This window comes from Styela clava, chromosome 6, assembly GCF_964204865.1.
Source record: "Styela clava chromosome 6, kaStyClav1.hap1.2, whole genome shotgun sequence".
Classification (NCBI taxonomy): domain Eukaryota; kingdom Metazoa; phylum Chordata; class Ascidiacea; order Stolidobranchia; family Styelidae; genus Styela; species Styela clava.
In genome coordinates this window covers 5,815,825-5,876,772 of record NC_135255.1, presented here as the reverse complement: position 1 = coordinate 5,876,772, position 60,948 = coordinate 5,815,825, and the positions used below count along the sequence as shown (strand labels likewise).

The 60,948-nt window shown below is 35.0% G+C and overlaps 4 protein-coding genes across 4 annotated transcripts; 1 reads left to right on the top strand and 3 right to left on the bottom strand.

Annotated features, from left to right (window-relative positions):
• Window positions 1-986: 986 nt before the first annotated feature.
• On the top strand, window positions 987-18,813 carry LOC120331161 (uncharacterized). The gene is made up of 26 exons (XM_039398202.2): window positions 987-1,388; window positions 1,981-2,072; window positions 2,502-2,734; window positions 3,254-3,522; window positions 3,985-4,200; window positions 6,872-7,057; window positions 7,402-7,528; window positions 7,760-7,991; window positions 8,599-8,720; window positions 9,535-9,700; window positions 9,784-9,919; window positions 10,354-10,511; window positions 10,853-11,004; window positions 11,858-11,991; window positions 12,070-12,225; window positions 12,523-12,637; window positions 12,882-13,042; window positions 13,375-13,631; window positions 14,059-14,304; window positions 14,589-14,709; window positions 15,166-15,326; window positions 15,757-15,987; window positions 16,202-16,375; window positions 16,586-16,778; window positions 17,023-17,177; window positions 17,642-18,813. Exons 1-26 carry the CDS (start codon window positions 1,382-1,384, stop codon window positions 17,921-17,923), a joined length of 4,482 nt encoding a protein of 1,493 aa, XP_039254136.2. The 5' UTR covers window positions 987-1,381; the 3' UTR covers window positions 17,924-18,813.
• A 4,788-nt stretch (window positions 18,814-23,601) lies between these two features.
• On the bottom strand, window positions 23,602-26,279 carry LOC120331192 (uncharacterized). The gene is made up of 2 exons (XM_039398259.2): window positions 26,144-26,279; window positions 23,602-25,814 (listed from the first exon to the last, which is right to left on the bottom strand). The coding sequence occupies exons 1-2, from the start codon at window positions 26,235-26,237 to the stop codon at window positions 24,244-24,246; spliced, it is 1,665 nt and encodes a 554-aa protein (XP_039254193.2). The 5' UTR covers window positions 26,238-26,279; the 3' UTR covers window positions 23,602-24,243.
• A 9,042-nt stretch (window positions 26,280-35,321) lies between these two features.
• Window positions 35,322-35,642, bottom strand: LOC120331267 (uncharacterized). Its single transcript, XM_039398338.1, has one exon. It carries the CDS (start codon window positions 35,640-35,642, stop codon window positions 35,322-35,324), a length of 321 nt encoding a protein of 106 aa, XP_039254272.1.
• Window positions 35,643-49,864: 14,222 nt separating this feature from the next.
• On the bottom strand, window positions 49,865-50,185 carry LOC120331268 (uncharacterized). The gene has a single exon (XM_039398339.1). The coding sequence runs from the start codon at window positions 50,183-50,185 to the stop codon at window positions 49,865-49,867; it is 321 nt and encodes a 106-aa protein (XP_039254273.1).
• Window positions 50,186-60,948: the final 10,763 nt, after the last annotated feature.

Sequence of the window (60,948 nt, the reverse complement as noted above, 5' to 3'; positions counted from 1 at the left end):
TAATTTATTACTATAATTCAGTGAAGCGTCGCAGGCCGAATCTGGCCCGCGGGCCGTAGGTTGCCGACCCCTGCCCTAGGGCCTAGGCTGTGCCATTTGTGGAGCCCCTATTCAACAATGATGAACCCTTCGCGACGTCAAAATACGGTATTTCATGGTTGTGTGGTATATAATATGACGCCATGATTATTTTTAATTGCATGAAGCGCAAAATTTTTAGTTCAAGGTTGTAATAAATAGCCATGGTACCAGAAAATTCTACATCATATTCCCGGCTCAATCACTGATAAATGAAAAGTTACTGAAAAAACACTATAGGCCCGTCAAGGCCCCCAGGCTTCAGCCCACCTTGCTTGGTAATAAATCCGGCACCGCAGACAATGTATCCGGAAATCTTACTGTCTAACGTCAGGCAAACAATATATTACTCTAAAAGATTATTGGGTAACCTGAACCCTAACCTGGTACACAACCTGAGTTCAGGTTGTACGCCATCTTGGTGCGCATACTTCAGGAGGTCCGATTATTGCATTAAAAAGCATCATCAATCTGAGACCCCAATTAATTTTAACTTGTAATAACAAAATATAAATCCTTCTTTTCGAAAATAGAAACTTCTCACAATAATTATAAATGCCATTAACGGAAATAGCTGGGAAATAGTACTCAGGAAGATGGAAACACATCATTGATTACATACGTAATGGAAAAGGGGCCAAGTCACCTTATCGTTAGTGGAGTGGCATGGAAATGCTCAACACAAAATTCGAATTGCTGTTTCTTCGATATTTCTATGATTGAAATCATCACTGACAAAAATTTGAGCAAAGTTCACTATGAATGTCCTTGGAAACAATACATTCTATAATGCTTGTCCCGGAACCAAAAATAAAAAAGAAATAACTAAAGAATAAGACTGTTGTAAAGAATGATACTGTAACATTATTCAAGGATGAAATTTAATAAATTCATTGTGGTAAGGTTACAAGTTAAGATAGTCCTAAATTTGATTTACAACTGTTGATAAGCACTTTACATTCATACAACAAAGATGCGAGGGAGCGTGTGAACCTCTTTGTATTTGCTCTTTCCATCTTGAATTCCGATATCCACAAGGTGTCACACGAGACTAATCGATTTTTGATAATAATTGCGTTGTCTTTGGCAACATATGTTGTGAACAATGAAAAAAGATGAGCATCGTCGAACAATAGAGTGCTATATACCCGCTTGAAGTACTTGCTTTGGTCTTTAAAGCAAACAAATCGAGATTGTATAAAACCATCCATCTTGTTTCAAGTGCCGGACGTCTCTGGTGATGGCGAAGACACCTGGCAGGAGCCCGAAACTGGAGTGATCGTTAATAGGTTGACGTGACAAAATGAAAGGTATGTATTCTATAATTATTAGCAATTAATGTATAACCTGTTTAATTTGTTTGTAAAATTTATTATATTTTGGTGAGAAGTCAGTTTGGGAATTTGGCGTCAAGATTCAAATCAAATTACGATTATCATCAATATGATAAAATAGAATATTTAACACCAATATTCATCATACACGAACAGATATGACGTGTACAGTTTTAGTCAAACTTGAGCCGTAAATGCCTCTGTACAATAAATGCAAATACATATATTGGGTCCAACGTATTATTGTTATATGTTGGAATCGTCGTTATTGAATCTCTTCTGAAAGAATGGACGTTTAACTAACTAACTTTCTTCGGTACTCGAATCGTACGAAAGTTCGTCTTTTCTACAGATAAATATTAATAAATTTTCATCTTGTCAGGGTTATGTGTCACGACCTCAAGCGTCGTCTAACCACAACAAAGTTAAACAACTGACACATTTCTTATCTTAAAATTCATTTAAAGCAAACAGAACCTTGTATAACAATTTGTATAATATTTGACATACAAGTTTTGAAACATAGTCAGGTCGTCGTGGACGTTAGTTATGCTTTTTCATGTTTTAGGAAATGATTCCGTTGTTCCCGATAGATTGGAGGAGTCATTATCGTGCGATGACCTTTTCCTGGAATATTTTAACTCATTTTTAGAATTGTCGGTAAGTGTGAGATTTTTATATAGTACAGTAGTATAGTATATATACATACAATTTTTTTCTAAGTTTTTAATTTCTATGTTTCACAAATACTATAATCTACTAGAAGCTACCGCCGTGGGCTTAAAAATTTCGGGTTATTCAATTTAATGCACATCACCGCTACCCTATCTTGATAATCATTGAACGGTAACTGAAAACATTAGTTTATTTTGATTAGAAAAATATTATTTAAACTAGACATACTTCCAGTAATTACCTAGTCAGAAATTCAATTTTTATATAAATACCAAAACATAGATTACTAATAAACGTAGCACATATCAGTAATATGCTAATTAGTAACGAAAAAAACTTGTTACATATTCAAATATGGACCATCCGTTTTTTGGGTTACATGCTTAGCCTTAAACTAAATTCGTTTCAATACAGGCTTTCCCACTTCGAATACGATATGATAGACTGACCGGGACGTTTCATGAAGTAAATAAAAATGAAGAATTCGGTCACGAAATTTCACAAAAGACAAAGTCAAAGATGATTGATATATCACTTACGGGAAACGTTCACGGTTTGTTTGGTGGTCCACCATACGGTGTCAGAGATGATGAAAAAGAAAGAGTGTTGCAATGGGCGCATCAAAATCGACTGCCACTTTTCTTACAGTGAGTACTTTTTAAAACTTGAAGGCTTGCTAATCCTAAGTGGAATTCACACAGATCTTCATTTCTTTGGAACTCAAGTGTTGGAAGTGCTTGTGGTAATAGTATAAAATCCCATTCGGATAGAATGTTTCTGGGCTCAATTTCCGGAACATATTCATACAGAGATATTTTTGCGGTAAAACTTCCCAATAATAACTATTATAATAGAATTTAATGGAATAGAATATAAATAGAATTTAATCAATAGATTTGAAAGTGAATCAGATAAGCTAGAATATGAATGACAAGCTAATATATTTCATAATAAATGAAATCCAAGTGCATTTTCAGACGAAGAACCTTTGACTGCAAATTACTGGACAATAGTGCAAATCGATATGCCCTTAAATTATATGACCACCTTCTGATGAACAACTTCCGACCAATAGGTCATTCACTATTGCCTACTATAATAGAGAAAGCTGAAATATGAGGTGTTTCAAAAATTTATGAAACTGTTTCCTACGTTCAATTTTTCAGAACTCGACTCTATCGGGAGTTCAAGTTGTGCAAACTTCTTTTACGTCCACTTGATTTTCGACGAGGAAGTAGTCGTATTCGTGGATACAGTCGTCTGTCCATGGGCACAACTGCCACGAGTTTTACACCTATTGAGTCTCCACTTCCGGACACACAGTCAATTGCGTGGACAGATGGTCAAAGTATCAAGAAAGTATCATATGGATTAAATGCGATGGATAGATCAAGACCAAACAGCAGGGCGCTGAGTTTACCGCCGGATTTAGGAGGTAAACTCAACTTTTTGCCAGAATAGGGGTAATATCGGTCAAGCGAGGGATCCAGTAAATATGGATAAATTGTCAAGCTAACTGGCCATAGGTTACAGTTGAATTGTGTCCTTTATGCTCGGCCGTGCTAAGTGCCTGCGTTAATCATCATGTGACATATAAGGGCATCCTGTTCCACAAACATTCCCGGTTAAATATAAGTATAACTTACCAATTAAGCATTTTTGATGCATTCTGCCGTCTGCATTCTGCCTGCATTCTTCCAAGCTCAGCTATCCTCTACAAAATTTAAACCTCTCATCACGCAAAGACATAGGCTATAATTCTAAAACAGCATTGAACCCGATACATATGAATGGCCAGATCTTTAGCCTGATTTGAAAAATTTGATATTATCCAATCAATCAATCAATTAGCGTAATCAATCAAAATAGTCAATTAATATTAATTTTGTGTGTACAGGTAGAACATGGTCAGCTACTGCCATGTATGATACATCTGCAACTGAGACCAGTAGTTCAACAGCAAATGAAGTAGCGGCGTGGCAAAGAAGAAATGAGAAACACCAAAGATCAAGAAGGAGATATCCAGGAGGGAAATCAGATCAAGAAAACATCGACACAAGGATATCAGATTCTGGACTTGGCACCACAGCATTCGACTATAGCACTACTATCGGTACGTCAATTTTGTGTCATCGTCATTGCTATTACGAGCAGTATTGCTAACATACATTGCTGAAATACTCTTTTACATATTGGCACGTCAGTAATACTTGTCAATGGGCGGATTATTCAATTTTAAAAATATAAAACTTTAAAACAAAAGTAATAAAGCTCTAAAATAATTGACATCCGATTGCATTTTTTAGAAGAAATCAATATAAAATTTCAAGAAATGCGGTTAGCGTTAGAGTATGACATATACGGAATTCGTGGCAAAATGATGAATTGCGCAACGGCACTAAATCTGTTCATATATTTCCCTGACGTAAATAGTAGACTCATTCTGGTAAAAAAATTATCAATAGTTTTTTTCGCTCAATTTATTCCTATAGCCCTAACATGAAAACATGATCAAAATTACAATCTCGACATTAATATATGGAGTTGTTCAAATAGTTATATCAAACAATAGATTGGTATTTCTTTATTAAATCAATGACGTATATGAAAACTAGACGTGTAAAATTGGCCATTGATGAGTCGTCACTTAAAAGGACGATTCATCAAACGCTTTTATTCGGCCAAACATAACTTTGCAATTCTTTTTATCGTACGCTGCGACTCTTTTCAGATAGCATCCAATCACTATTTAGATGTAAACAATAGAATAACAATAAGGTGATATATTATCCGGTGTCTGTTTTCTGACACTGTTTTCCACAACACTACCCTAGTAAATTGATATATTTACCCGCCCCATTGAAAACATTCGAGTCTTAAGCTTTAGTGGTGTTTAAACATGTCACTATCAAACATCTTGTTTTATTTCTGTTTAAACCATTTGACAAGTAAATAAATGTCATTTGTTCGTGATGAAGAAAAGCAAAAACATTTTACGTTGATAAAAGTGTAACCGCGAAGCGTAATTTTGGTACTTGAATAATTTACGGTTACTTTACAGTTTCTGAATATTAACAAAGCTCTGGACATGTACGAACTATCTCGATTGGGAGTATCCTAGCCAAGATACACCACGCAATGCACATTGGTTAGACCGAAATAACAAAGTATTTCCTGGATTTCGTGAGCAGATGTAGCCTACTACTCTGAACGTGATATACAATATTTACAGCATCCCTCGTGATACTGATAATAGGGTATAGGTTATGGTCGATACGTAGGGGTTTATACCGGTGATAGATTTGCACACTATACCACTCGAATTTTTTTTGCTAAGCCATTGAAATCTGCGAGTTTGGAAATGGTAATAACCATAGAGCCAGTGTACTTATTTGGTTTCAGTTTGCGTATGTTTTCCACAAAGCAAAGAGTATTGAAATCGTACTTTCTGAATAATACCGATATCGAAATAGAAAGTATTAGAATTAGTATCAATCATTATGACAGGCAAAAGTTATCCTAATTCAAATTATCATAAATGGTACTGTAAAACTATTACGGTTTAAATATTATAAATATTCTTTAAACGGTAACGGTAATCTTCGTTATTAAGTAAATATTACTATTGTTAAAACAGAGAATACAGAATGATCGATTCCATGAATCGACTGCGCTAAGTCTTGCAAAAAATCATTAGATAGAACAAAGACATTGTTGAAGACTCATTACCCATTATTCATGGTGTTTGCACAAAAAGGCGCAGGGAATATTTAAGTTTGCTTTACGAACCCTCAAACAAAGATGAATGTCAATTATATGGATATTACTCATAAGAGGTTAATCGATAAAATGAATATGAAACTGTACAATGTAAACATTTCTACCAGCTTACACACAATAAAGGCAATTACTAACTGTACAAGCCGGTAGGCGCCCGGGATCTCCGCTGATAGTTGAGGCCAACGCTCAAGCAACCGGTTACCTTCCATAGAAAGTCGGGGATCTGTAACGACGTCGCGATTAAACAAAAAAAAATGTGAAAAAAACTGGAAATTTCAATAACAATCGGCGCGTTTTTCGTTGTTTCCATGGAAACGAAACCTCTATCCGGACTTTCTATAAAATGCACATTACTAGGGTGACAGGATAACCCACGTGAGAAGTTTCATCCAGATTGGTCCAGCCGTTAAGACGCTACATCTAAACTGACAGACAGGCATAACGACTGATAATAAGGGTCTCCTAGAGCGGAGATCCAATAACTGAATAAATTATTTTAGGCCATAACTTTATAAACCTTTCATAAGTCTATGCAGCATTTTGTATTAGATGCGACGTTTACTATCTATATTGCAATACCATAGAAGTTTTGTGAGTTAGACTTCAGTGCAACACACGCTATCCTGATATATTTGTGCTCCATAATGGCTGTCAGTAGTCAGTACTCTCACAACTTCAATCTCCCCGAATGCTAACAAATTATCACAAAATAGGAAGCGTTATGGGCTATTATACAGTCGATTTACGTGAACATTTGCCACAATGTTGAAACTGCGCCCAATCTGACTAATATTCAAATTATCTAAACCGCGTAGGATTCCCACGATTTATATCAAAGAAGCAAATTTTGTTAATCAGATTCAAACCTATACACTCGTATATCAAAATGTTTTAAAAATCTATAACAAATATAAGATGTCTGAGTGGTCGATTTTGTTTTCCTATACTGGGGCTGATTCCATCCAATCCACCGAAATCTCAATAAAATATTGTTCTCATTGTAGGTACAAGTGGAAAAACAAGAAATATTGGCACACGAGCTGACACATTAGGGGTGGGATCTCGCTGGGAAAGCGAAGCAGGGTACAGTACCAGAACACCTGATACGAGAACTCAAACCGCCATGACATATTCATCGTTACCAGCTGATGGTTTTCGTTCCGCTGTTTCCACATCTGCACATAAATCTGGTGAGTAAATTATTTTGTGCAGGTGGACTACGAAACACGAAGCTGTTCAATTGTCTTTGCTGTATAAAAATATACTGAAAGTAAAATGTCAGTTGGAGAATTATGCTCGCCATTACAATACTCATCTTTCGCGGAAAACGTCCATCCGAATCCTGCGGTAGCCGTGTACATTCCCCGAGATAAACAATAAAAACTATTCTATATTACTTCAAAATTTGTGTGATTGAGTTGCCGTCGATAGCAATTTTAAATCAACTCTGTATAAGTGGCCTTGTATAAATGTTCTGACCATGTCTTAAATAACATTTTAATACAATTCTCTGTTTTAAAAAACTCTTTTTGAGGTCATCAATATGAAGGGAAGAGCGCACTTCGAACATCAGATTCTCCAAGTAAGCCTCACCGAGCAACAATAATTTTACCAAGGACGGGCAAAAACTCTGACGTTGTAATATCAGACACACCAATGAGGTATGTTTACCTGTAGAACTTATAATGCAGTTAATAATCAGGCAGAAATTTGTGTCCCATAGCTTATTATTGAACAGTTATCTAGATGTGGAAGTTACTGCATTGTAAAAATACTTTCCAATTTTGAGTTTTATCTGTTTATTAGCACCGGGTAGTTGAGGGTTTAGGATGCGTCATCTTATACTCAATCACATAATTTTGTATTGAATATGAAAATAAATTATTCTTGAGGTTTAAACCAACTGGAGATCAATATTCTGTCGATGACGCAAGTGATTTCGTCATCCATGATGAAGATGATGACATGGAAGAAGTGGATGATGATGAGGATGGTGGTGGGAGTGGATTTTTAGAGTTTGACGATAGAGATTCATCTTGCGATGAAACTGAGACTGAAATTGAATCCATTCAGAAAGTTCATTCAATGAAGCTTCAACATATCAAGGAAAGGCTTTTGGGATCTGTAAGTGGCTAATGATATCGTGAGCAGAATTCGTGTCTCCTAGTTGGCCTAGCATTGTTTATAATAAATCCTGAATTAACTAATGGTCATCAATTTGGTTACATATTGTAGATGTATCTTATTTTCCCAATTACAGTATAACTCCGAGTAACAACTGGTCATTGATTAATACCTTTGCTCAAATAATGACACGTGTTACGGACCAAATCTTCAATCTCATATACCTAATGCGTTATTGCAATATTCCAATACTTGGTCACTTCTAACCTGCTCAATTCAAGTCATAAACATCAATTTTCTTTATACCAATAGTGCTTACGCAGGCCAATATTTATTTTTGCCTAGAATAATTTTATTAGCAATAAAAGTCACTCGATTTATCCAGTATTGTGTCAATTATTGGAATTTTAGTGTTTTGCAATTTATTAACAATTGAATTATTTTAACTAAGCTGCTTAATTGCTGTTGTTTATCTTCTTGTTATCAAAACGACTGTTTTTGTTGTTGAGAGAAAATTGACATTTATGTCATATATTTGAGTTTTGCTCTTGTTTCGCTAATTATGCTTTCGTAGTAATATTCTTGTACATTTTTTGTTTTTCGCCAGAAAGAGGGAGTAGACAGCTTGTTAAATTTCCTGTCTGATACCGCTGGAATTTATCTTATCTTATTTTGGTTGGATGCTGAAGCTTTCAAGGATGCTTTCGATCATACGAACAATTCTAGAAAGTAAGTCATTCCAGAATCGTGATTTTGAACCTAAACTACTGGGTATATTCTTTCAGGGTGGGCACGATTTTTGTACCAGGGGCCAAATATTTTGCCCACCTAGGCCGGCGGGCCATGTAAGTGTGACGCGGAAAGTTACATTTTACGAACAATATTCACAGTGTTTCAAAAACAAAAGTGGACATCAATAAGTCTCGTGCCCAAACTAAATTTGATCGCAATCTCAACAAATCCCTTGTGCTATTTTTATTTATCTAATTCTAAAACATCAAAATTCGGTTTTAGTTTGGTTGTGGTAGTATCAGCCGAGCCGGATTGAATTGCCCAACGGGCCGGATTTGGCCCGCGGGCCGTAGTTTGCTCATGTCAGGTATAGAATTTCGAGTTTTTGGTTGAGCCGTCGTCTACATCAAATCAAAATAAGGTTTACAGAAAATATCATCATGATATTCTGACAAAGTGGCTTAGACAATAAATCTTTATAGACCACGACATATGAACCGAAATGCACATTTAGTATTCGTACTTACAATATATCAATATCCAATATTTCAAAAAAATGTTAATGCCAGTGAATACAGATAAGTTGGCAACAACACCAAGTCAGTTATACGCACTGACAGTAGAAATTAACTAATTACAAGTGGTCTGACTACCTAAAAAAATTGTTTCACGCCAACTGGGTCACGCTATAAAGCTTCGGGTGTCTATGTATCGAGTAGGTATATTTTACATGCTTATTCCTGCATAAGTTGGTCCACATATGTGTATAAAAAACAAGTAAAATCACGTGTTTTGGATTTATTATTTTTAGAGATTTGAATGATATGGATGATGGATCAGATTCGTCGAACGTATCCTCTGTTGTCACTGATGACGGAGTTATGTTAGCCTGGCGACATCGATTATTTCGTGAAATTTTAGATCGACATAAATTTACTCTCAGTGAAGAAGCAACAGAACAAATAAGGGAAGCTCAGGTAGCCTATACAATGTAATAACAAATTAAATATACTGAATGCCCCAAAAATATCAATTGTACGATTTGCAAATATTCTTACAGAGCAATGTTGGGCTGACGTGTCACGTTTTTGCACGTACGCAATACGACGCATTACGACGTTTGCGTTCTTACTGGCTTCCAAGATATATTGTTCACTGTAGCACCAGAGCAGATTTCGAAAAACGTCTTTCAACAGGTGAACGAAATGATATATTTATTGTAATTATTGTTACGGTAATAATGTTATACAGTCGAAGGTGAAACAACCGTTGCAGCTTATAGCAGCGCACCCAAAATACCACAAAGTTTTATTCCTATTAGAATCATTGAAGACAGGTTATTTTGAGTCAACATGTATTTGCCAGATTGATTTTTTATAATGACTCTCAACATAACTTTTTGCGTTTATCTGGGGAGTTAGCCAAGGTATCTTTATTCGCCATACTTATTCATACATAGTTAAAGATAACCGTTGCCAGATTGATTTTTCATAATGACTCTCAACATAGTTTTTTGCATTCATATGGGGAGTTAGCCAAGGTACATTATTCGCCATACTTATTCATATATAGATAAAAATAACCTGAAATTGATGGCGCGTTTATTGAAGAATGTGAATATGTGTTCTAGGTACCTGGGATGTTGACTGCTCATCACGAAACTCTTCAACATTTCGATATACGTTTTTACCATTACTTACTATTGGGCATCTGGTACCAAACTCTCATTTAAATTACGAAAATTCCTCGTTTCGAGATGGTGAAAATATTGCGGTCAGACCGCTAGAGGTAAGTGTTTGGGAAAACTCGTTTGTTGTTTGAATATTTTGTTTACCACCTGACTGAATTGTCCAAAATGTAGAATTAAGCAAATATACATATTTATATAAAAAAGTCGGCGCTCCCGAAGTATGTGACACAACCTGAACCCTCACCTGGTACACATACTATGTTTAGGTTGTGAGCCATCTTGGTGCACATACTTCTGGAGGTCCAAAAAATCAACATGTCCTCTCAAGTAAAATGACAATAACCTAATTTGCAACTCATGATATAATTTCTGCCAAAATTATTTAAATAAGTATGTTCCCACGTTTGCCATACAATGCCATACAATATTTTGTTTGCAGTCTGTTAACCAAGAAAATGCTGCTATGCTTGATCGTCCGACAACAGCACAAATCCGAGTAATGTCAGCAAAATCTGCTTATCATCATTTCTTGTTGCGAGCTTTGGCTTCAGAAGCTGATGCAGGATGCCCGTTCCGACGATACATAATTGAGTAAGTTAATTCATTGTGTAACAACAACGTGCAGGCTATATCCCTTCCAAAATAGAATTTTGTACACAGATATATTTCCGAGCCATTTCGCTACATATTTAAATCTGGATCTATAACCTTTCCACCGATCCAGTCTCCAATGGACCAAAACTGCGAAATTGCTTTGAAACCATGGTGACGTAACAAGCCTAAGTGTTAACTTTTTACGTCCAACGTCATGCTGCGGTTAACCTGGTAATTTTACCTGGTTAACGGTTAACGTGTCTTCACTGAAATTCTCAGACCTACGAGGTAAGGCTAAAAAGAAACGGGACTGACGTCACAGATTGCGCAACACGATTAACCATCGGTAATCAACACTTTTACAGTGTGGCGTAACATGTGTTTTTTGTTTAACAGCTGTTTTGACACAATATCTCAATTATTTTTGCTTTTTAGGAGCCATAGGTGAGTGTGATTAACTGCTTGTTAAAAAAATTGCCGTGCGAGATCTGATTGAGTTTTTTGGCGATAGGGGAGAATGACGACTGAGCAAAGAATTAACATTAAATTTTGTGTCCCCCTATCGCTAAAAAACTCAATCAGACCTCGCACAGCATTTTTTTTTCAACAAGAAATTTATCACATTCACTTATGGATCCTGAAAAGCAAAAATAATTGCGATATTGTGTCAAAACAGCTGTTAAACAAAGAACACATATTACGCCACACTGCAAAAGTATTGATTACCGATGGTTAATCGTGTTGCGCAATCTGTGACGTCAGTCCCGTTTCATTTTAGCCGCACCTCGTACTTGTGTAGCTATTTTGGTGATTTATTACTATTAATTCATTCGTTATTTCCCTAACTCAGATCGAAAGAGGCGACCGCTCGGAACGCTTATGACTTTTGGGTTACCTTGGAACATTTTGCAAGTCAAAAATCTAGAGAGGGTGAAAATAAACTTACAAGGGCAATGGCAGTTTTAAAATCAAGCTCGTCGGCAGGTAGGGTTTATGCTTGTCCGTAAATTTGGTTGTTTGCTAGGTAACATACGGCGACTAAATATTGAACTAATTTTTTAGCGGACTTCCCTCTGGAAGTAATTGAAGCGTGGAAAATGTTCAGCAATTTTGTTTGGCCAATCGATGCACCCAGAAGTTTGACTTTACCGGAAAATATGCATTCTTATGCACGGTCGTTGGAGAATTTGTTAAGCCGAGCATTGACAGAGGAAAATGGTAATTGGATTGACTATTTTAATCATTTCATTAGAAATTATGGCTTGAAATATTGGGCGAAAATATAAAAATCGCCAAGATTCATCTTCCACAATATTCGATTTTCAGAAAACTTTCGGATTCAATTACTAGTTATTTCGCAATACAATCCATCCCTGATGTCTTGAAACACGCCATATATAATGGAATAAAAATGTCTATGTCTTTGTTTGAATTGTTTTAAGAGTTGGCTCGCCATTCAGCACCATATACCACAGTGTATTCATGCTTAGATTTGACTTTATACATTTATTTAAGACACAAGGTCGAACATCACTTCCTCTGTATTCCGACCCGCAAAACTACATGCACTTTATATTTTGTCTGAGTGTTGGAAGAAATATTGCAAGCATGAAAATCGAAATTTCTTCGAGTGAGTAATTCAACAATAATATTTTTTAGGATTTACAGTAGGCTATTCGAGCTGGAAGTCGGATTAAACAAAGCAACGTTGTTTAAATAACTATACCTCAGAGCCCGGAATACAAAATTTAGAGTCACGTTTATTGCTATAGCTCGCTTGCAAACTTGATATCAGTCACTTTTTGTCCATTGGCTTCTAACTTAGAATACTCTAGAATCAGGCATTCAGATTGAAAACTATTGTTTTGCCACAGAGCTCGAGAAGGTCGTCCATATTCCTCCAGTGGTGACGATAGGTCTGTCACGCCACCGCGGGCATCGTCGCCCAAAATAAAGAAACAAACAAAACAATTTGACGAAATGAGTACCACGTTGAGTGAGACGACCACAATTTTCAGCAAGCCGTGGTTAACAGGTATTATTAAGTGTTTTTTCTGTTTCTGATAGTCAGTAATCTGTTTGAAAAACACAGCCAATGTACATCATAAACAACGGTTGTATTTTTGAATATTTTGCAGATATTTGACCTGCCAACAAATAATAAAATAAAACGATTTTTAATTGTAATTTAATAGTGAATTTTCTAAACAATTCTCACTAAACTCACTAGTATATTCAAATTTCAAAGGCTGATAAATGTCATCAGAAAATGAATATCGTATTACAATGAGCACAGTACAGTGCAAAGCTTTCCTCATAATAAAAAATTCTAAATAGAAACTGCGATTTTGTATTCTCGGTCTATAGATGATGACACAACAGAAACTGACTCCGCAAGTACAATGTATTCTTATGATGTTGAGAGAATACGACAAATAGCTTCAATCATACGAAAAAGAGGAGCAAAGAAACCTCAAAGAACACCTCATAAAAAACCTCCTCCAATCAGAAGTAGGATTGGAACGGCCGTAAAATCTACTAAGGTATCAGAACAACATAAGGCAACAAAAGAACATGACGTTGAATCAGTTTCATCAAAAACATCGAAGAAAAAGCAGACAAAAGTAGGTTTATTTTGACGGAAGCGTTTGAGCAAAACGGTAAAATCATGATAAGCAACAAATCGACAACATTCATTCATTGGAATTTTCACGTTGCAATTTTATTTATAGTCTCAAAGATTAATGCGTTGCCTTTTTACACTTGATAGAGATTTTGGGATTGGTGATTGATTTTACCTCCTACACTTTTATATGAATGTATCAGTTTTATAATGCATGTAATTGTTAATGTACCTATTCAAAAAATCTCTCTTATTGAACACTAGTTATGGCACAAGATAGATGTTCAGCATCATTTGACCTATGAAGAGTAGTATAGTCATGCAAACTATTATTTAGTGTTTCACAGTATTGTTTCTATCCAACAATTCAAAAAAAAATTTATACATGCAATTTTTCTTTAATTGTGTATATATTATTATTCTTTAAGGTGCAATTTAGTCTTCCTGACAAAGCCGATTCTAGTAGTCCATCCCGAGTAAATGGAGAGAAAGGAAATCAAGAAGAAGGGGAAGTTGGTGATGATGAAGGGGACGGTGAAGAAGACAAGAATAAAAGAAAGAAAAAGAAATCACTTCTACATCGACATCCTAATAGAATGAATTATCAGGAGATAAAAGAGAACAAACTACATATGTACTTTCGAAAATATGTAGCTCAGTGCGAGAGCATGGAGGTGGGTGATGGATTCTTGAATTTTCCTTATTGATAGAGGAACAATTTGTCTACATGCCGAATAATGTACAATTGTTATAGCTTAATTTGTTGGTATTTAACACCCATGTATGAAACTATATGTTTTTATACGGAAGAATTCATAATGTCGATGAAAACATATACACCAAACGGGCAAACGTCATCGCAAAAAAGTTTTGTTTGACTGATAATAATTTCCAAATATCTTGTGCGATTTTCCTTGTGAAGTATATAAAGAATAGTTAATAAATCTATCATTTTCAGGTACAAAACGTGTTTCAAATGTACGCTTTGTGTGAAGCACTGCGATCTGTTCCAATGACAGAAGTAGATAGAAGATCAGCTCTCGCAAATGAAATATCACGTACTTATTTAAGCTCATCAGGTATGTTGATTGGATGGATGGATGTTACGAATATGTAATTTGGTTTAAAACTATGTGAGTTTTACACAAAATGTGATCACAAGCAATGGTATCATTATCACGAGAACAATCCTTTTTTTTTTAAATATGACGGAAAATAGCTGCATGTATCACCTAGTCCTAGAGGTATTGACCAACCAATCAACTGAAGACATAATTTGTCATTACTTTAAAAAGAAATAATCAATACGGCGTTATCAGCAAGCAGTTGATTGATTTTCCAAAAAAATAGAGTACGTTGGATTCAACAATTTTCTGATTACCTGTCGACGTTATTACAAATACTCAATAATGTGATTATTTGTTTGGGCGTTTGGTTGCAATGATAAATTCTGTTTTAAATGTGTCTTTGATCTAGAAAGTACCACTGTCTTTTCAAAGTAAGAATATAGTCAACTTATATATTCAATTTTACAGGGCCTAAACAAATTGCAATGTCGTCGGAATTTTTATCTCCTTTTATGAACGAACTTCCCAATCCTTCTATGGAAGCAACTGAAGCCTTGCAACTATATGTCGTTCCAACACTCAATCAGGCAGCAGCAAACTTCTCCATTGGCTTTAGCGCGGCTCTAAAGGTGACTGTTAATTTAATTAGGTTTTTGATATATTAGGAACGCATCATATTCGATCTGTTTCAACGAATACGAATAGCTTGTCAAGATGCATCGCTGCAAAAAATTTGTTTTCAAACCCTAACGGCGCAACTTATGAATACGACATCGTCAATGATGACTGTCGGAGGCACTCTAAGTAACGTTTTCATTCATCGAGGAAAAGGTATTGACGCCATGGTAATCGTTTTTAATGTGTCTAGAGACAAGTGACTAGAAGACTGCACAATTTCATTATATACGGAAAAACGCTATGCCAACTTGATTATTTTTAGATTGAGAGATATTCGTTACAGGATTAGTTTATTAAATTGTATCACTGCATTAAACAAAATTTCAACTCAAGAATTACTCTTCTAAACTCTATTATATTATTTTTGTTCTCCTCATTCAGGAATATAAACTTGACATTCGAAGTGATCTCGTTCAAAACTCAACAAAAGCCGAACTTGCTCTGAGAACGCTGACTCTCAAACCCAGTAGTAAGCGTAGACGAGCACTTGGTAAACACTCTGCAAGACAACCTCCTAATACAGATCACAAACAAACGTTCATGGATGCATTACAAAGAGCTGCAGAAGGCGATTTACCATTAGATTTATTGCATTTTTATAAATACTTGCAGGTGTGTTTGAGGTAACAATAAATTTCCAGAGAGATCAATAACAATACTGGTTTAGTTGAATTCATGTCTTCAATCAACTGTTAATGAGTTTTTGGTACCAGGGTCGTAAACCAATCAGAAATTATCAAACTGAAATAAATAGAAAAGTTTATTGTCATAGCAACAACTATAGTATAATATATTTGATTCTCCAAAAGTACTGTTCTGTTTTCAGGGTTTTGGAAGTCAAGAAGGTTTTCCATTGATACACAACGATTTGCTGTTTTACGTTGAAGTTTCAAAATTTCTCGCTTGTTTTCACGAGACATACGATTTGGTAACTTTAAAGCGAAAAATTCAATCAATTTTAGGCTGTTTCATTACATCGGCAATGGAACCAACTCTGCAGGTAATTTATGGTCGGGATATCTGTCTTGTATAAAAATGCAATGTGATACTGATGTGTAATATAAGTGTGAATACGTACCTTCGATTCTGGTTGCGTGATATTTTCGTGTCTTTGTGGAGATTAATTCCTTCATTTCTTACTTCGAGGTGTATAACAGGCGCGTCGTACATTTTTTTTCTAAATTTTACAACTTTCAACTCTATATTAAAGATTGATATAAAAACTGGAACTGCCGAGAGATTACGAAGGGCAGCGGATAGTTTTGTAAATGACAAAGGACGGCAACCTCACACGTCAACTTTATTTGATGATGCGCAACACACAGTTTTCAACGAACTCCTTCCATTCTGGGCCGGATTCGCTTCCGCTCGTCCTCTTGCTGAACGAGATGAGAAAAGACCAGGTAACTGTTGTCATTTTTACGATGGTTATTGATACAATAAAAACATGAGATTAACTTGACTAGGCAATGACGGCAATGACGTCACTCGTAAGATGAATTATGAAAATCGGGAGTTAATACCTGGTTTCCATCACTTCGTTTACTGATCAAATATTATTACATTGCATTACCTTTTAATACATCAGGAATGCTCAAAAATATCGAGTAAATAAATGGAAGCTGTAAAAACATTTTCTATCGACAGTTTTGAAGTCAGAAAGACTACATAAACGGAGGTTAGAAGCGTTCATGAAAACACCTGATCCGAAAACTGTTTTTAATATTCCGAAATCTGTTCCAAAATTTGATATGCACGGTCTAGAATTTACATTTTCAGTCAATGGAGGAATACAGTGGAAGGTATGTGCTAGTTTTATGAAATAGCATGAATAAACAAGAAGTAAAGAAATATTCAATTTTTAAAACTCTTACATTCACTTGTGTTATTATTATAATACTTGAGGTAATAAAATAAAGAAGAAAAAAAAATATCATATTTTCATATTTAACAGACCATGGATTGGTTGAACAGATTGTTACGCTACGGCCATTGAAAGCAATGGTACACTGGTAAAAGTCTATAGGCTAACACTTGGCGTAGTTACTGGCGCCATAGCCTAGACCAGGGAACCACATCTTGTCAATACGAAGCTATGACCCACAGTAGATTTCCTTTATTTCTGCCAAATACCTTTTTAAACAACATAAAATTTCTATTAAATGCCTTTTATAATGACATAGGCTGTCACCATTGGCAATCCTAATATAATTTAGTGAAATATATATTTAAGAAAATATACTATTTTATTTTCTCCCAAATACAGGAGTGGAGTGAGGTGTCATCCAGTCGTTCTAGTTCTCCTCCTCCAGAAGGTATCATCGAAGTCGTGAAAATGCCACCGAGAAGTCAAGCGAGACGCATGATTAGACGAGGAAATTTTTCAGTAAAAAAACTAAACGCCATTCAAAAAAAGTCGAACATGGAAAACGACGCGTGGAATAGCAAAAAAACTGATGGAAAGGGTAATGTGAATTTGAAGAAAACAGTGTCTATCAAAGGTGCCAACAAATTGCAAACAATCAACTACACCACGTCAGTTAGCTAGGAGCGGGGTATAGCACAAAAACACTTTGTTGAAAAATAACTATCTACATTGCACCAACACTAGCCAAATTCTGACTGTTTCTCCATTTTTACACATTACATGGAACTAAAACCCCCACAAATTTTATCTAATTTATACTACTTTAAAATGCAAATTTAACTTATTTTTCTGTATCATATTCTCCTACATTTACATTCAGCGCTGGGAACAAAATACAATCTTGGGAAATAATCGTTATTTTCTCTGTTTCGTATATGTTTTTTATGTCTTTGTGATTGCCATCCGTGACAGTAAGACTTGCTCAAGTCGAAAATTGTTTTTATGGAAGATGCACATATTTTAAACAAAAGTCACATTTGCACTTCATTTATTTATTTTAAACAAAAGGCATTTGGATTTAGTTTAAAAGTAATTTTGCTATATAATAAAATTATAAATTTTGTAAAACATGATTTAAAATCGAATGGTATAAAATAGTAAAACGACAGCACGTGTACCCTTCGGAAATGTTGGATAACATGCGTTCATATTTTGAAAGGTTAGTGTGCCGTAGACTCGATAGGGTATGTGTTAATATATATTTATATCATATTTAGATCTATCAACGTTCATTCACTGAATTAATCAATGTTAAAATTTACTTATGACTGATATTCAAAACAATTATCGATATGTTTACTATGAAACCATAAAATGAGAAATGCTTTTGTCAGCGATGTCTGGAGACTGACGCAGTTTGTATGTTGACGTAATTTCAAATGTGCGTTTCCAGTCCTACAGTCGCAACATACTTGTGTCCCATAACGATCCGGATTGATCAGAAGTTTATCATTATTTCGAAGTTATATTGATGTTTGTCCTACTTATTGGAATAGAAGTGCACAAATGGATCGCTTTGCGATAACTTATGTCAGAGGCCCTTGGGATTCAATATTTCAATCCAAATTTTGCGCCACAACGTGGTATTCCGACATTCTAGTCCGTCATCTTTTTCACAAACTCTGTGATCAGTGTAACCTTTGTGACTTTGTCAGTATTGTTACAGACGTGGCTTAATTTGTGAAACCTCGGTCTCATAGGCCACTGTTGTACTGGTGTTAGTCATTTGACCAGCGTGTTCATAAACAGTATTTGAGCATTGCTCTCCTGTTTCCTCGTTATTCTCGATTTATTGCGTCAGTGCAAATGACACGATCTCGCGTTTTGAACAATTAGAAGTTAAAATTATATATATATATATATTTATTAGTTTTCTGAGTAATTTGCATATTTCGGTAAAAAGACATCTAAATCACGATCGACTCATAGACTGTCCTGAAGCTACAGGTACGTATGCTATTTCACGGTGGTCTTGGACGATGGCGCATATTGGACAAAATAGATGAATACAATAGTCTTCTAATGGGCTGCCATCGATGTTCTTTCTCTCTCGAATTTTTCCTCGCAGGATTCCGCCGATGATACAGGGAATGAATAAATACGCAGCTCCACAAAGTAGGCAATCATCACCAAGAGCTTCTGCAGTTTTTCCAGTTGTGTAGCAGGGCGCAAAATAGGAAACAATGCAAATACCAATATTATCGAAACATCCACACAGCCCGTTTGTAAATTGAGCCATTTGAGTAATTTAAAGTCGTGAATACTGCATTAAATTATAGATTAGATAATTATACAAGTGAATCTGAAAACAACACCAGCTAACATACATAATATTTAATAGTGCGAACGTCTGGAGTCACATTCTCACAAACTTTATTATGTAACTTTTCGTTTAAAAAAAGTCAAACTTACGAAAACAAGCAGTTCACAATACTTCATATTTAGTATTGAAGAATACAGTGATGGTGGATAAAATACGTATTCAGAAAAGTTACGTAAACTTGAAGAACTGAAAAAGATGACCATATTATGTTTTTTCTCGGTCTGAAAACCCTACTTTTGTTTGGCATGTCAAAATAGGCAAACCATATAGTAACAACAGCTGGGCCTTCGTTGTTTGCAATCGCGCACCACGCTTTTAGAACATAAAAATACTGTTTCTGACTTTAATAGGACCAAAAAACTCTCCAGTGTAAGTCCACTGCACCGGGCCAACGAAGAGCCCTCGCACGATTGTGCGTCACGCACACACAATCCTTTACTGTCGAGATTGATGTAACGGCTCTAATTAGCCGTGTGATTCAATGACATTGGGCCACAGTGCGCAGATAAAGTTGTAAGAACAGGTAACACCCCGATCTAGCTTAGGGATGATTTCCCGACCTTTGACCCGAGGAAAATTCTACCTATGTTTTATTACCAGCTACTAGTCTGAGCAGCTACTAAACTTCTTATTGTTACGTCATATTTTGTATCTCGCTAATTATCATGTGTTACAGAAGTAAAAAAACGAAGTCGATGCTCGTGAAAACATTCCTTGATTTAGGTTAAACTATTTAACGATTTAGTTTAAAGAAACTGCCTCACGCGGTGATGATGTGACAATATTTTTCTACGTAGGTTTATTTAATCATGGATGACGACTCCGAAAGTTTGCTGCCCTTTGGCGGTATATTTCATTGTTATATATTCCGTGTGCAGGATAGGATATATAGGATTCACATTATTATCCCGGCGTACTACCTTACACGCTTACTTTCTAACTTCATGTCCAGTCTCACGTTGACCAAAATTTACTTCATCACGATAATACGAATTCTAGTGTTCCGTGACGGAAGCCTTGATAAAATCTTGCGCCGAAAAATTAATTCAATTTTGTGCTATATTATACTGCCCATTATTACTGGTGGCGAGGTCAATCATGTAGCTAAACCCACCTCCTTAAACTTTCTGCATTGTAAACTAGTTGAAGCTAATTTACTTGCTAAGACTGAGTAACTCAAACTTTCCATCATTAATATGCCAATCTACTCCAAACGACGTGATAGCATGATGCGTGTAGGCCACAGCACATACTTGTTGTCGCGTAAGAATGGGCATATTATCACATCTTGCCTGGAACGCTTCAGTCCACAAATTCGATTAACTAGCCTAGTGTAAAGGAAACGCGTAGCCAAATGCATCCGTTGCATTCCGCATCTCTGTGTTGCAGAATGCGTATGCTAGTTTGGAGGCCTGGCTTAACTGAGGCCTTAATGATAGACCGACTTCCTCTCTACGCCCGACTTGTCATAGTTGTATCAGAAGTCATCGATACGCTCTGCTTGTGATAGATGAAGAGCGTATAGCTTATCAATACAATACCGCTAAAATCATAATTATATTTAACCGCTGGGTGATAGTTCATAACCGATAAGTTTTGAGAGGGAAAGTGAATTTTATTATTCAATCCTCAATATTTACAATTTATAAGACTACGTAGAAGACGATTGGGATCATATATCTATGTCTATTTCACTCCGCGTATAATTTTATTTTTTCATTTTTTGTAGATTAGCAAGGGACATTACTGATCCAGAGTTTGGTAGATGCTATGAGTACTTATTTAACTCATATGTTAATTTCGATACTTAGAATGAAGCTGAAAACAAAATAAAGTTGAGTGCATTTCAAAATATCATCTAGAATATTGTAGATACATATAAAACCTTTGTTTGATACTCAAAGACCTAAAATGCAATTAAATTAGTAACAATAGTATAAATTCGGCTATCAAAAATCGTGCCATGAAAGGAAAGAAAATTCTCTAATAGGGACACTGAACCTAATTGGAAACCACACTCCCTTTTGCGGTCTTGTCATTTGACTGAAGACAATGACCTTGTGTTTGGATGCACATTATTTCGACTGGGATAACAGGTGTTTAATTTGATGAATTTTAATTGATTATAATTTGATTTGGATGGAATGTTCTTTTTTGGATGTTGTCTTCCACAAAACCATTTTGCCTTTTCTACAATAGGGGCAATACCTGGCATCATTTTCATAACAGTTGAACAATAATCTGACACAAAATTTTTACTTTTGATAAGTATAATATTATTTCATTCCAAAATTATCAACAATGTACTACATACATTTCTAACAGATATATCAAGACTGTTAAAATTGGTAGTATACCTTTATGTTACTTCAATTGGTGTTTTTTAAATAACTTGAAAAATATGAAACCTTAATCAATTGCACCAAATTTGGCCACTTTATATTTGTATTATAATTTTTGTTTAAAACTAAGTCACAATAATTTAAAATATTAAAAACTGTAGTATACTCAATCAGAAATTCAACTTTGCAGAGCAAGAGTCAGCGATGGGTCACACCCATAGATGATCGTCATCTCAGGCTCGTACTCGGCCGCATATAAATTAATATTTTTCAATTTGGTCCAAAGCTTTCAATAACAAAAAGATATGAAGTTCAAAATTATTCTCGAGCCATCGATAGCCCTGCTCCATCGGTGATAGCACACACTTCTTGTGCGTCCTGAATCAGGGCACAGAGAGGACAAAACATATGTGCAAGAAAGTCGGTCAATAGCATGCCTTCAATTCCTTTCTGCTCACGAATCTTGCTTCGAACTATTCCTGCAGGAATACAGCAGCAACACAAGTAGGACATTCCACACCAGCAACAGTTGTCTCCGACCTTCTCTGCCGTTTTTCCGAGAGTGTAGCAAGGGGCAAGAAACGTAATCACACACAATGACATGTTTGCAAAACAATCACAAAATCCGTAGGTCCACGTGGCGGCCATATCGACGTTTTGAGTATATTGCTGCTGAGATTTATAAGACATAAGCAGAATTGCGCTGGAATAAGAAAAAAAATGGTAAATAATCTAATTATTTGGCCCACCACTGTAGAAACGCCTGGATGAATTCATTATTCTTAGTTGAATCATTAAACTCGAAATTCCACGACTAAATCAATGTCATCTTTCAATTTTTGTTCTTCGTTTTACCCCCGGCACTGCATTTAAGATGCTAATATATAATTTGTGGCTACGGATTTGCCAATTAAATGCGCAATTTTCGCATGCTGGAACTAAACTTGCCTCCCGACTATCCTTACCGACGAACTGCTAGAGTTTGTGGAGCCCATTCAAAGTAACATATTGGATATAAAAACATCTGCTACAAATTAAATTAAAACAATATCAAAATTCGAACAATGTGTTCATTGTCTCAAAATTGAGATATGCGTAGGAATACTGCAACATGAATATCCTGTTTCGCAGAATCGTATAAATTTATTTATAATTCATTATCATTATAAAATCACCCTAGTTGGGATGAAGTATGATAATAATATGTATCCACGATAGTATGAGACAGTAAGGTGTCCATTTCACACATCAACGGGTTACATTTTAACATATTATACTACTCACGTTAAGTTAAAATGCTAATCGAAAGCATTATTAGATGTGTATAGTTTTCCCCAAAAAATAATTGATTCATATAAAATGAACTATTAATGTTATAGATTTTTTTGTAATTTAACGGTAATAATGTACTTACTGATTCCACAGATAGAAAGAAATCCAATGAACAATGACAACAGAATCTCATTGGATTTGTTTAAATACGAAATGAAATAGAATTTCCTTTGCGTACGAAGTACCTTTGCAATTCCGTATCCTATCGACGCATGTCCTTATGCTCTTGTGAATCATGTGTGGAAACGATCGAATAAGTCCACGAAAAGACATGATTTCGTTTTTTGAGCCAAATGTTAACAAAATCAAAAAAAATATATTTTTCAGATGGCAATAATTATATATTAGGAACAAATTTAGACGTTATATACAAGTTAAAGCCAATTGAGCCAAAAAGCCATATTATTGGTAGCTTATGCTGGTGGTGTATCAGCAAACATTATAGCTAACTTCTATTGTTTAACTGGTACATATGCCGACTAGTATTTATTCTTGCGATACACGGAATTGATACGAAATCTTACAGCCCAGTTTTGTAATGCATAACTTTCATGCCACGGTTTTGTAAAATTTAAACACAAATAAGATTCGACGATGACGTTCTTAAATCTTGGTGTTCATAGCAATCCACATGGGCAATCACATCAATTGAGAATCTGACTTGGGAAATAATACTAAATATGGACGGATACACAAAAGACTATTAATTGGACATTGATGACAGGCAACAACAAACAATTTTGCTGAAATCTCACGAATATGTTTTACCTAATAATCAATTGAATAACGGCAAATTATAGCATTAATTTTATATCACCATAACAGTATATTCAAAACTGTCAAATTTAACAAAATTGTATATTAGCTCTGAAATTATCAACAGGATTTTTTTTTGTTAAAACAGCTCTTGTAAGGTTGGATATAGCACTGCATATAAATTTTATTCACGATCCTGCGTTTAAGTCTCTCTTCAATTTATTACGATTTTTCCAGACGTTAATGGCTTTTCTCAATTCAGTATTTTTTACGCAATAAAAGAAGAAAATAAGAGGACCTTGCGTAATCAACAAAATCGCTCGAGCCATTATGCCAACAGGTTCAAATTCACTGTGCTTTGCCAGTAATAAAGTTACGAGATATGGCGCCCCAAGCGACCATGTAACCAAAACGACAGCTTTCGCCGATAGTGTTGCCGAGCTTCTGCGACTTCCATCGCCTTTCGTTGGCTGTGATTTGGCATCAGTTACTGCAACTCTCCACATTATCCAAATTATATATCCTCCAATAATAAGGTTTGCAACTACAGTAATAATCAATGGCACAGAAGTTATCAGATACGTTTCACTATGCTGAGATGGCCAACAATTACGATACTTTCGATGATTATGCAATGAGTGAAACTCGGTACTGTTCATTTTTGATAAATGTGTGTTTTTGTTTTTGAGATCTTCATATAAAATGTCAATGCCCATAAACGTTCCAGATAATATTTCAGACGAAGACCATATGCCAACCAAAAGTGCTGGCGCCATCCAAGTAAAGATGGCTAGCCCAATCATTCGCTTTGTTGACACTACAACATTGTAATCCACGAATCCGGCAAGACCAACTTTGATGAATAAAATTACTCCTTCGTTTAGTGTCCAGCATGCAGCAGTTAAATCAAAATATATTCTCAAAACTGCCACTACCTCACACAGCTCTGGTATGAATGGATTTGTATTTTTTGAAATTTCCTCTAGTAAAGGTAGCATCCCTCTTCCGAGTAACGATCCGGCAATTCCAAGCTGAATTATTACACGATGTGTTTTCAGTTGATTCCGAAAGAAAAATAGTAGTATTATAGCAGTGAATAGCAAACAGCCGCTCACAGTCACCATAGTTAAACCAATAATCAAGACAACATGAATGGTCAGAGTGTCATTCATTATTTCTACTGTTTGCACAATACCGAAAACAGATGCATCCTCTGCAGCACATGAACATTTAACCGTTTGGTTTATACTTGAAGCTTCAGTGATGCAAGTTTGCGAGTTCCATTTTCCATTTTTATCAAATATCACACAATTTTGTGTAATATTGTTTGTTATCCAATTCTTGTACCGTAATACAGTATTGTCAGTAGATATATCATATTTGAATGTTGCATCAAATTTGTTAGAGCTTCTATTATTATGATGAACATATACAAAAATACTGTCCAAATTAGTTAGTGGGTAACTTTCTCTTGTGTTGAAATTGTCAGTTACTACTTCAGAGGAAATATAATTATACGAGGACGAAATTAGTCCAACTTCAGCGATCGGATTGGTCCCAGAACTTTCAAGATCTTTTGCATCCATGATAACATTGACACCAGAAATGGTTCTAGACGACGTACTAACGTTCAGTTTCACCACACAAGCTGCAGGATATTGCACTGTGTGCTTTTTTGTCATCAAAGTACAATTTCCAAGCAGTTTCACAAATTTCAGTTTCGATTCAATTTCTTGACAACCGGACATTTTGCTGTGACCTGCAAATATAGAACAGCATCTCGTAGATTACAGTAAGCCAGAAAGTAATTTATAGTCTCTAACGTGGATCTGGACGAATTCAAAATTCATTGTACCCTTTTTGTCCCCCGATATTTACGGTTGGCTTCAACAAGATCCGTAGAGAACAGAAGTCTTCATAAACCAATAAATTTCTACACTATTGGCCCACTCATCCAGGTTGTGAATTTGAAATGAAAATACACATATATAATTAGGTTTGAATCTCTGATTTCGATCGCCTTACACGAGGACAACAACCAAGGGTATAATTGGCCGCCCAACTCGTTTACTACTATAGTATACTCACCATAACATCCCTCTCCTAGGACACCGATGAACACGAAATAAACACCAACAACTTTCATAAAATCGGATATCATCTCAACGGACAACCTACACATTGACGTTTTACCCACATAAATGTATTTTTATGAATCGTTTCCACTCGTCTAAAAAGAATAAGTTCCCCCAAGTGAATGAAATGAGTATTGTAAAACTAATAACACGTTCACCATTTTCACAGTACAGATTTTTACAAACAGTCTCCTATACTTTTTAGAAGGTTAACTCCTTCTGGTACTAGACAACGCAAAGGTAGTAACAATAGAATAACTTCTGTTTATAACAATTATATTTGCTTTGATTGGACATAGAAGAAATTTAAGATTTCAAACTCCAGCTGGATGGTGGACTAACAGTAGGTCTAAACTTGATGATACATATTCTTCGACGCCAGCGTATTCAGGCAAACGCATTCACCACTTGCTGACAGTCAACTAAAAACTGTTGCCAATGTGTCATTTGAAACAACATTAAAGGTACCGTCGTTTCATAGACACTAATCTTGACCAGATGTTTAATAACATATAATCAGGTCTTCAAAATCCCCTTTGTACAGAATGCTGGAACTTAATCACTACCACATGCGAAAACGATCTTCAAACTGTTCCTATCACTTCCTGTGTCATCATCCTAATGTCTATTTATAGTATATTAAAATACAAGTTATAAAATGTTGAAGAATCTCACGATTTGAACCGCATGTTGGTATATGACATAAATCATTGATATCAATAGAACATGAGTCTTCGTTAGCAAAAACACAAAAAAAGTTATACAATAAACCTTGTATCTTCGACGTTAGTTTTAAAAATATTGAAAACATTATATCAACATTAAATTAGAATTGGAAGTTGCTCATGTCTTGAATTATTTCAATTCAAATAATAAACAAATTTGAGAATGAATAGGAAGCCAATTAATCTCGTTCGATGAAACATTTATGAGCATATATAACGAATTATGTATATATATATATGAAAATAAAGCGACAGAAGTTCCATTATGACTGCGTAACTATCAATATTCTATTAGATCAAAGAAAAGCCATTTTTAGTGCCATATAGAAGAGGTATAAGTTAAAAATTCAAACCAAAACGAAAATCAAAAACAAGTTTTGTAAATCAGGCCTGGCATTACAATAACGCTAACGAGAGTTATTGTTCCCACTATTTCATAATTTGCGTGTTTATACAAAATTAATGTTACTAAGTTTGGTATTCCCAATGTCCATATAACATTATGTCTTTTAAATAAATGACTGTACTACGTTTGTGATTGTCTCCATTATTTTAGGAATGCGCCGCGTCACGCTCGCGGGCGTGTGCCACGTCACCCGCAGAATATTCGCTGTGATAGACCTTAGTCATTCGAAACCCATCCTACGCGCAAAAATAAAAGTGGCATAAACAAAACCATTTTAACATTAGTCCTTATGGGGAATGTGATCACCAGAGCAGAAATTTGCCTTTTTTGTGATTTTCTAGTTATCCTTCGTTGTAAACGTGGGCAGTTTTGAATATAGGGTAATTTTTAGACGTTTTTCGATATTTTTATGACAATAAACATGGTCAAGAATTTTTTATAATCGTACATTAAAATTTTAATGGGCGTGGTGTTTCCGCTGACGTCTCTCATCCTAGTCCAGTGGTCGGCAACCACCGGGCCGCGGTCCATCACCGGTCCGCGGAAAGTTTACTGCCGGTCCGCAGAGAGGTGACACAAAAACGGACAAGGCCGTAATAAACCCTTCTAAAACAATCTAACCACAAACCGTACCACTAAAAACAGCACCTAACAGCAAACCAGACAAACACAAAGCATTTGAGCAGCATGTCTGACTTCACAAGCAATTGCCATGTTAGTATGTCGCAATAATGCTGAGTCAATTGTTTCAACTACGCCCGTATAAGAGTGTCTCTCATCAGTCCGTACAAGATATCTCCAACAAAATAAATCTCGCTAAGAACGTGACTACCTCACTACTGGTTCGTAGCTAACCGGTCATGCCTAAAAAGTAGTTTTGACAAAACAAACATCAATCAATACTCAGACCAGAGTCAGAGGGTTTACAGGCATTGTTACCTATCCCAACATCTTATTAATGTGAGGCCTGGTTTTCAATATTCATAACTACAAAACGAAATAGCGAAGTAGTCGAAATGTAAGAAACGCGTTACGTGTGTAAATCTCCAATATGGGAACAGTTAATGGCCAGCAAACAAATCCAGATATCGCACTAAATAGCATCACTTTCGTTTTTTAGTATATTGTCAACATAAATTTCCTAATGCGTATAATTCATTGCATAGGCTTAGTCCGTTTATGTACAGGTGGTCCACCAAAATTTTGGCGGCTCTAATGTAGCCTTGGGTAATGGGTACTGGGCGCGTTTAACATTGACAGTCTATAATCTATACCAGGGTGGTCCAATATGCGCCCCGCGCGACGCATGCGGCCCCCGGACACGTTCCGTGCGGCCCACGGAGGATTTTCAGCGTACACTAAATAAACCATTGGCAGATATTTGTATTTATTGGCAGAAAATATTTGAGTTATTTTTGAACTATTTCAACTGGGAATAGTCCTTTTCTTAATCCCTATGTCGTGATTAATGTTTGATAAAATCATGGAATTTCAATGTTGTATTGTATCTATAAACGTCGAGGCGGTGCCTATATGAGAATAATGTATTGTGATCGGTACTGGGAAAATGAATTGTCTTGTGCAGCTAGGACCAAGCCTTTGAGATGAGTCGCGCTTTTTATCTAAACTTCAAATCTTAAGCTCGCGGCAATTAACTCCTCATTTAAAGAGACGTTATGTGCCTTTATTTTAGTATAAACACTTCTCTATTTTCAATAGTTGGCTATTTTGACAGCAGTGACGAACCGTGGAGCTTACTTAGCATCGCGCGATCTAGTTTTTTTGATCTGGGTACGGAGTCCCAACTTAGACGGACTTGGTTTTTCATCTGCTCACGCTACAAGTGATAACATTAGCCAAATATAACAATTCATCATACAAGGGGTGTAATAAATGAGGTGACCGAGGTAAACTGGGATTTCCTTACCAACAACAATGTTAAACCATAATAGTGCCTGGTGTGTTTTCAAGTAATATCTGTCACGAAAGAATATAATTTTAAGACATTACAAAACCAAACACGAGCAAAGATACCGAACATACCACAGTATTTCTCGGTAAGCAATTTACTAACTAAAGGCTTTAAATATCCTCCTCAAAAAAACTGATTAGAGCGGTAAAATCTCATTCTTAAATATATTTAAAGTGAGTAAATTCGCAATGTTTAGATTATTTTTGGGTTTGTCTCCGACTGCGCACGCGAGACATTTTCAAAAGTGTTTACGGCCCACCAACCTCGCAACCTTGGACAACCCTGATCTATATCATTTCATTCGCGTTTGTTTACTGGTTTTATGCATTAATACCTGTACAGTTAGCAACCATTTACTGAGTGCATACTACCGGTACCGTACAATACCAAGGGAGTGAAAACTAAATCCTAACAGAATGTTAGCCAATAGGTAATATAAATTGTATACAAACAAAGATAAATACCTCCAATCTATTACATTAATTCAATAACGGTACAGTACCGGTATCATAACTAGGTTATAAAACATGCCAGCATGTCTTTTGAGAAAGGTCGCTCGCTGTACCGGTAGGATATGCGGAAAGCCAGTAAAGCAGGCCTGCACAACTCAAATTACCACGTGGGCCTCAAGCATAAATCTGAAGGCCCGGCGGGCCGCAAACTTTGCCACAAACCTATTTCACAAGATGAACTACAAATCAGAATAATATTGTGAAACAGTTAAATTTGATGAAACACTTTCATTACTGGGGAGCTTAAAAATATGAAGATCTTCTGAAGTGTGCGAACCAAGATGTCGAATAACCTGAACCCTAACCTGGTACACAACATGAATTCAGGTTGTGAGCCATCTTGATGCGCATACTTAATGAGGTCCCTTATTTTATTGAGTAAAAACAAGAGTACGGCATTTTTGCATATGAGATGGCAAATATGTATTTAGTGGTTTATCTACCTTGAAAACCCACCCTTCATTTTCAATATTTTTTTTTATTAGAATTATGTATTGCCTGTTGCAGTATAAACAGACTGCAGGGAAATATTTTACCCAGGTTCAGTTTTGTAAAATCGTCCCAAATATATGTATGACAATTTATTTAGTCATATCTACCATTATTGGATATTTTCATTGTAGGCTAGACAAACAATTTGTTTAGTAGCAATAGATCTTTCTCTGTTGTACTTTTTTGACTTTTAAATTACATTTTTCTACAAAATCTGCTCCAATTTATTTGAAATTTTACAGTAAATAGCAAAATCTTTTGTGCGAGAAATTTCTGCATCATTCATAAATGAAAGAATTGTTTTTTAAGTTCTAAATTTGAATCAAAAAATAAACTTCAGTTTCATAAACTGCTAGTAAAAAATAATGGGGTTATTAATAGGTTGCTAATATGCACTAATGGGTGTGAGATTGTATACCGATATGGTTTGAAGCGGAATTCAGTCTGAATACTGAAATATCTAAATCAGGGTTTCTCAAACTGGGGGGCGAGCGACACATTTTAGGGGTCGCGAAGGGCACACCAATTTCACACAAAGTTCGATATTTATTGAAACTAGTGCAAAACATAAATCTCACGATTTCGAATATGATCAGAGTAGCGGCACACATAACAATGCCGGCTTTGATTGTTATACCCGAGAAGTGGCGTGTTTCCAAATCACCCGTGGGCCGCACAGAAGTATCTAGCGGGCCACATGCGGCCCGTCTGTTGTGCAGGCCTGCAGTAAAGTAAAGTGAATCTGACTGAATACGTGAATGTGAATAAACTACCTAAACTTAACGCCAAACCTGGTATGTTGTGGTCCCGGTATTCTGTTATTATAGAATAAGAAGCACGCGCAGTTGGAGCGCATATTTCACAGACAACAACGCGTTGGCCGAATGTCATGGTATAGTGAGGAAGGCGCCAGCGGAATCACTTCGCCCATTAAAATTTCAATGAAGGATTATCAAAAATCTTGACCACGTTTATCATTGTAAAAATATCAAAAAAGTTATAACAAATATTTTATTCTTAAAACTGCACAAGTCCACAATTTAAGATAACTGAAAATTACAAAAAAGGGAAATTTCTGCTCTGGTGATCACATTCCCCATAAGAGCTAATGTTAAAATCGGTTTGCTTATGCCACTTTCATTTTTCGCGCGTGGGATGGGTTTTGAATGACTAAGGTCTATTCAGCGTTGATATCTATAGTCGAAGCAGCTGTAATTAACGTAAGGTAGTTTATACTGCTTTCATATCAAACCCCGCGAGTTTTATATTTCCGGTGGGTATGGATAAGGTGCTATTATTAATTTGTTCCAATCTATAGTTTTTGTTTTCAATGTTTTGATAGAAATTGCTTCAATGCATATATCTACCAGACTTTATCTCAACCGTTACCGAGCATCCAACCAATAAAGCAAGGAATAGCCAAGTGAAGATTGAAAGAACAACCATCCGTCATTTTGAAATTGCGTTTTGGTTAACATATGCACCCATGACAACATTGATAAACAAAATTATGCCTTCGTTCAAAACTCAGACAATTTCCACCAGGTCGAAATACAAATTAGGAATAGCTACTGCTATACACATAAATCAGTGACATCAACCACAACATCTTCGTCTGCCTTACCCAACAGTGGTGTAAACGCTTCCTCGAGAAACGAGGACGTCAATCCTAGTTGAACAAGAACGTCTTGAGGTTTTAATTGATTTCCAAATTGGCACAATGGTGGCCAATATCAAAACATTGCGGTACCACATGTCTTCATCTTTGCGAATCTTAGGTATTACAGGATGCAGCACAGCGTGTATCTCGATCTACTTTCATTAATTACCGCAAGCTAGAGTCTATTACAATTAGGCCTTTTTAGTTATACATGCATTGATGTTTTAATCATTACCGTACGATCTGACAGAGCTGACAAGAACCGACAAACGGGTCCAATTACCTTGGGCGCACAGTCCTTTTCTACTGAATTCAAGTCTGTGCTATGTGAATTATTCACATTTTAGTTTTGCAGTCATTACGATTACCATACTTAATTTGCATGTAGTTAGTATAATGGCTGAAAAGGGACATTGGGGCAACTTCGTAAAAGCAATGAAGAATAAGAACTTGAAAAAGACAAGGAAAAGACCAAGTACCAGAGAAACTAACTGTGCAGAGGTTGTCTGAGTCGGTCACCGGAAGGCCGAAAGAAGTATATAAGAATAGGGGCAAGAGAGTTCGTTCATTTCACGGGTGACGTTTCTGATATTTCGACAATAAAAAAACTCTAGAGCAACATTTTTCACTCCCACAGGGCAGCTGTGATGTTTTGGTTCGCGAACAGGGTCCATCATGCTCCTCCCCAACTCAGCTCAATTAAAAAAAAGTAATCAATATTCGGTTTATATCTTCAATTAACAAAGTTAGTGATTCTAATGTAGATGAAAACTCCAGTATATCTTAACTTAAAGTTTAGTAAAAGTAGTTAGCAGTGAGATCAAGTCACCAAAAAGATTGAATGTTGCTCAAACCTGGGACAGTAGGTAAAAAAAGCTCACACATGAGGAAATTCATGCTTTCGATTTAGATCAAATGTCATGGGAACAGCCAAAATAAATAAATTTAAGCAAGGTAACTATTGTGTTTGGCGAAGATGGTTTTCGACAAGCATATAAAGCACATATGGGCAGTCGAGTTATGGTAGTAAAGAAGTATTTGCCAAATGCCATTCATGATGTAAGCGTCGAATTTAACCAAGACCTTGAGTCTCATACTGGAAAACTTGTCCAAATGCATTCATTGGTTAAGAACATCACAGAAAGGCTATTGAGGAGAACTAATAGATTGTCTGTAGACAGTGATTTTGGTGAGCCTTTGGCTTTCATGCCAGTGCAGATGATAATTTTCAATAAGGACGAGTTCGGGACAATTGAGCCATTTGTACCAGGAAGTTTTGAGAAGTACATTAACAATGACAACTGTTAGTATTAGACCTTCAGGGAAGCGGATGCCATCTTTAATACCGAATTAGCCAACGGAAGTTATCTACTGTGGATAAGAATTTGATAATAAGTTGGATGCATGAAGAGGCCGGCTAGACCTGCTTCACTCACCAAATTGAAGCCAAAACTAGCCAGCCAAATTACGTCCAAATTATTTCAAATACTACTAAGTACTAATCAATAAAAGTGCCGTTAATTATAATTAAAATTAATTAAGGCAGTATGATACCCAGGCAGGAAAATCGCTTACGGGAATATATAGGTTATCAAAGGTTCAAGTAAGGTTTTTCAAAGTCGTGGATTATAGACAAGGAAATGTAATTGAGGTTGTCGATCAATGGGGGTCGGTTCAAATTCATCACGGAGTCTGCAAACTTTGTCCTGAAAAACGAAAAATAAATCTGCGAGTAGAAAATAAATGCGAGGATAAATTAATAACAGTCGCTACTGTCAGACAGTTACTCTTATCCCAGAATTCCCCTACCGGTAAAGAAACACTCTGACATTGCACCGGTGTCGACAGGCAAACCCATTGTTGGCAACTTTTTTTATTTTCATTTTAATCGTTTATTTTAATTTTTTTTCAATTTGCCACGTTAAATTTGCAAATGTTAAATATTATTTGACATCGCAGTCACCGAATATTTATTCATCAAAATACAAAATGGAGATCATTTCAACGCATATCATTTTTCAGTAGCGTTTGTTGTGCGATGAAATTGTTTTATTTTTCGTTTCAAAATAAGTTTTTTGTCAACAGTGTTGAATATCTTTTGGCATTGTTGTCACCAATTTATTCACACTCTTCATAATAGATTTGAAAGAGTCCTACATTTTAAACTTCTGCAAAAAAGTCTGAATTACGTATTTCCATGTTTTCCACGGGTGCTAATGCTAAAAGTTTAAAAAAGATACTACATCACAAAAATTTGTTCTCCGTGTAAAATCGCCATTGCACGGGGCAATTCATTTTAAATTAGGTTTTAATCTTTTTCATTTTATGCTCGTACTTGTTGACCTGCACTGTAAAGTATTCTCTATTCCCACCTAGCGAATGTTAATGATTGCATAACTGTTTTTGTTGCGTTTCATTCACGCAGATATATGGTCAGAGTTGATGCTGGAGTGTCATCATTCCATATTTTCTGCAGTCGAGAGCTGGATTTTTTCCCACCGGAGTAGAATTTTAAAACACAAGGAGCCAAAAGTTAAATGTAAATATCCCCGGTTCCTTCCGGATAGCTCCCCCGCCTATTTATGGATAAGTAGCACAATTACGAATGCCCACCCACTTGAATTTACTATTTTTTCACCTCATAGTTTTACAAGTGTTGAATATTTTGTTAGGATTTCCATTTTTATGAATTTGTTGTATAGGAATTTTGTGTTGTGTAATTATGAACGCAAAATGATCTGAACTGCTGATTACAAACCAGCTCCTTCTTGAAAAAAGATATTAACAATAAGCTTGAACTTTAAGCACATATATCCGAGGTACCCCTATTATGATGAGATTGCGATTGCTTCAAATTCCAACGAAACAAGCTGTATGTGTCCCAATTTTCTCATAGAAATATACTTGATGTTACTATAGCGGTATATGTAATTATATCATACACTCAGCACATATCTTCCCATACTATTTTCCACATATAAATGAACTAAATTAACGTTTTTATATTTTGTGTAATATCCGATAAATGACGTTCAAAGATATATATATATATATATATATATGTGTTACTTTTATAGTGTATCAGAAATAAAATATTATACTCATTACAGTCATGAAGTCTAAGTCTAAGAAGATTATATTTGAAGAATGGCCATACATAGCAGACAATTATTAGGACCATGTTGTTGGTAAACGTCCAAACGAAACAAGAAGAACTGCCAGTTTTCGAATTTATACCTTCGGGCAGATATGACGTAAAAAGATTTTTTGAACATTTCATATAATTTACATATATAATTAGATAATAAGTTTACAAATTAATTATGATTCCAAAGTTAAACATAGTCAAAACTCGAAATATTCATCACACTCGCGCCATAGATGCTCCCATTCCTGCCGTGACCACTTCCTGATTGTCCTGTATAATGGCACATAGCGGACAGAAACAATGTATCAAGAAATCCATGACCGGACTTCCATCAATTCCTTTTTGTTCTCGTACTTTTCCACGAAGCAATCCACCGATAATGCAACCACCAAACATGTATCCCGCTCCGCACAATAAGCAGTCATCACCTACTGCTTCAGCAGTTTTTCCAACAGTGTAGCATGGAGCGATGTAGCTGATTAGACAGAGAGTGATGTTGTCAAAACATCCACATAATCCATGTTGAAATTCACCCATTATTACAAAAACTTTAAGTTGTTAATTGTTTCTGGAATTGAAATTTTTCTGTTGAAAAAAAATATGGAGTGAAAAAAATCTGACGTAGTAAATATATAGTAAAAATTATCAAATATTTGTGGACGTTGGTATTTAGGTAACGTAAGACTTAAAATAGTTTGTACGAATATTACTTCCCGAATGCCATGCAGGAACGTTGTTTTAACCTACAACTGAGTGAAAAAGCTATCTCAAATTAGAAAAATACCTCTTTTATAACACAAAGGAGCGAACTTAATATAATATCAAAACACTAGTCCTTGGACGTTATAACTATATTACAGTGATTTTCGACCTCCTTCAGTGGATATACTTCTTGCCATCAAATAGTAGCCGAATGTTTGCTACTTAGCTTAAATATAATCTTCGATATCATAACCCGCCTCCTTTTCCTGGCCTCCATCATCCGGTTTCGTTGTAATTATCATCAAATTATGACTCATATAAGGATGTTTGAAGCAACGTACCGCCGCTAACGAAGCTTGAATTGAATTAGGCCAACTTGCTATGCGATTGAAAAACAAAGCATAGGATGTTGATGAAACCAACAGTTGAGTTTTAAACCAAAGGTCTCCATAATCACCAGTTTCGAATTGCGCGTATATCCGTGTTGTTTTAAGCAAATGAGCTCGTTGACTAACCTTACAGCAGTGACATATGCCGCGGATCTTCTCTAAATCCCATGTACGAACTTAAATAAACATTAATTTATCTTTTTGGTATGAATGCGTACAATTAAAATATTTAACTTTATATTAACATCAAAATACCATCTATCATTTGTCCCAAAATATTCTGTTTTTTGGATCCTAGGCTTATCAAATATTCAGCTATAACTGAAGAGTATATATTTGTGCACAATCAAAAAACTTCTTTAAACTCTACCAAACGGAGTTTTTATCAAGTTTTTATAGCCAAACTTGATTTGGAAGCAACCTGGAACTCATTTTAGGCTAAAAATGGGCGCCCAGAAGTATGTGTACCAATATGGAGGTAACAATTTTGTTCGTCTACTTTACATCAAGTTGTGCGAAGGGACTGGAGCCTATGACAAGGGGTATGTATATTCATTGACTAACACAGACAGTCCCCAAACTCGTGCGCTTGTAACGTCCACCACAAGTCGTAGATATACTCTGTAACCTAATGGACATTCCTTATTGCTGAATGGTTGAGTCAAGAATTCAGATTTTAGAACTTGAATTTTGGTTATAGCAATTTGATTATTTGCTAAAAGATTGTGCGGAACGTTGTATAAGGTATTTTAAACATGCGACGCACGTAATCAGCAATGGTGAATATATAAGATTAACAGATGGATTTCATAAACTAAAGCAACATTTTCTATTAATCACGTGATACTTTATCTTGGATTAAAAACATTTTTATGTTGTAGTCAATATTATTCACATTGACAGAAATAGAATTTGATAACTATGTGCTCAATTATTTACTGTACTGAATGTATTGCATTGCAATGGCCCATACAAAACTGATATTGATTTCAGAATAACCTTTTACTATCAAACTGAATAATAATGTTTAGTTGAGTATTTATGATAATAATTTGATCACTCTGATTCCCGTATACTTCTATTGTTCCTTTCTATAACCTTAATTTACTTCTACGTTACTCGAAAAAGAGACTGAGACTGTAAGTGATATGCTGATATATAACAGCAACATGGTTGAAGTTTTTACTATGTGTTTGCTAACTCCTGGAGCACCACTGAGTCTAACTCTAAAGTTATTTGAAGAGAATCATTGCCAATTCGAAGAATGTTTATAGGATATTAATATATCTAACATATATCTCATTTGTAAGAAATAATGCGAAGCAAAAAGAAACAAGCAATAAAACGAAATACAAGCTGTCGGATAATGATGAAATATATCTATCATGAATACATGCTATAATTGGAAGGTTTAACCACGATTCTATCTATGACCACTAATAATAGAACCGGTGAATGACTATCACTAGCAACAATAAGTGGAAGACACACATCTCACCGCACGCGCACTGATACGAACTCATCATTAGCATTGATAGCATGGTAAGATATTTGAAACCAACTAAATAAAAAATCAGCCATATACTCATGTACAATTCAGTGAGTACCTACTACGAAAAGCCTCGTCGAAATGCCATTATGTGTAAAAAAGAAAACAGGAAACAGCACAATTTCGTTCCCGGTAATTCGCGCGCATTCGAACGGAGAATACAAAAATAAACACATTTCAACTGAAACACGAAATTTCTGTAATTGGAGTCAAATTGAGTCATTTCATTTTAAACCAGCTGTTTATGAAAGCAATCAAATAATCACAGTACTTTGTAAAAATCTTTTCTATATATATAAAAGATAATTCATTCATTTCCGCATTTGACAAACTCTGCTAATTGCGTCTCTTTAAATTGAATAATTTTAATGTATGCCAGTGATAAATCTGCAAAATCATATCTGTAAATGCAAAGTAGCTGCGGCTCACGGGTAGATGATGCCTCATAAGCGGTATCAGACGCATTTGAAATTCTTTTTGAAAAAAATTAACTCTTTTTAATCGACTCTTTTTAATTTGAAAATTTCAGTGCTATTTTGTTAATTCAAGTTTCAATGAATGTTGCCTATACCAACACCTCCGCGTAGGTCTGTATCCGACTGTTTTGCAAGCATGCATTCTACACTTCACGTTTTATTTATTTGGATGAATGCAGCTTCTGCCATGCATTATCTTTTTTAAATAATAACATTCATCGAAAGGGTCCCAGTCGAACAAAATGAAAAATGCTTTTTCTTGTCTAAAAAAAAAACAATAGCTTCAGTTTTATCGCCTGTCGCCTGCATCAATTTTTTTTTTTTGTCTGAACTGCTTGCTGTCTGGGATTTGTGGCACAGAATATATATATATATGTACCGGTAGTCTACTTGTGATAACGCTCTTTACTGGAACCAAGTTATTTTGGAGTGTTGCTTGTGACCTTGCCTTGATCAAAACCGTATGAGAAAATACAAATCAGTAAATAGAACTCAGATATCATGGATCTGTCTATCTTTGAGAGCACCAGCAATACACAACTTGTTATTGGAAAATATTTCACAGTGCATTGCAATCAATATGCGCATACACAAGTCATCAAGGCGTATTCTGTTTCGGAAACGGATACATTACATAATACTCATCATCGGTATCCGTCGTTGAGTTCTTATTGCGTTGTAATAATAAAAAATATGTAATTCACAAATGGATTTTACTGTGTGGTTAATTCTGCAAATTGTCTACTAATGCAGTTGCCTGAATATTTATTGCCCTACTGTGGGGTTAAAAAGTGTGATTGCACTTTTGTGCAATACAAACGAGTGAACGACCATGGTCCTAAAAGTTGTTTCAGAAATTTAAAGATACTGATCCCTAGCATCTATCACTTTCCAGTTATTGCTTCTATGCGGTATATCACTCACTAATAATTTCTAACATTACCGATAAATTCGCTCCTCTATTTTATCACTAACCTCATTTGTGTTGCGTCCTTGAAATCCTCTGCTCATTACCTACGTGAAAAACACGCATCTCTGAGGAGTATTTGAATCCCAGCATAGGAAGTATGTCAATATACACGAAACAATATACCAATGCTCAAAATATATATATTCACAAATATCGCTCATCGGTACGGTGAAACGAGATTTGAGTAGCTGAGAACCAAGTTTGCTGAAACTATAAACGTACAAGTGTGGTGGAGGCGCACAAGGCTAACGTAATAGAGTGGTTCCATAAATTATAATAAATCGGTTAAATTTTAGGCTGAAATATTAGGTCCCCAATGCTTAGAAAATATTTAAAAACAAAATGCAAGTAAATTACTTCTACCAGCTTCAACCATCAAATCAAGAAAAGCGATGTAGGAGAATTCAGCAAAAAATTAATTTAACAAAATGTTCCATATGTACACTTTGCACCAAAGAAAATAATTCTGCTTTTGGAACACCATGAAAATGAAGGATGGAATTGATTAAAAAATTTGAAAAAACCGAACCACCGAACCCTTAGAAAGTTCGTCTTTGTTTTTTCGAAGCGCCCAAGGTTGAAAACAGTTTTTCTCTTGAAATGCACAGTCATGGCGTCATAGATTTATTCCTAAAAAACACTTCGAGAATTTTTCTCGTTTTGTCTTAAATAAAGCATGATGTGCGTGTTACATTCAATTGTGCGCCCAGCGTCTGAATGCGGGTTTCTTTATTAGACACAAAATGGACATATGGATCGTTTTGGTATTATGTTGTTAGAATTCTTTTTCTTCTTGTTGTTAAGAAGTATATATCACTTTTATCTTCAATTACTGGACAATTAATTTGAACTTTTTAGTGTTTGAAGATTGTTGTTCTCGCTAGAAGGCTATTACTTTTATTTATTTCGAAGTTTTCTGTGGGCTCTATGGGATTCGTTTTTGTGTGTGATGAGTGATGACGTCATCAAAATTATCGCGCACCTTGTTTCTCAGACATTGTAAGACACAACTTTGCAATGTCTATTTGCTCATGACTTCTCTAAACTGACTTCCTGTTTCGTGCAGATATGTTTAATTCGTTACTTGTCTTCATGTTCAAGCAGCTACTCACGTGAAAAAAAATAGTTTCGTCGCTTTCTTTAAATAAAAAATGCAAATGAATGTATTGGTTGATTCAGAGATGCATGTTTAAGAAACTTATATGATTTCTCGTTTGGAATCGAGACAGCAGAGAACTTTCCACTCTGGCGGTAATTCGTTTGTAAATGTTTGTTTTTTTTGCACCATTTGCGTTAATACTTTATTGGCTATATGTAAGAACATTTTATTTTAATGTTATCAGTCCGCCAGTGAAGAAAAGCCCGGGAACCATTGAGTTAGCCTGATCTTGCTCCATGGCTCCGTTGGTGGAAAATTCGACTATCAACTTCATTATTTCAAAGAATCTGTGCCATGCTTTTTATTGGAAGCAGTCTTCATATTTTGACAATGCCGAGCATGTGGGTCGCAGGTTTTGGTCACCATATTTAATTGTGCTTTATAAGTGACTTCTTAGAATTTTCTTGAACAAAAATTTGTAAAAGATAATTGACAGCATAAAACTTTATTGGACACGAAGCGGACCTATAAATCGTTTTAATATTGTAGCGACTTCAATATTGGTTTCATGAAATATCAAATTGATAATAATATACCATATATGCTACTACAACATATTTTTTATGTGGTTTAAATAAACCTACAATCTACTTTATTAGATCATTCTTATTTTAATATTTCAGAATATAAAACTATTACTAGTATTATTAAATATACTATCTCAGATCATTCCCTCCTTCTGGCTCATATACACCTCAAATGTAAAAAATCACAAATCAAAAAAACTTAGACCTGATTATACTAATTTTAATCTTGATAATTTTAGGGATCACTTGATTCTTGTAGTGGATGAAGATGGTATCATTTATAATGATTTAAAGTTTAAATCAAAAAATTCAACACAGTTATATATACAATCAAATATGCATTTGAACAGCATATTCCCTATAAAACTAATGTGTAGGTTAGTGAACTGAAGATAAAGCCATGGATTTCCAGAGATCTTTACAAATCTATAAAAACTAAAAATAAAATGTACAGTAAATTTTGCCAAAATAAATCGTAAACGCAAGAGAATACAAAAAGTTTAGAAACAAACTATCTAGGGCTGTTACATCAGCCCAAGAAGACAATCAAAAAACCGTTTTTTTCTCGCTATCAAAACGACATTGCAAAAACATATAGAATCAAATACGCGAAATAATTGGCACTTCATCAAAGAGAATCAAATTACCATCACATCTTATAGTGGATGACAGAGGAATTAATGATGTCAATGGAATTTGTGGTGCTCTAAACTAACATTTCTCAGAAGTTGGTCTGAAACTTGCCGCCTTACGAATAGGTACAGTTGTTAGAGATCATATGCAAACTCTTGGTCCAAACACGTAAGATACTTTCGTTCTCGGTGATACTACTCTACAGTGGAAATAGAACAATAAATTGGATGCGAGTCGGTAGCGATGATATACCCATAAAAGTTTTCAAAATTGCCAAATTTGTTTTGTCACCTATTTTGTCTCGAATTTTTAACCAAAGTTTCCATGAAAGTTTGTACGCTGAGATTTTAAAAATAGCAAAGGTTGTTCCACTTCAAAAAGAGGGATCTAAAAATGATTTAAATAACTATAGGCCTATTTTTTACTGTCGCAAGTCGTGGAAATGTATGAGAATATTTTATATATTCAAATCAAATTTTTTTTAAAAAAAAGGGTGCTTTGAATCTGTCCCAGTTTGGGTTTTGAAACAGGTATTCTGCTGAACTAGCAATAGCTAGGATGAATAATATTGCAAATAACAAGATCACCTGTGCAATTTTGATCCTCACGGAAGCAATTGATACCGTTAACCACTCAATCTTACTTGATAAACTACGCCATTACGGTATCAGCAGGAATGCATTTGATCTCATGAAGTCATATTTGAGCGTTTGTCAACAATATGTTCAGAATGGTGAATATGTCTTTAAAATGGAGTTCATTAAATGCGGAGTTCCACAGAATTCCTCAATTGATCCTTTGCTATTTTTATGTTATATAAATGATCTTCCAGCTGCATCCACTTTTTATTCAACGCTATTGCAGATGATAATTCCTTGTTGCCTCATCTTTGTCGCAACTTGAGACTGTAGTGAATACTGAAATACAAAATGTATATAATTGACTGAAGGCAAATAAATTATCTTCAATTTACTCTAAAACAAAATTTATGCTTTTCTGTAATAGAGAAAAAATAGTACCCACCTCAAATTCTTTTTAGGCAGTAAACTAATAGTATAAAATATTCGGGGTTAACAATCGACGATAATTTGGAAATTTCTGGAAATCGAATATTATTTAGCTATCCAAGATGTTAACGCAAACTGTTGGTATTTTTTTTTAACCAAGACACATTTTGAATTTCAAAACGCTAAAATTAGAATTCAAGTTGGGCATCAGCAGCTAAGTCTTCATTACATCCAATCCAAGGTCTACAAAATAAAGTACTAAGTTGCATATCGTTCGGTGAGAAAACTCGTAAAACCAACCTCCAACTTTACTGTTATCTTGAAATTCTACAGCTATCAGAAATGCATATTTTGGAAATTATAAAATTTTTGCATCGCCATGAAAATGGTTTTCTTCCTCTTGCTTTTAAAGACTATTTTATACATCTAAACGAGGTAAATATACTAGGTCTTGTTTCACATTACGGGATCCCACTGATATTGGTAAGAGATCCTTAAAATATAATGATGTCCAGGTTTGGGGTTATGTCCCAGCTGAAATAAAAATTCTTCTCCATCGTTGTTTTCTAATATTCAGTATAATTGCTTTATGATATCGATGAATATATAACTAATAATAAGTGAAACACGTATTACCCATCTGTAGTGCATTATATTTTCAACTTCTGATTGGATATCAGCGTAGTTTAATTTTATCAGAATTGGTTTGTATCGTTAATATTTGTCGGTATCATTACCGGTGCCATTATTATTATCGGTATAATATAGTTCTAACTTTGTTCAATGATTGAATCTGTGATGTTCTTATTTCTATACTGTTTATTCATTTTTTTTATACCGAGCCAGGTTCTGTGGAAGTGACCAGTGTTATAAAAATTTACGGTGTGGTATAATTTCACACGTGCCCTCTGAACTCGACAATAAACCTGATTATAATAAAGTGGCGAATCGTAGAAAGATGAAAAAATATTTGCCGACACATTTTTTTGTCTTTATATTTTATTTCTTTAATTTTACATTTTCACAATCAGTCTGTCGCATCAAACAGTCTGTCGCATGTCACGGACGGCGAAGGACTTGCATGCTGACCTACACAATTCAATGTTTAACTTATTCGCTGCACTGTATTTTGATAAAAATCTGTCATATTGTCTTTTCTTGTAATATTGCTTTATGGAAATAAATCACAGTTTTAACTTCATCCTGGATATGAATTCTGCGAAAATTGTGGCCATGTGGGTATAAAATTTTGTTTCTACCTTCGTGTCTATATATTTGATCATTGAACTCTTGTCTATATAATAATAAATTTACAAAATACTACATTTTCTTGCTCAACTACCCCGATCGCTTCGAACGGCCATTATTTTTTAGTTTTCCACAAGTTGAGAGTGTTTTTTTTTTACTTTTTTTCATTTGTGCATTGAATGAGTAATCATTCATAAAAATAGGGCTTGAAGTTATACTGAATTAAAAAATAAAACAGTCTCCAAATTATCGATAACAAATAATTATGTCATAAATCTATATAGTAAACTTATAAGCTGTTCTGGAATTTGAATACAGCTAATGTCCATTTGTGAATACGTCAATATTTTTTTTTAATTTTTTTACGGCAATTTTATACGTCTATTGCTCCGAACAATAATTATATGAAGGAAGCTATTTTATTTTAGAAGCACCGGAATCTTTGTGGTTTAGTATTGCCTACCGACGATGCCACCATAGTCAATTCGTACGCTTCAACCACTATAAGCGGTCGCGCCCACATCTGGTTCATTCATGTGAAACTGGTTATTTTGCATGAATCGAGAATTTCCGTAGAATAGAAATAGTTTCAAATTCAAATATAATAAAAATTTTCAGTAAGAATAATAAAAACAGAAAGGAAATATAAAATTACAGACAGTAGTAAGTTCAAAGAAATGATACACGCAGTTAGGGTTTTGTTTTTCATCAATTCTAAAAACACATCATGTTTTAAAACAAGGGCTTGTTTTAAATCAATTTTGTCCTATAATATTTTCATTTTTATTGAGATAACCCTTGCATCGCCGCGAAACTACGCCAAAACGTTGCATTCTGGCAGCTGCACACGCAGTCAGAATTATAATTTCAAAAATGTAAGTAAAAATTCTTATTTTGACTTTTACTTCTATTGCGTACATTTATCGCCACGTTTGTATATCCACCAGAGTCATACAATTTTAACGGGAATAATTATCCGAGATATCAGAGAGACTTTTTGAGTAGGAAAAACCATGAAACTCAGCTCACTAGCCTACTACAAAAGCAATTAGATCAAGAAAAGCCTTCGGCAAAACGAGAGGGTTGCGATAATGAAGGATATGCTTACATCGGCAATCTACTGATATAAACGAGGAGACACCCTAGTCCAGCCTAGGCTAATTGTGAGAGTCCTCTGATGCAGAGACGCCACAACTAATCTGTTATAACGCCATAATATAGATTTCGAGTTCATGTATTGGCATTTTTCTCATAAAATTATGATATTATCACGGTTAATACTGTTCGGTTAATTTATGCTTCGCATACTTTGTTTTTAAGGTTGAAGTGATAGAGTTTTCAAGGTTATACAAACTCATTTATTCGATTACATTTCAATTTTCGCAATGTGGTTTTGCCGTAGCAGGGTCGTCACCTAATGGCTTATCGGTTGCATCTTACTGCGCGAACCACTGAACCCCAGCTTAAGAAGGTATGTAGGAGCCTCTATCGATATTTGTGGCGTTTTGAAAAATTTATTGCAAATAAGAAGCGCTTGGAAAGTTTTTACATCCATTTTTCTTCAACCTATTTGATACAAAAAAATCAGATAGTACAGCCGTTTTAAACAAAACAGACAAAAAAACTTGATTTAAAACAATTGTTTTAACCCTGCTAAAACGCTTAAAACAATTATTTTTGAACAAATCCTACCTTGTAGTGATCTAAGCTTTAATGAGCGAAATTATAGGGCGTATTTGAAAAACCCTACGCGTGCCAACGATGCACATTGGTACTTTCCAAAATATTTTACCGACTAGTAATACCCCGAGGGACTTGATATTTAACATTTTTCTTATTAGCATAGCTCTAGACGTCTTCTTATATGTTATCCATCTCAATATCGGCGAACCGTGAACGATATCGATATTCAAGAAAAGCCTTCGGCAAAACGAGAGGGTTGCGATAATGAAGGATATGCTTACATCGGCAATCTACTGATATAAACGAGGAGACACCCTAGTCCAGCCTAGGCTAATTGTGAGAGTCCTCTGATGCAGAGACGCCACAACTAATCTGTTATAACGCCATAATATAGATTTCGAGTTCATGTATTGGCATTTTTCTCATAAAATTATGATATTATTACGGTTAATACTGTTCGGTTAATTTATGCTTCGCATACTTTGTTTTTAAGGTTGAAGTGATAGAGTTTTCAAGGTTATACAAACTCATTTATTCGATTACATTTCAATTTTCGCAATGTGGTTTTGCCGTAGCAGGGTCGTCACCTAATGGCTTATCGGTTGCATCTTACTGCGCGAACCACTGAACCCCAGCTTAAGAAGGTATGTAGGAGCCTCTATCGATATTTGTGGCGTTTTGAAAAATTTATTGCAAATAAGAAGCGCTTGGAAAGTTTTTACATCCATTTTTCTTCAACCTATTTAATACAAAAAAATCAGATAGTACAGCCGTTTTAAACAAAACAGACAAAAAAACTTGATTTAAAACAATTGTTTTAACCCTGCTAAAACGCTTAAAACAATTATTTTTGAACAAATCCTACCTTGTAGTGATCTAAGCTTTAATGAGCGAAATTATAGGGCGTATTTGAAAAACCCTACGCGTGCCAACGATGCACATTGGTACTTTCCAAAATATTTTACCGACTAGTAATACCCCGAGGGACTTGATATTTAACATTTTTCTTATTAGCATAGCTCTAGACGTCTTCTTATATGTTATCCATCTCAATATCGGCGAACCGTGAACAATATCGATATTCCCCTATAACTGTGAAGTATATGCATCAGTTCACCCTTAACCATATCTGTCTTCATCAATTTTAGAAAAATATTTACTGGTTGATTGATACTAACAGTGGACCGCAATCGTAGTCATAATACTGTAATGTACCAATGTTTCAACCTTATATTTTCTTATGTCGCTTGTTCATCGAACCAGTGAGCAACAATTTGAATTGTTATAACGTGTGGTACCAACTTCCACCGAAAGCTAATAATAGAGTCGTTACCTTATCGGAATCCATATTTTACAACATGATCAAAATTGGAGTTTACGAAGTATAAACTTGTTATATTCAACAGTCAAAATGTTGGGTCTTGTGGTTACATTAAAATTTTGAAATACATTAAAGGAGTGAATAAGAGAAACTACTTAAAACCACACAAATGTATTTATTCCGCCACGATTCCATTCAATTTAGCCAATTTACGCATAGTGCTATAGCGATTATATATGAAAACAGGTTCGCGAAATTTGTAGATTTATGAACCCATTGCCGATATGTCAAAGCATGAAAGATGGAAATGTGATAAATTTATAGCACAAATTCAATATGTTCAAACACGCACGAAGTGTACATGACGATACTAATGTCCGAGCCCTGGCGAATTGCCGTGGGCGTTTATAGAAATAAGATACTCAAAGCAAAAAATTAAGCTATTCAACAGTCCGTGACAACCGCCTGTTGTATTGCCGCAGGCTTTACGGAATAAATTTAAACTAGATCTTATTTTTTCTACAATACCAACCTACTTTACGCTTCGCTTGGGACCATTAAAATGGAGAGTAATGGAAATTTTTGCGAATCCTTGTATAAAAATGCTCAATCGAGTTTGAAACATGGGTGATTTATATTTGTTCACGCTTGTCACTAGTTAAATGATATTTTTAAGGGAAAGGGAATTGGACAATTTTGAAATATTGATGAAGACGTGATAGAAGAAACGTTTTTACTATGTACTGGCATACACGCTTTCACCAACAATTTCTCAAACGCTATGACAAAATGATTTCACATCCTATTGGAGCGATTTCCAACCTACCAATATGGTGGAACATGTACATGTTTGGATATTGAACTTTAGATATCGCGTTTTTATTTCATTCATGATATTTATTCAATGATTTGGGTGAATATTAAAATATAAAGAAGCGATTTCTGAATAAAAAGTAGCCTTTTGCACCATAAGACTGTAGATTGATACTCATTTCTTCTTAATTATCAATTGTCACTTGTCCTGAATAAAGTCACATAACAACTGTATGTTTGTATGTGACAATGTGAATTATATTTTCCATACTCTGAACTTATATATTTATTGGCGGACTTTTTCCATGCAGTAGCTGTTATCGATAACGCAGTATTTGTGAAGCAAAACAAGGCACATATGTGCATGGGGCAAATCACAGTAAAATTTAAATGCTGTTCATACATTCTAGCACAACATAACAAAATTCGGGAATGTTGGCATGAAAGTATTAAATTTTAGTGGTCTATTCATGTTTATTTGATTTGGATATGCTGTAAAAAAATTCTTCGTTTTATACCTGTAATATCGCCTGAATGCGGTAAACAACTTTATGCAATGGCTGTAAAGGAATTCCCACCAAACACTTTTATTCGTCGGAGGCTTTAGTCTCCACGCAATTGTATACAATCACTACATTCAATCGAACGCATGATTAACTTAACGTATTGCACCATTGTGTTTCGTATTTGCTGGTGTGCCAAAATTACAGGCAATTTTAAACATAATATAAACTGAAAAAAACAAGTAAAAATTATGTAGAGCCGCCTACGCAAGCGTAAATTCAGTGGAATTTCCCGCTGTAATCTTTACGCGTGATACTCTCTGACGTAATCGTGACGTTACCCAGATCGCGAAACTAAACTGCTCTACCTCTTGGGAATAAATTCGTTTATTCATAGACAACCTAGTATGGTCTGTGGATGAAACGTAGTCTAATGACGCCATCCAACTGTGGGCCAGCATTGACATTGCATCTCTCTACTGATTTTCTAAAACTTTCACAAGAACTTTACAAGGAGTACGCCCACCCATGTGAAGGGCCATTAAAAATAACAATGGAGACGCGAGTGTTACAACTTCGATCTTTCAATGTTAGTTGGGCGGAGTAGGGTCATAATTATAGCTGAACGTGACAGGCATAGAAAATACCTTTGAATTCTGATGGGAATTAAAATGTCGAAGTGGAACCAGCCAAAATAAACGTTCAGTGTTTCTGACTTGATACGAAAATCCTATTGTGGGAAAATTAACATTCCTGAATTGAATTCATTTCAAAGGCATGTGCTTATTATAGCATCAATAATAATATGCACGTTTTGAGGCATGCCGCCAATGCGGTTGTAAATGCCCTCACAATAACATTCACCATTCTGCAACGTTCAAAGTACTCCCTTGGGACGTCTAAAATTGCCGCTCAAACTACATACGAGTATGAATTATCCATTAGTGGAGTTTTATTGATGCATGCATAATATGGAAGTATAGCAATCGTAATAAGTTTTATAAATGTAACAATATGAAATAAGTATGTACTATATCATACGTACGGGAGTAATAACATTGTTTATGGCATGCATTCTTAGGTCAAATTTAGAAAAGTATCCTGGCATAATCAAAATGCGGGCAATTGTCAAACGCTTCAGCATTGAATGACCTCATCTTCAACTTAAGTTGCAATATCTTTTCGGGTCCTGTGCTGTTGCAGATTTCATTTATAACTGCATTTTTTTTAAATCAGTAGAGGAGGTGGAAAATATTGCGTTTTGCATGATCGTTTCTAATCTTGGAACAAATCAAATTAGACTTGTCACAAAAGCGTATTTTATGAGCTTGTTTGCATCACTGGTTTAAAACAAAGTTGACGGTATGTATTGAGTATTCCTCGCAAAAGAAAAGTTCCGCCATCCCTCTACATCCCATGCAAAACACGTCCACTCTAACAATAAAATGATATAATTAAGTTGGTGGTTCGCATATAACGTTACGATTCTTATACCTGGTTATCTAATTTACAAAGCAGTATAAATAAAAACCATCGTTGTCTTGAGTTTAAATCTACATAGCTGATATAGATACTATAATTGTTAATTCAAGGCAAGGAAATTCAATAGTCTTATTGCTACACGATTTGTGCAACTCAGACTTATTACAAAACTAATATCGTGATTAAGTACTATAATTCGTGTGAACAATTTCAAAAAATGAACACTTGGTTATCAGGCACCAACCAGTTTAAGCAGTTAGATAACAATTGGCTCCTAGTTTTACATGTATACGGTCACTATGCACGTGACATATCTTCTCCCATTCCAGAGGGAACCACCTCCAAATGGTCTTGAATAACGGCGCATAGCGGACACCAACAGTGAACGCAAAAGTCCCCGATTCCACTTCCTTCTATACCCCTCATTGCTCGTACTTTTCCTCTTACGATTCCACCAGCAATACATCCAGTAAACATGTACGCAAGAGCGCATATGCAGCAATCTTCTCCTACGGCTTCTGCTGTTTTACCCATTGTATAACAAGGTATGAAATAGGTGATAATGCAAACTCCGCAGTTGTCGAAACATCCGCATAATCCATGCTGAAATTCTCCCATTATTTATTTCACACTTGAAGATAATTCAGTAACTAGCAAATCAATCTGTGATAGAGAATAGAAGCGTGAAATGTAGTAAAACACATATTTACTTTTTAATTTACTTTAAGGAATCTTTTGAGCAAAGTATACCACATTCTATACAATATGAATGATTAGGTGAGGATGTGATGATGATGATATAGTGTTCACATTTTCATATAGTGTTATAAAGCTACAAATTAAATTGTAAACCAGATTGTTTGGCATACAGGATTTCTTGCCATTATCAAAGTATATTATTAATTTAGGATTTTGCGATTCATTTCCTTGACAATAAAATCACAAAAGCGGCTATGTCGTTAAATGGGCGTATGGAAAAAAAATCTCTCATTTTCAAGAAATTGTGTATTTTAATATTCGCATTCATGTTACACCCATATCAAAGTAAAGCACATGCATGACTCGATCTTTGAATGGTACAAGCCGTACCTAATTCCATGGATTTAAAAATTAATATCGGATTCCATTTATAAATAACTTCAGGCTTCTAGAAAGAGTCATACAAAGTTGAGCGATATCATGAATGAAATACAAAGTGATATCAAGCATCTTAATTTCATACTCACGGGAATCAGGACAGAAAGAGTTTCCTTGATAACCTTATACACAACCGGGTGCGCAAATGCTAGGCCCACTATTGATTAGCAAATAGCGTTGCGAATAAAAGGCTCTATTTGACTCATACTGGATTTCTCTGAGCCGTTTCTATGCTTTCTTATTTATAATAAACCAAAAGGTCGACCTCGCCAAACAAAATAAGAAATTAACTGAATGGTGATTTGGCTATGAAAATATTTTGATGGAAACACCTTTGACATGCGCATGTGATTTTTCTATCATTCTTCCTGCGACATAAATTGTCTCTTTTTCAATCTGACAAAATATTTTCTTTTTTTAAAATTTATATTAATTCATCTTATTCATTACAAACTTTAGCAACAGCAGATCTATGGCCTGCCTGACGACAGTGCTTTTGATCGTTCGTCAGGGCGTGAAACAACCAACACGAAAAGTAGCTGATTTCATTTGATGACGTTTAAGGAAATATAACGCACTTCATCGCGAGCTTTTCATTACACATCACATAATCATAAATAGGTGACCAACCCCATACAGGAAATAAACGGTCAAACTAATATTCATTCAACTGTAAGTTACCGGTACAGACTTGGCTTAATATAAACACTATCTATAATACCAATTTGCCGCAAGGCCAGTTAGCAGACATTCTCTATTGACAGACTAGCAATTAGCCACGTCCTGACGTATTTTATGCCGGTTTTTAATCTGATTTCGACAAGTAAAACATACTGTACATAAATTAGGCGTTGTATCACTATATGAAATACTCCATAAACAATAGCAGATAACAGACATGTGGTTTAGAAATCAATCTTATCGCACTAGCTAGAATGTCCAAATGCCGGACTGAGCAGCCAAGGCGCGAAAATGCAGCTTCGGGCGTGGCTACTGATTTGCTGAGCCGGCAAGCGATAACAACTCTCGACATTCTTTCTCTTTCCATTCGATCGGCATATTGTGATCACGGGATCAAACGCAAAATCACGAAAAAATGTAAGTAGTAACCCCAATAACGTAAAATGTACATTTTGACAAAATCCAGTGGTTTAACTATAGGATATTGGGTAATTTTGCTGCTTTTGGTTAAGTTACGTGTTTAGACTTAAAGTCATACTAATCTTAAAATTAGAAGCAATCTCTCAGTCATAAAATACGTAACAATTAGACGTCTTGTAAGGTACGATGACGATAACGCGTCATGCCCTAAGGATACCAAAACCAGCATAAAAGCGACCATTCGTTGGGAGAGAAAAAAAAAAGGATAACGATGGACAAGTAATTAACGAACTCGGGCTTGCAGTGAAACTTTGATTTTATGTGACTTATCAGTCATGACTTGGAACTGTTCTTTGTATTTGTAAATATACAATTGCAATATATGTATTCGGTACCAGGAGTATGTCTTCTTCATAAGATCAGATCAGAAACAACAGCAATACAGAAATAATTGTAGCAAAAATATAAATGTTCCCTAAAAATGGTGACCCGACAGACGAACCAGCGCCTTTCTGAGATGGAGTCTGAAAAGCAACCGTTAGAACTAAAGGTGACCCCAAAGACATCAACTCCACAAGCAAGCCGAGGATAAAAAGATCAAGGAAAATGAAAAATAACCACCAAACCAAGATTCAGACAGTATGAAAAATCAAGGAATTACAAGCGAAATATCAAAGACTCTGACAAAAAGAAAAAGACTGTTAGATTTAAAAGGTGTATGAGATTCACATTATATGGACTGTTATAAAAATATGTGTGTAAAACATTCACACTCTATGAACTGTTTTACACCAGAAAAAAAACCGTAAAATCAAAAACTAGTCAGAACTCTTGACTACAAAAACAAATGAGAAAGATATGAAACGAAAGAACTTCAGAAAGAAACGCCCGCGAACCAACTTCAAGAAACCGCGCGATTGTAGCATTTTATATTGTACTATAAATATTTCAATTTCGTTTACAAAATGGACAGACATTCTTCTTCTTCACAGGTATTTCACGTTTCCTTCTTTCTAATCTTTAAGGCGTTCTATATTTGGTATTAAACCCAACGAGGTTTACTCAAAAATATTTAATTTATTCGATTTTGGCAGATATTAGCATTCGTTTTCTTTAAATATACTTTACGTTGACTTTAACATTTTTTTCAAAATATGATTTCATACGATCGTATTTCGAATCAGCGCTTCAGGATGTATTTGCATAAACGCAAGTGAAATCCTCATTTTTTATTTTTAAACGCCCAAAGAGGCTCATCACAATTATAGCCGGAAAGGCTCATAAACGCAACACGCGTATTTTTTTATTTTTTTCAGCGCTTCAAAATTTATTAATGTGAAACGAAGTGTATTAAAGCTAAGCATTGGTAGTAATCTGTCACCTAAATTATAAAATAAACCAACGCCAAATCTTTTTTTTTCCATACACTGTATAACACACACACATTCTGTCTCATAATCATAATTTCAACTTTCTTATGTTTTTATGAATTTTGTTGCATTTTGTGTATATATTTTCACTGCACGCCCAAGCTTGGCCACTGCTCCGCAGCTAAAGTAGGTGCATAGTATAGGATATTGGGTAATTTTGCTGCTTTTGGTTAAGTTACGTGTTTAGACTTAAAGTCATACTAATCTTAAAATTAGAAGCAATCTCTCAGTCATAAAATACGTAACAATTAGACGTCTTGTAAGGTACGATGACGATAACGCGTCATGCCCTAAGGATACCAAAACCAGCATAAAAGCGACCATTCGTTGGGAGAGAAAAAAAAAAGGATAACGATGGACAAGTAATTAACGAACTCGGGCTTGCAGTGAAACTTTGATTTTATGTGACTTATCAGTCATGACTTGGAACTGTTCTTTGTATTTGTAAATATACAATTGCAATATATGTATTCGGTACCAGGAGTATGTCTTCTTCATAAGATCAGATCAGAAACAACAGCAATACAGAAATAATTGTAGCAAAAATATAAATGTTCCCTAAATAACAAATGTTGATTTATATCGTGTTGAAGCTTGGTATAGAAAACAATGTTCATTCTGGATATATAAGTATAATAGGATCGGTGGAGCATGGATTACTGAACATTCGGGCCGATTGCGCTAGGCCAATATACGGTCTAAACCTGATCGAAATCCATTACTGCCTATTTTGTGAAATTCTCATTGTGAAAAATTAGGTCAACAATTTTCCCAGACGTAAAAAAATCTATAATAGATGACGATTGTGTGGGAGCTCGTTGTAATACATCTCGCCGGCACCAATGCGTTCTATTAGTAACACGAAACAAAAATTTTTATTTCTGAACAGCTGATATATTTCCTTGTTTCTGATTATAATTAAGTTATCGTGAAAATTTACATCAATGTATCATTCTTCAATCAAATTGCTGAATAAATATTTTATGTAGAGCGCATAATATTTAGTCGGTTAGATTTTCATATTCAAATGTTTGTTACAAATTAGATATAACACATGAGGTACACATGTACAGTTTCGCAGATATATATAAATTAGACAGACACCCTATTTAAAAACTGAAAACTGACTCTTTAAGCATAAAATACCGCAGGGCAATCGGACAAAGAATCATTATGCATTATGTACGGCTCAACGGTGAGGTAAAATTCACGACCAACGACTCTTGGGAGCGTCTTATTGATATTTTTAGTTGTGATAAAAATATCGTATACATTTTAGGCTTAGAAGTATGGTAAGACGTTTCGAACCTTCAGTTTTTAGAAAGATTTATACAGGCAATTATTTTTTTGCCGAGCTAATCTAATGAATATATAATACCAATATATCTTAGGTATAACAGTCAACCTAATAATTTGAGTCGTTGCGTATGGGTTGGTCCCCAGGCCCCAGCTCGACGCTAAATCTTTAGTCTGTATTACTCTGTAATGCCAAGTTTGCTACTTGCACTTGAATTTTCAACTGACATAACCTACTTAAATAATATATAGAAACTATGGCCAAGTCATATCAACTTGACAGTTGAAAATTTTAAATGCAAATTGTACAAAAAACAAATATCTCTTCATCAATCGACTCGTACAAATCAAGGACAAGCCGAACGCAAACGCAAACCGACAACGCAAAGCCGAAGTTGCACGAAAGGTCGCAGCTGTTACCTCCCGCGCCATCAAGATCTCTCACATGTCACGTGATTTCATTCATTTGTTCGCCGATAATGCATTTTTTCTTTTCGATTCTGTTCCCGAACGAACCTAGTTTCATCATAAGTTGTATGTCATTTTCAGTGCAAATTCCAACCTGGCTATAAGGTTATTATTAGATTATTATTTTGCCTATGAGTGCCTGACATTTGTTCGTATACACAGGACAGATGTCTTGTAGAAATAAGATTCCATCCACTGTTGTTGTAGCAGATTGAAATTGTAGCGCCAGTCTTGTGTAACGGAAGAACTCGATTTTTACAGTCCCGATAGTTTTTTATATTACAAGGTGTGTGATATATCATGCCCTAGCATGTATACGACCTGCTGTGTGCAGTATTTGTATTACGTCGTGTATTTTTCGCAGAAGTTATTGCCTGACTAGGGAAGCTTTGATCTCGCAATAAACTATTGACGAGCAGAAGCTTATTATTTACCAAACATTGAAGGGGAATTTTACCTCACACTAAAATAAAAGTTGTAAAATGTCAACGACAATGTTTCCCATAAAAATACTGTGTTTTGAGGGGTAGCAATGTCTTTTTTTTATTCTTATTTTAAAATTATATTACACTACAAATTCCCGATTATTCATAAAGCGCATTGCAGGCTTCAGTTATTGTCGGTATATGCTTGGTCAAACGTGTTTTCCCCTGAGTTGATAGACGTTCGATTCATAAAGAAGGCTAAATGTTTCTCCATCCATTTTTTTAAATTTATTTTTATGCTGACAAAGGAACAATATTGTCCCAACCCTGCTCGCCAAAGCCTTAAAATACCGACGCAACCAACGAAAGAAGGAGAAAAGATTATTAAAAGTTATTGTCTGTAAAAAAAATTTGGTAAGGATGTCGAAACGAACAATGTTTTATTAACGTGTTTGTGATGGGAACGGTGACTTGAAACACTAAGACGTCGTAAGCGCCATCCCTAAGCAAACACGTCGTCATAGTGACCGATTTCTTTAGAAAGCTTTTCAATAGTTTCAATATATTTCGAATCATTTTTGAAGAAAGTACACATTATAAAACGCTATTTTTTTATGAGAAATTCGTATGTGTCTACCCCATTTCACTACCAGGAGAAATGCCAGGGAAAAATTATTGAAGACAAAGAAATACATAAGAATTTATGTTGGAAATGTTAAATTCGAGAAACGGTTTGACTCGTCCTGTTGCCCTTTGTGGATTTTTATACAGTATCCAGGAAAGATGAATGCCAAGTTGGCGTTTCAATTGTTTACGTCATATTTGGCTAGGATATTTTTATATACATTTATAAACTCACAGTTCCGCGACAAAGGTAAACAATTTTTTGCCGGAATGTATGTTATTCGATCGGAATTCAACTCCCAAAATAAACGGACTTTCAGTGATGTGCTTCATAACTACGGTATATATATATATTATCCACAAATATGTATAATATTGAACTTAATATTTAGTAGTGATATCTGGTACAAATTCAAGTGAGAACACGAAAAGCTGATTCCATTCTTGTTTTATAATCTGATGCTCATTATTTTTCTGTAAAAATAGTCACAATTCAGCAACGTTGTATTTTTTGATTTTTCACGGTATCATTATTCACCGTTCTCACCTATCTGTGAATTTTTCAACAAAACCAAAACCTATTGAGTACCTGACCCAATATATATACACAATATGTAACACAAATGAATAAAATTCTCTAAATTTAATCCTTTGCAAAAGAAAAGTGAAAACATTAAAGCAATATTTATATGCTAATAAAGCAACCTAACATTATTGAAATATCAAAATTACCTTGTTTCAAACTTTCGAGTATACATTATTGATTTGAAAGCAGGAATTTACTAACAATTAATTTGTTTTAAATTTTCACTATTTCAATTAAAAAATATATGACTTGATAATTGGAAACTTCACCACAATTTTCATTCTATATATATATGGTAATATATTTTGGCGTCGATAAACTTTTTGCTGTACATCAAACGATAACAAAACATTTTTGATTGGCTATGACGTCACAGTTTTGAGACTCGGTCAAAGCTCGCTCAATTGAATATAATGCTAAAATATCAGTAAATTTGCTAAGAATTACTGTAAAATCGAGTAGTAATGGTAAAGGGGTGATAATTCGTTTTGTCGTGCAATAATACAAGTTTAATACTTAGTCAAAATTACCAGTTTTGTGGAGTTTTTTTTATCACAACAACCGAATTGTAATTGGATAATTGCTCTTACATCGAAATTATGATTTATATTTGTTAACTTTAAAACACTACTGAAATGATACTGATGTGAATGAATCGTTATTCCATGTATTGTGATATTGAAATGTCCTTTATTTTTATCTTAGTCAGTGTAATCTATACTCGTGCCATAGCCTCTCCCATGCCGGATCCAACGACTTCATTATGATCTTGTATCAAGGCGCAAAACGGGCAGAACCAACTGATGCAAAAATCGCCTAATGCGCCTCCATCGATTCCCTTCATTGCTCTGACCTTCCCTCTGATAATTCCACCGGCAATACATCCAGTAAAAACATAGGCAATGGCACAAAGACAGCATCCATCTCCAACAGCTTCAGCGGTTTTTCCATGGGTATAGCAGGGGACAAAAAACGTGATAATACAAACTCCGCAGTTATCGAAGCAGCCGCATAATCCGTGTTGATATTCTCCCATTTTATTATTTGTTGATGTAAAATTAAAGTTTAGTTATATTACTCTCGCAGTGGGTTATCTAGCTAAAAAAATACAGGAATTTCAAATATGAAATGCATTAAGTATAATACTGAGATGTAACCAATAGGTTGCTCACTCATAGCGAAACTACTTAAGTAGAAGAATGGTCTTAGTGTCTAGTGAGGTACCCTAAGTATAGCACGATAGATGTGGCCAGTAAATTACTCAATCCAAATGTTTACTGAATTTATAGCTCCCCGTATCTATGTTTCTACTCTTCTGCATAACGCCCTATTGCAAACAGTGTTGTGAAACGCAGCATTGGCATATTTATTTATAAAATTGTAAGACATGTAAGTTGGGAAATTTCATATTGTTTCAAACAATAAAAATTTAGCATAACGTCACATGCGGGTATTTCGTGAGATACAACAAAAACATCTAGATGTCAAATAAACCAATTGTGTAAATGACACATTGGTATGTACAAACACGTATTGTTCGTTGGAGATATGGTAATGCAGTACTGTATACGAAATTTTTTTTTTTCAGATCAACAGATAAAATTGTGGAATAATGTTTGCCTGAAATTTTTTTTCTCTCTGGCGGCCAAAAACTATATTATACTATATAACTATATTATATTATATATTATTATAACTCAGAATACTCTGGCCTGGCATTCTTTAATGCAGTGTTTTTATTTTGTGCCATATACTCAAAAAACAACAGGTCAAATAACTGGTTTCGGTCAAATAGAATTACCGGCCCTCGTATGTGGGGACATCCTGATACCTTGATTGATTTCAAACTGTGCGTGGGACGCTGTGTTGAGTCGTTTTCAATTTTCTTTAAAGACATTGCACATTTCTAATTTGTACTTGAATTGAATACAATCCAGTTTTAAAGTATTCGTCGACACCCTTCACTGAATTATCACACGTCGATCCTATTCATGCCTATTAACCTTTAATCATTGACAATGAATTGGTAGCTGCGAATATCTTCATTATATGATATATATTTTGAATGGCCGGTAAGCGCGATACTGTGATTCTAATTTCGAGCATATGGACTTTGCATTCCGCTACAATTCAGGCTCCATCTATCCAAATTTCCAGTTATACTTGTATCCACACAATAAATAGCAAAATCTTTTCTGACAACTAGCATTACCTGTATGCTCTAGCGGTTCAATTGCAGAATAAAATAAAATGTTGTACAAATAATATTGCTATGTGACCCTTTTAGTATTTATTTACTAACTATTACTTTACTCATTAGATTAACGATACAAATAATACGTTAGTGCAAAAGGGCCACGACGCGGTAAGGATATGTTCGCTTAATTAAGTATTAATCGGTATCTGGTTTTCCCTTACTTGCCAAAATGCTGATCTTCATCATACGACTACATGCTTCGGTATTCAACTAATTCAATTTAAATTATTTCCATAAATGTGGCTTGTGCTGAGGCCAGAATAAACATTATCACGTGAATCTTATGTAGTGACACAAGTAATAGGAATCCTAAATTTGGTATTATGTTCATGTGGGAAATAAGTACGAACTCAGATGAACTCAGCTCAATAAACTACGTTTAGTATTAGAATTGAATTCAATGCAGCATATATAATTATATATCCAGCAATGTAATGTAGGCAAAATATAAAATTATTAAAATAAATCATTTTGAACCCGAATGAGCCGGATACACAAAGCAATTTAAGCAGTTCACTATTAATAACTATCCGTATCAAAAATTGACTTTCTTACAACGAGACAGTATAATTGAATATCAATCATAGATTCCTTAGTTAATAATACAAATAATACACGGTGCTGAAAATATTGTGGTCGTTTCGGAGAATATTATGTTGGTATTCACCTCAAATAATGAGAGATTCAGTCACAAAAATTTTACCACTTATTTCAAATGTGCAAGCCATCACAGTCTAGCAATACCCGAATCCAAATTATTGACTTGAAGACATGGGCAATATGTCGAACTGCGATTCCAGTCCTTTAAACGAAAAACCATGTACAAAACTTAGAATCGTAATAATACGAAAAACTGAAATGACAATCTACCGTTCAAGTTTCTTGAAAATATATAAATTCTTTTTGACCACACTTAATATTCATGTTTAGAACACAATCATCAAGTTTTAAACATAAAGTGTTTGGGATAAAACCACGACCATAATCATGTCAAATGATAAATTTTAGTTTACGCTTTACAGATTATGGAAGCATGATTATGTTTATTCGCTGAGATTTCAACGCACCTAAAAAGAAAAATACAAAACATTTTATATGGAAAAAACGTATAGCTTGTATTTTATTTTCGACAACTCTGACAACGCAATGGTAATGTTTAAAATTTACAATAGAATTAAGAGATACCTCGGTTGTTTATCGACCACCGAATAAGTTTCTTTCTAAATATTTATCTAATCCTAATCCAACCTGTATAAAACATCAACTGACATTTTGATATTTTTCTATATACTTGATAGAATTTAAATTAAATTAGTCAACTGTACACCAGATACAATAATTAATTTGTATTCAATCTGCGAAACAAACGGCAAACTAATTTCACTGATATTATTTCATGAACAACTTTCTGTGCAGGTCAACAGATTCTGAAATTTTTAAAAAATTATTGATCGTTACTTGCAATTTAAGTAAAGGAAAGTTTTGAAATCCAGTTAAATTCTTTTTATGCAGTCCTAATATTTGTTCTACATCTATAAACAGTTGAAAAATCAAGTTTAGATATTCAATAGATACGCATTTTCAATTGCCTTTTCAACTATACTTGATTCCGTGCTATATTAGTAAAACGCAAAATCAATTATTAGATATACTAAACTAACTTATCAGACCAACATGTTTTGAAACCTGGCTATTGATTTATGTCCTATGGTAACATAAACTTCCTTTTATTGGTGTCAAAATGTTATATACCACTTCCATGTCGCACATAATAATGAAAAACTTTTCAATAAATTAAGACGTATACTTCAACACTTTTCCTAACGACAATAGTGATACAAACTCTTTCGAAACGCTTCGCATAGCAACTTAATATTGAGGCTAACAACCATCATATCAATTGTTAGTATAAGGAAGTGGCTAAATACAAACGGCGTGGGTTTGAAAAAGTGAGGATAAACTCCGTTACGGATGACCGCATAAAAATACTGAGACAATTCCGGTCCTATGCGTGAATTCGCTTGAATTTCATTCATCACGCGTGATGTGTCTATGTA

Bases quoted from the DNA above. Each gene is read 5' to 3' on its own strand.
- LOC120331192 (XM_039398259.2), bottom strand. From the start codon at position 26,237: ATGTGTAGGTTGTCCGTTGAGATGATATCCGATTTTATGAAAGTTGTT. The intron at 25,815-26,143 runs GTGAGTATACTA...CTATATTTGCAG, and splicing joins CCTAGGAGAGGGATGTTATG to GTCACAGCAAAATGTCCGGT.
- LOC120331267 (XM_039398338.1), bottom strand. From the start codon at position 35,642: ATGGGTGAATTTCAACATGGATTATGTGGATGTTTTGACAACATCACT.
- LOC120331268 (XM_039398339.1), bottom strand. From the start codon at position 50,185: ATGGGAGAATTTCAGCATGGATTATGCGGATGTTTCGACAACTGCGGA.
- LOC120331161 (XM_039398202.2), top strand. The intron at 2,735-3,253 runs GTGAGTACTTTT...TCAATTTTTCAG, and splicing joins CGACTGCCACTTTTCTTACA to AACTCGACTCTATCGGGAGT. The intron at 11,005-11,857 runs GTAAGTTAATTC...TCCCTAACTCAG, and splicing joins TTCCGACGATACATAATTGA to ATCGAAAGAGGCGACCGCTC.